Source organism: Mixophyes fleayi, chromosome 9 (genome assembly GCF_038048845.1).
Source record: "Mixophyes fleayi isolate aMixFle1 chromosome 9, aMixFle1.hap1, whole genome shotgun sequence".
NCBI lineage: Eukaryota > Metazoa > Chordata > Amphibia > Anura > Limnodynastidae > Mixophyes > Mixophyes fleayi.
In genome coordinates, this window is record NC_134410.1 from 132,102,922 (window position 1) to 132,175,010 (window position 72,089).

Sequence of the window (72,089 nt, forward strand, 5' to 3'; positions counted from 1 at the left end):
GAACACATGGCCCTCACACCTGAATGGACAATTTTAGGACTGATCGGGTTTAAACTAGGGGGGAAGGTTGGTCCATGAACTGATAAAACGAGGTATTAATATCACCTCAACCAGTCTGCACCTCATTTCTCGCTAAGTGTGGACTATAGAAACATAGACTTTTTCTAGCTTTCTGGTTCCCCATATTTGTCAATCATATTTTAAATAAAAGAAAAATGTTGTCCGGCGCTCAGAAACAAACAGAATTTAAAAATCACTGTGTCAGCATAAACATAAAGGCGAATTTTGTGCACAATATAGCTATATTGGGGTTAAGCTCACCTGTCGGACGTCAAGGCATCTCATTTCATGATTTTAAGAGGCGCCCTTTTTTCCTTTCACTATTTTCTAGTTTTTTGGGAGTTGACCACTCCTTACAAAGGTGCTGCAGGCTTTATAAGATGGAGGTTCAGGGGAAGGTTTTAAATGAAACACCCTGAATGTAAATTTGTATCACTAGCTTAGGGACTCACCTACAGGAGATGCCTTGACGTCCGGCAGGTGAGCTTAACCCCAATATAGCTATATTGTGCACAAAATTCTCCTTTATGTTTATGCTGACACAGTGATTTTTAAATTCTGTTTGTTTCTGAGCGCGGGACAACATTTTTCTTTTATTTGCACTTGCACATTGGTCCTATTTGTCCTTGGCTGCCGTTTCAAATGATTTTATACACTTGTACACATTTCATTAATTTAAAGAAGCGCCCTTTTTTCCTTTCACTATAATCATATTTCAACTTTTATATACTGTATTTTCAAGTGGTAATATATCTGGCTTATGTTGTGTATACATGCAGACTAGTCCATTGTCTCAGCCTAGTCCACCAAATTCCTATATGACTGTACTACACACCAGGGGGCTGCAGGCCCTTTGTTTAGCTGTGTCTGTGTGTGTTTAGATAGGGAAAAAATCTACAGATAAAGCTCTTTGTTTTAATTACATGTGCATTTAAAAGTAATAGTAGTTGGATTGTGATCTCTCCTGTTTAACCAAACAGAAAAATACCTGTACTAATTATATCAAGACTGGCTCATCTGCTATCTGTGAAAGATAAACACAGAAAAGGACCAATCATATAGATCCTAGGACTCCTCAGAAGGCCATTTATGACTTTAAGAGGCAGATCCTCAAAACAGCTAATTATCAATCACTACTAGTGATCCCTAAAGTCAGGCTGGTATTGAGTCTCTGCCAGGTGACATTGAAGGGACAATCAGCTCCTGGAGTACTGCCGTTGTCCTGATCTCCAGGTCTTGGGGAGCTGTGTATCTGCCAACCGTGGAGTGTCAGTGACCTGGGGACCACTAGCTGGCTGATAGCCTCAAAGGAAAGAGAGTTTGAGTCCCAGGAGAAGCTTGTATGGACAGTACCCCTGAGAGTGGCTAGGATACTGGTGAGTTATTATACCCTGTATGTTATCTGTGCCAGACTGTAGTGGTATTTGTTGCAGGTTGTTAGTAAAATATGATTATTGCTGTTTGGGGCAACCATGTTTTTTGTTTTTTAATTTCTTTATTTTGGTTGGTCATATAAGCAAATACAGGGAATGTGACTGTGTTATTGTTGTACAGACGTATAGAAACAGAGTCAGAACAATCAAATCAACACGTTGTACATAGAAGCTTATAATAAAAGGCAACCATTTTTACAATTATATGCAGTATTAAATTGTATATAACTGTAGTGAAAGTGTGAAATATGGGAATGGGGAGGACGGGAGGGAGTCAGAGGAAGGGGGGGGGGAGACCACAGAGCAGGGATATGATAGAGCTCAGGAGGTGGAGAGTGTGTAGATGACTCAAGACGGTAAGGGAGCAAAATGTATGAGGGAGCCGGATTTACCACACATGGGTCCTCATTACGGGGCTAATTGTTAGGGGGGCGCGAGCTTTCTACAAATTGACTTGGAGCCCAAAACCTGGTTAAAAACATGGCCTCTATCATGGAGGTAATAGGTAATCTGTTCCATGGCTGCGACATGCCAGATTTGTTTTTTTAAGGGCTGTTGGAGAAAGGGGGGGGGGGGGAATTTTTTTCCAGTTTAGTGCGATAAGGGATTTAGCCACTGTCAGTATGTGTGAAACTGGTTTTTTGGAAAATTTGTCGAGCTCCGGAGCATAACATAGTAGAAACACCCAGGGGTCCTTTGCAACGGGAGCCTCAGATAGAGAGTTTAGAATGTCACAAACCGCATCCCAGAAGGAGGAGATAGTTGGGCAGGTCCACCATATATGGAGTATAGTTCCCCTGTGGCCACAGCCCCTCCAGCAATAAGGGGAAGAGGAGGGAAACATGTTGTGAAGTCGTGCAGGAGTATAATACCAACGATAGTAGATTTTATAAGAGGTTTCTTTAAGTTTGGTGGATATGGAGCTTTTGGCTAACCCCAGTCTCATGTCCTCCCACGCTTCGTCGTCCGGAGGGGGTCCTAGATCCCTTTCCCAATCAGCCTCATGTGCCCTCGGAGTAGGAAAGACAGCAGCAATAAATATACCATAAAGTTGGGATATCAAGCCTCTGTCCCTAGGGTGATTTTTACAAAGGTCTTCAAAGGGGGTTAGATCTCGCAAAACATAAGTGGGTGGAAGGGACGGGGCGACCATGTTTTTAAAACAAACCTTTTTATATTATTTCTGATATTTGCCTTGGTGAGTTTGATCCTTGGGTAGGTACAGGGTAGGCCAGCTGTGCAGCACAGAGCGATACCTTATGCCAGGTATCATCGCACATGACACAACGAATGTTGAAGGAGGGGTGGGTAGCGTGGTAAAGGATTCCTTGTCGGAAGGAGAAAGAATTGTCACCTCAGATGCAGGGATGGTGCAAGGTTGCTCAGCGCTCTAGGCAAAGCCTCAGCCCCCCGCCCCTCTCCTCTGCCCGCCCCCTCACCAAAACTCCCTTCCCGGCCCCTCACACACTTGACATCTGTAAAATGAAAAAGATCTCTTACCTCCTCCTGGCTGGTAAGGCTGCGGTCCAGATACACTGATGTCTGACGCAGAATAAGGCCGAGGTACTAATGCAGGATATTCAGAGGGGAGCCCCAAATGTTAGATTTCAGACAGCACACACCTGTTACACACTGACCTGTACCCGCTGCCCACCAGCTATTCTCGCATATGCCACCCCTTGCCCATAATCTTTTGTCACACATGCTACCCACATAACACCAGCTTTACTCATACACCCCTGCCCAAGGTGCCCTAGCCAGCTGTTATCCTACACATGCCCTTCTGCCCACTAGCTTTTCTTTGAAATGCCCCCCACCCCCTTCATCCACCTGCTTTTCTCAAACATGCTTCCCTGCCACAAGGGGGACAAGAGGGTATGTGAGAGAGGACAAGAGGTTTTTGTTTTTTGTTGGTTTTTTTTTTGGCTGCTACCTGGATCTCCTAGGTTGCTGTATATTAGTATAATTGATTTTACATCTACAGAATATATTAACACATGCAAATAAATAGAGAGGTAATCTAAATGACACCCTGGGGCATATTCAATTGTTGCCGTTTTCCGCGGCGTTAAATATATTACGGTAATTCTAAGCCGGATTTCAGCTCGCAGCTCCCTCCACTTTAATCTTTCTGCTGTCAAACTCTACAAGTCCTCCTCACACCAGCAGTAGTCTTAACTCTATTGCTTTTCAACAGTTTTGCACTTCTCTCCCCAGTGTCTACATTTTCCTCTCTTGATATGGCAGTACCTCATTTTCAAGACACCCGAGCAACAGTCCTTGATCAAGCGGCAACAGCGATTATTCATACTCCAAGTCAATTCGATGTTAGCCGTGGTATACTAAAGTAACACAAAATCTTCAAAAACTTTCCTGTCAAGCAGAACATCACTGGCGTAAATCTTCTCTAATGATTTCATCACATATTCTGCTATCTACTACTCTCATCATCATTTATTTATATAGCGCCACTAATTCCGCAGCGCTGTACATAGAATACCCCATTGGGGCTTACAGTCTAAATTCCCTAACATACACACAGATACACAGACTAGGGTCAATTTGATAGCAGCCAATTAACCTACCAGTATGTGTTTGGAGTGTGGGAGGAAACCGGAGCACCCGGAGGAAACCCACACAAACACAGGGAGAACATACAAACTCCACACAGATAAGGCCATGGTCGGGAATTGAACTCATGACCCCAGTCATCCTATCAAAATGCTCTTGATACTGAAAAACAAACATATTACCAATCACACATCTATGCTCAGGCTTATAACCCCAAACACCTTTTTAATACCTTTAAATCTCTTCTCACCTCTCCAACCTCTAACCCTCCAACTACTATCAGTGCCCAGGATCTTGCTTCCTACCTCAAGGACAAAATTGATGAGCTCATCTTCCTTGATGAACAACCAGTTTAGTTCTCTCTTGGGCTAGGTACACACTTTATTGGAAAAATAAGCTATTAGCAATTTAAAAATGACAGCAAAAAAAAAAAAACCCCGATCAGCATGCTGATTTATGTTGACACGCTGTACACGATTACCTTCAGATCTGTCACAACCATTGGCTGCCAGACTATCACTCAGTAAGGATTTGGAATAATTTATGAAGTGTTTTTGTGGAAATGTGTATAATTTTAAGGAATGTGCATAGATTTTGCACATGAAAATAGTGACATATGGCATGAGTGCAAACTATTGTATTTTCAGATGGGATGAGCCTGTCATACACGAGAGGGGCATTTTGCGAAATGTGGACTAGATTTTATTTTGCAGGTCAAGATTATTTCACTCCATCCGCCTCTTCTCCCCTCTCCACCTTCGTGTTGCTGTTTCCTATCGTGCCCCTGGGCCATCCTCTCAATTTCTTGATAACTTTGCCACCTGGCTTTCCAATTTCCTCTCTTCTGATCTTCCCACTATTATCATAGAAGAATCAGTAGGCATGTTAAAATCCCCAATTTCTACTGCTGCCTCTAAATTTCTCACTTTCACTTCCTCCCAATGGACAACTTCTGCCACCCACCGTGATGGACACTCCCTGGACCTAGTGTTCTCCCATCTCTGTGACATCTCCAACATCATCAATTCTGTCGCCCAGACCCTCTCTGACCACAATCTCCTTTCCTTTACCCCTTGCACCACCTCTCCCACCCAAGTCGCTCGCACACTGCGTTCTATCAACAGCATTGATCCCATCATCTTTGCGTCCTCTCTCGAACCCTTACTTGCTCCCATTTCTTCCCCATCATGTCCCAACGCTGCTGTCTCTCTTTACAACACCACACTCTCTGTTGCTAATAATACTGCAGCCAAAGCCACCCACCTTCATCTCCACCAATCCAAGCACCAACAGTGGCACTCCCTTCTTACTCGTCTCCTCCAAAAGTGCTCCCGCTCCTATGAATGCAAATCCTGCTCCATTGCTGACTTCATCCACTTCAAATTTATCCTTTATTTCTACTATTCTGCCCTTTCTCTTGCAAAACAAACGTATCTCACATCCCTCGTCTCCTCCATGTCCAATAAACCCTAACACCTCTTTTCTACCATTAATTCTTTACGGTGTCCTCCCCACCTCATCCATGACAGCTCTTGACCTTGCCACCTACTTCAAAACAAAATTGACTTTATCCACAATGATATCTGTTCTCGTCAGTCACCCTTGGTTCCTCCTGTAACTGTGCCTGAGATACCCTCTCTTCTCTCCTCCACTTCTTCTACAACCTGTCCTCTCGATCCTGCCCCCTCCAAGTTCCTCCGCTCCCTCCTTCCAATGCCTGTTGTCACCTTTCTCATCTTTTTAACCTCTCTTTCCACAGGTATCTTGCCATCGGCCATGAGTATGCCCTCATCGCCCCTATTCTCAAGAAACCTTCCATTGACCCATCCTCTATCTCCATCTATCTCCCCATATTTCTACTGCCCTTTGCTTCTAAAATTCTCGAACGGCTTGTCTTCAATCGTCTGACCCACTTTATCTCTTCCCGCTCTCTTTTTGACACTCTCCAGTCTGGCTTCCGTCCCCTTCACTCAACTGACACTGCCCTCACTAAAGTAACAAGCGACTTACTGTAAACTAAGTCCAAAAGTCCGTTTTCCCTTCTTGTACTCCTCAATATGTCTGCTGCTTTTGACACCGTCGATCATTCTTTTCTCCTCACCACCCTTCACTCCCTAGGTATTCGCGAAACAGCTCTCTCCTGGTTTGCCTCCTACCTAACTGGCCGGTCTTTTAGTGTGTCTGCTTCTCACTCTTCCTCCCCCCTCTTCCCTTTCTATTGGAGTCTCACAAGGCTCTGTCCTTGGCCCTCTGCTCTTCTCTCTCTACACCACCTGACTTGGTGAACTCCTTCAATCATTTGGCTTCCAGTATCACCTCTATGCTGATGACACACAAATCTATCTTTCCTCCCCTGACCTCTCTCCTGCCTTCCTAACCCAGGTATCCAGCTGTCTCTGCTGTAAATACCTGGACGTCACAGCGCTCCTGAAACTCAACATCTCCAAATCCGAGCTCATCATCTTTCCTCCTGACAGTGTTGCTGTCCCTTCCAATATCTCCATTTTGGTTAACATCACTCTTTCTCCTGTCACCCAAGCCTGCTGCCATGGAGTCACCCTTGACTCAGTCCACAGCTTTACCCCTCATATCCAGTCCCTCACCAAATCCTGCCACTTCTGCCTCCATAACATTACAAAAATCTGTCCCTACCTTTCTCAGGAAGCAACCAAAATCCTGGTCCATTCACTCATCATTTCTTGTCTCTACTATTGCAACCTCCTTTTCACTGGCATTCCTTTCACATTTTCCGACTTTCAATCCATACAAAATGCTGCCGCTAGGCTCATCTTCCTCTCCCACCGCACCTCTTCTGCTTCACCTGTGTAAATACCTTCATTGGCTCCCTATCCGTTTCAGAATTCAGTTCAAGTTCCTTACCCTCACTTACAAAGCACTTACCAACACTTCTAACCCTTACATCTTTGACCTTGTCTCGAGGTACATACCTACCCGGCCACTCTGCTCTGCCTCTGACCTCCATTCACCTCTCATTACCTTCTCCCATGCTCGCCTACAAGACTTCTGCCGTGCTGCCCCATTTTTTGGAACTCTCTACCTCGCCTCACTCGACTCTCCACCAAACTTCAGTCCATCAAATGCTCACTCAACACTAACTTTTGAAGCTCTCCTAAGGATTCTATCCATCACCTCTTCTTCCTAGCCTGCCATCTCCAATTACCTCCAGCTAGTTCTACTCTCTCTCACCACCCCTCCCTCTAGAATGTAAACTCTTGCGGGCAGGGTCCTCTCTACCTATTGTCCCATATCTGTCTACTAACTCCCTCATTTGTGCTGTCACGTCTTTTGCTGCACTCCGTGTGAGTCCCGATAGCATTACTTTGCACTCAGCTGTGCTACTTATATGTATTACCTCATCTGTGTGTTACTTAACTCTGGATCCGGCGCTACGGAATCTGTGGCGCCTTATTAATAGATATTAATAATAACTTCAATGAATTGGAGAAGGCAAATTTAGGAGGGTGCTCCCAGGTAAGCAAGGGGTCGTAAAACATATTTCTACTCACAAAAGGAATCTTTAGGCCGCTACCTGATCCCCACCATCTTCTTAGAAGCCAATATTGCCAATGACCAAGATGCCCTTTGGTTGGGAAATTTTATTTCTAGACGCATTTTGATAGAAATATAATAGAAACATTCAACTACACAAGTGACACATGCAATACATACAGCCCCTAATTCCACTAGCTTTCATTATTCTTATAAATGAGGCTAAAACAAGCAGTAGAAGAACAGCAGAGATTAGTGTAACTGGAGTAGTACTGATAGGTAAGAAACACTGCACCACCGTCCTAATGTAATTATAGGATCTCTCTGCAAACAGCTTGGCAGGTGACTCAGCACCACTCTATGTGTTACCGTCATTGGAATGTACCGCTATTAAATCCTCTGTTACATAACATAAAATAAGAATAGAAAGCTGGGGCTGAATAGTTGCCTTTTCTAAACCTTTATCATGTTCCTTTATGTGTGTTCTCGTTCTTCTCCTCTAGTTGTTCCACTTCCTGATACAATGGTCAGATTCCCAAGGAAAATCCTAGCATGGATGTCTTTATTACTGGCTGTCGTTCTACTGGGATTTTTCTATACCAAACCTTTGAACATTAATTTTCCTGAGTGGAGATCACCGTGTGCCTGTTGTGGTAGTAGACTAACCACCGATACTATTACACCACTGGGAGACAACCGGACATTTATCATATCCCCGTATTTCGACAACAGAGTACACAATAAAAGTGCAGTTCGTGTTCTCAGCATTATTCATCATGAAGAGGTGAAGGATCTATACTGTTGGTTTTGTTGCACCGTGAACAACTCTGTGGAAGTTTCCAAGGCTGAGATAGACGTACACACTGATCGGTTCGGCTTCCCCTACGGCACAACGGACCTGGTGTGTATGGAGCCACCAGACTGCCACGCCAAGTACCTATCTGTTCATACGTCTCCTTCAGGAAACATGGCACAATTACCTCTGTTCCAGATACAAAATCGAGACGTGAAACCGTTTTCTACCAACTTCACTGTCTGCATTTCCACCATGTATCGGAATTACAATAACGTCTTACAATTCATACAGACCATGGAGATGTACCGGATATTGGGGGCCCAACGGATCATGATCTACCTTAATAACTGCAGCTCACAGGTGGAAAAAGTGATGCAGTACTACATCACAGAGGGTGTTTTAGAGGTCATACCATGGCCAATTCAGCGGTATTTTACAACAGACCATGCATGGCTCTATTCTGCTAATGGCAAGGATATTGGGTATTATGGTCAAATGGCAACACTCAATGACTGCATCTATCGGAATATGTACAGGACCAAGTTTGTGGTACTGATTGATATTGATGAAATAATTTTACCATTCAAACACCAGACGTGGGACCGCATGATGGAAAGTCTTCAACAACAGAACCCAGGAGTGGGGATTTTTCTGTTTCAAAATCACATTTTCCCTCAAACCGTAGCCACTGATGGAAACTTTTCGAACACTTCATCATGGAAGAATTTGCCAGGATTCAATATCCTGCAGTATGTTCACCGTGAACCAGGTGGGAAGTATTTAAAAGCCCAGAAAATGATTGTGGATCCTAGAACGGTAATTCAAACATCAGTACACACAGTTTTAAAACATATAGGGGGTTCTACAGAAGTCCCATTTAAGACTGCACTGATTCACCACTGCAAAGGACCTAAGTATCCTAATGCATCTTTGATTGAAGATAAAACTATCTGGAGATATAATGCTTCATTGATTAGAAACGTTAACAAGGTACTAAGTCAAATAGATTTACAATCGTAGTAACCCAACAAAATGATCATTAGAGTTTCGGCCACCATAGTTAAAGATTTGACATTTCTATCTTTTTATATGAGTGAAAACATCACCCTGAATTCAGGTATTAAATCTTCATATTTTCAATAAGGATGAAACTTTTAGGCAGTAAATCCTCAGTATTTTTGTGAGTGGGTAAAAGTGGGAATACAAGTTGTATATATTATGTAATGTTGCAGTCAATATATTGATTAAACAAATTTACAAAAAACGTAAGAAAATGTTGCATTGATTATTTTACTATGTTGTCAGGTGTCTGTGACATTTTGCACATAGAATGTTATTATTGGGGTTGAAAAGTTTAAACATGATAACAAGCTGATATGGGGGTGTATAGTGAGACAATATAAACCCATATGTGCATTCAATTTGACTTGTGTGTTTAGCTGTCCAAAATGAAATTAACATAGAGCATAGAGGACCAGACTGGCACTGAAGAGGCGCTCTGGCATTCAGAGTGCCAGCCTACATTCATGTGTGCATCTACTTATGCCACAAAGGGTTCTGTCACTCACCGGGTGTCTCACTATTGTGTCTGAGCCGCAGCTGACCCAGGACATCAGTAGGGGCTGAGTTAAGACCATACAATAGCTACAGCCATCGCTGTTGTATTAAAACCAGGTCTGGGATGCTGAGTGACGCTGAACAGCTGTTTTAGAAAACTATTGAGAACCCAGACCAGCCTACTAACAATATCGATATGGCAGAGTTGCCAGTCCAGAGTTGGTGCAGAGTGTGTTTTCCCTGTAGCCGTTCCCCCAGGGAGACATTGTATAAAGTGGGCTCTGCGACAATATATTATATAAACAGTATACATGTCGGGCTCTCATTTAGAACTCATACCTGCCAACTGTCATTGTATTTGGCTGCCTGAGGGGCTGTGGTCTGTCCAGACAGAGGACCTGGTGTCACTTGAAATGGGCGTGGTTTGGGCAGATGTGTCATGTGGCCTATCAGAAATGTTTGTGAATAAAGTGGAATTTTTTCCATATTATTCAACGTGTGCAGTTTTGTAATAATTGCCATTATAAGAGCAGATCAGCAGAAGACCACTGAGCTGATCGGACCCATCAACACGAGCAGCTGTGAATGTTTACTTGTTGTCCTTGCTCCTCCTTCACACACATCCTATTGGCTGTGCCAGCTTACAGCCGCCAGCAAAGTGCTAATGTTATATATTGATGTATGTATTGAGGGACAGTTTTGGTATTCTAAGGACTTATAGGCAATTGGACAAGTGTCCACTGTGAGTGATCCGGAATTGAAGGCAGTACCAGAATAGTAGTCTATTGATCCCTATACTCACTGATCACTGAACAGACCCTTAACATGCGTCGTTTTATGCGTTCACCTTAAACCTGCTGTAAATTCCGCTTTTGGGAACTGTGTCCCCTGTAAAATGCTCTGTGTGACTTTTTTTTTGGGTTATTGGATTCAGATGGAAGGGTCTGTGTAATAAAAGAATTGATATAATGTCCCACCTCCTATCACTAGTACAAAACAACCTTATTCATTTCAATCCTGTTTTTTTGCATAAATTGACGCCATACACTTATAGCTGTGAGGAGACAGCAAGACGGTCTATATATCATACTGCTGTACTGGGATGTTTCTACAATATGTCCCACTGAATAGTAATGCATAAAGAAATCTCCCAACTAGTCGCACTGTAACTCCTCTGCTTACACCGTCATCTCTCCAGGCCCAATATAGGCATTTTCACCTCTAAAAAGCATGTGACCTAACAATATGGATTTTGCTTTGCAGGGTTGCATTAATGTAGCTTTCAAAATTACCATTTGGACTCGTACACACGGTCGTTGGAAAACAATACTTGTTAAAGTGTAGACAAAACCTTGTATATTGTCCATGCTTGCAGCAAAATATCCCAAGAGCTTTCTCAAAGCGTCCTTGCGCTCAGCCCCAGTGGAACATGGTAATACTGGTAAAAACGTCAGAAAGATGCTGCGCTTCCTTAGCCCCCCATCAGCCAGCCTGTGCCCAAAGTATATTTATTTCTAGTGCAAATTTCTGATCAATGCCCTGAAGATAAGTTCTAGTTCAGGGACAACCTCTCCTGTGGAAAGTCCATAAGGGTTAAATCAGACAACGTAACCACAGGGTAATTATATATATATATATATATATATATATATATATATATATATATATATATATATATATATATATATATATTTTGCGTGTTCCCAAAAGACAATGGGTCCAGGTGCTGATAGCGGCACCATCTGGTTTATATCCTATGATCATAGTGGACGCAGGTAAACCCACTAATGTCAAACTGCCGCAGACTCTGCTGTGTCTCTTGGGCTTGACCTGGATTTAAATGTTATAACGTGTCTGCAAACTTACATATCTGAGGCTGTAATATAGGGATGTACTAAAAGGAATGACAGCTTCACTCTGCTGAAAGGAACGCCAATAGTCTTCTATGATAGCAAATTGGAATTTTATGTATATTTTTTAAAAATCTTATACTTCTTAATTATATCTTCCACACACTTATTGCTAAGGTACTTGGTCATGTTTTACATGTAGAATGACGGGCGATTACTATGGAATGACTGCTGTTTTATACGCTGTTATATACCTTGATAGTACTTGGTTTAACGTCAAACCAAATGGTCTTGTGACAAACGGGTGGGGGCTAGCTGTACCCCCCTCCCCCCTGGTTGGGGACAGTACAGGTTTATGTTACACATGGCAGAGTGTATTCATGTAAACAAATATACAAAGAGATTTATTTGCACATTGGAAACCTTAAACACACACACAAAGTCCCCTTCAGATTACTGGTGCACCTATATCTTAAGGGATAAAGGAGATGGGGGGAGGGTTGTACAAGGATCTTTATGTTAAGGGTAATAGGATACTAAATTTTACAAATGACTGGTTCTAAGATATTTTACATTGTGAGCTTTATATGACGTTTTGTGAGCTTGGGATAAACCTCATTATCTCCAGTTCTGAGAAACTCCCATGAGTCTGAATAATGATGGTAACAGTAAAAACATCACATCAAGGTCCCACCTGTTAACACCTATAGGTCCCTGCTTCAATCATTTAAACTTTTATTTTTTTCTCCTGAAATACTGAGGGGACTCTGGGATTGTTTTATGACATGGAAATGTACATCTCACTCCATGTATCCCACTATAGTTATCATTTATTTAGTGCATTCTACAAAATGACAGGTAGAATCTGATTGGTTGCTATAGGCAACATCTCCACTTTTCCAAACCTGCAGTTTAGTAAATCTACCCTCAGGTGTGCAGAGCAGAAAGTTCCAGACCTGTCCCTGCATCCCACAATGCATCATTCTGACATGCGGGCCGTCGGTGTTATCACACCCACTGGTGACTAACGTCTCTGGGACATGTAAATGTAATTATGGCAGCAGGCTGCCTAGGTCTATCTATAGTTCCCTGCAATAAATGGATCCTGCTTTGCATTTTGCAGATCTTCATTGTCCTTTTTATATTGACATTTACTGACCTATTGGGGGTGTTTATAAAGGGCAGCACAAGGCCACAGTCTTTATGGCACTCACATATATGATCACAACCAAAGGCTGCAATAATGCCCATAATCATCTGCTCAGAAATGGTTTTGCACAACCGGATACACTTCAAGGGTTAAATGTGGGGCCCGCCAATCACCAAAAGGGCCCAAGTTGCACTAAATTTCAAAACAACTTTGCCCCCCCCCCCCCAACATCACTCATCCCAACTTGCACCTACATGCGCCACCTGCTTCCACGTGTCACTCAGATCTGTCATTGGCTCCAAACTAGCCCCGAATTCCCTCCACTTGTCATAAAATGCCCCCTCAGACCATCCCAAATGCCCCTCACATCTCCCCCAGCATGTTGTCCCCCTGTCATAATGTCAAACCAGCCCCCCTCCCCCTTCCAGATAGATTTATCAGTCCCATGCTGACAGCACTAGGGCTCTTCCAGGGGACGGGGGGGATCACATTTTAGCCTGGGGGGTAAGACTCAACTCAGCTGCCTATTTTATAGGAAAAAAAAATGCTGGTGACCCAGCCCAAGGTAGTCCCTGGGCTCTTCCCACAACCCTGGGGTGGTGGGTGAGGGGTAATATTAATGGAAATAATGTAAAAATCCATTTTGTTCCAGGTACACTACAGGTCCCAGCATGCCTAGGCTGCTATTAGGTGTTTAGGCATGCTGAAAACTTGCAGTGCTGGTACTTGGGGAACCACAAGTGCCAGCATGCCCTGACACCTAGGGCCCGTTAGCACTTCTGCCTCACAGCACTGGGGTCATGAGTTCGATTCCCGACCATAGCCTTACCTGTGTGGAGTTTGTATGTTCTCCCTGTATTTGCGTGAGTTTCCTCCGGGTGCTCCGGTTTCCTCCCACACTCCAAAAACATACTGGTAGGTTAATTGGCTGTTATCAAAATTGACCCTAGTCTCTCCCTCTCTGTCTGTCTGTCTCCCTCTCTGTCTGTCTGTGTCTGTGTGTGAGTGTGTGCCTATATTAGGGAATTTAGACTGTAAGCTCAAATGGGGCAGGGGCTGATGTGAATGAGTTCTCTGTACAGCGCTGCGGAATTAGTGGCGCTATATAAATAAATGATGATGACGATGAACCAAGGAAAAATGTAAATAAAACATGAACTTAAAAATATATTTTTGTTAAATAAAAACACCCCTACACTGCCCTCATTCACCCTCTAGTGCTCACCTAGCTACAAGCTCTGTAATACGTCCAGGGATCCTGGGCTTGGCAACTTAAAACATCCTCATAAGCATCGCAATATTAACTGCTAAGAGCTCCAAGTGCAAACGATCTCCATTGTCTCAGCCTAGGTAAAGGATTATTGTCCACCAAGTCCTGTATGATAGTACGTCACACAAGGGGGTCCCCTGCCCTTTGTGTGTGTTAAGAGAGAGCTCTTTGTTTAATTACAGAGTTCTACCTCTCTTGTTTAACCAAAATCTGCTGTGTAGCCACAAAACAAATCCGTTCCTAATTATATCAAGACTGGCTCATCTGCTTTCTGTGAAAAAGACCAATCAGGTAGGTCCTGGGACTCCTCAGAAGGACATTTATCACTTCAAAAGGCAGCTCCTTAAAACAGCAAATTGTCATTCACTATCAGTGATGGCTAAAGTCAGGCTCTGCCAGGAGGAAGGGAAGGGACAATCAGTTCCTGGAGTACTGGCCTTGTCCAGGTCAAAGCGGAGAGTCGGTTACCCGAGGCCGCTGCCTTGCTGGTAGCCTGAAAGGAGAGCGCGTCGGGAGTCCCAGGAGAAGTTTGGATAGACAGCAATCCCTGAGAGTGGCTAGGATACTGGTGAGTTATTATACCCTGTATGTTGTCTGTGCCAGACTGTAGTGCTATTTGTTGCGGGTTATTATTTAAATATTATTATTGCCGTTTGGGGCTATCATTTTGTTACATAAACCTATTTTATTGCCTGGGTGACTTTGAACCTTGGTTGCGTACAGGGTCGGCCAGCTGTGCGGCACAGAGCGAGCGATACATTAAGCCCGGTATCCGCACAGACGACACAATAGAAGTGTATTTGTGGAAATTTGTCTGATTGTAAGGAATGTGCATAGATTTAGCTCATGAAAATAGTGACACCAGAGAAGTTTTTCGCTGAATGCAGACTAGATTTTATTTTGCAGGACAAGATTATTTCAATGAATTGTTTTATTGGAGAAGGCAAAATTAGGAGGGTGCCCCCAGGTTAGCAGGGGGCCGCAAAACATATTTCTACCCACAAAAGGAATCTTTAGGACGTTACCCATACTTGCCAATTTGTGAATGTTGCCCTCGGGGAGATCCCAGAGGGGAGGTGGGTGTGTGATGACGGAGGGGATGGTGCTTCATGAATTATGTCATTTTGCCCCCTGCGGCGGGTGGGGCCAAAATGACACAATTCCCTGAGAATGACATCATGGAGGCTCCAAATCCTACCCCCTAGTGGGCAGATGTGGGAGAAAGCTCTGGTCTCCCGGGAGCTACCTGGATTTTGGGAGTTTCCTGGACATTCCGGGCGAGTTGTCAAGTATGACGTTACCTGATCCCCACCATCTACTCATTGCCAACGGGACACATTTTTGCTGCTTTCAAAATGCACTTAGGGAGGGAAATTTCATTTCTAGACACTTTTTGATAGATATATAATAGAAACTATACAAATGTGACACAAGCAATAACTACAGCCCCTATATCCACTCACTCTAATGACTAATCTAACATATAAATGAGGCTAAAACAAGCAGTAGAAGAACAGAAGAGATTAGTGTAACTGTAGTAGTACTGGCAGGTAAGCAACACTGCACCACCGGCCTAGTGTAATTATAGGAGACCTCTGCACACAGCTTGGCAGGTGACTCAGCACCACTCTATGGGTTACCGTCATTGGAATGTACTGATATTAACAACATGTAGCACCACCTAGTGGCTGAACATAATATTGGAGTAGAAAGCTGGGGGATGATTAGTTACCTGTTCTAAACATTTATCCTTGTTCCTTATCATGTGTGTTCTTATTCTTCTCCTCTAGTTGTTTCATCTCCTGATACAATGGTCAGATTCCCAAGGAAAATCCTAGTATGGATGTCTTTATTACTGACTGCCTACTTTCTACTGCGATTTTTATATACCAGAATTTTGACCACTCAATGGAGATCACCGTGTGCCTGTTGTGGTAGTAAACTATCCACCGATACTATTACACCACTGGGAGATAACCGGACATTTATCATATCCCCGTATTTCGACAACAGAGTACACAATAAAAGTGCAGTTCGTATTCTCAGCATTATTCATCATGAAGAGGTGAAGGATCTATACTGTTGGTTTTGTTGCACCGTGAACAACTCTGTGGTGGTTTCCAAGGCGGAGATAGACATACACACTGATCGGTTCGGCTTCCCCTACGGCACAACGGACCTGGTGTGTATGGAGCCACCAGACTGCCACGCCAAGTACCTATCTGTTCATACGTCTCCTTCAGGAAACATGGCACAATTACCTCTGTTCCAGATACAAAATCGAGACGTGAAACCGTTTTCTACCAACTTCACTGTCTGCATTTCCACCATGTATCGGAATTACAATAACGTCTTACAATTCATACAGACCATGGAGATGTACCGGATATTGGGGGCCCAACGGATCATGATCTACCTTAATAACTGCAGCTCACAGGTGGAAAAAGTGATGCAGTACTACATCACAGAGGGTGTTTTAGAGGTCATACCATGGCCAATTCAGCGGTATTTTACAACAGACCTACAATGGCTCTATTCTGCTAAAGGGAAGGATATTGGGTATTATGGTCAAATGGCAACACTCAATGACTGCATCTATCGGAATATGTACAGGACTAAGTTTGTGGTACTGATTGATATTGATGAAATAATTCTGCCATTCGAACACCAGACGTGGGACAGCATGATGGAAAGTCTTCAACAACAGAACCCAGGAGTGGGGATTTTTCTGTTTGAAAGTCACATTTTCCCTCAAACCGTAGCCACTGATGGAAACTTTTCCAACATTTCATCATGGAAGAGTTTGCCGGGGTTCAATATCCTGCAGTATGTTCACCGTGAGCCAGACAAGGGGGAAAATGCAAGTGGCCGGAAAATGATTGTGGATCCTAGAATGGTGATTCAAACGTCTGTGCACTCAGTTCTAAAGCGAATTGGGGGCTCTATGAAAGTCCCAATTAAAACTGCCCAGGTGTACCACAACAAAATGCCTAAGTCACCTATGACATCTTTGATTGAAGATAAAACTATCTGGAGATATAATGCTTCACTGATTAGAAACGTTAACAAGGTACTAAGCCAAATAGATTTACAGTCATAATAACCCAACAAAACGGTCAGTAGAGTTTCTGCCACTATAGTCAAAGACTTGGCATTTCTACCCGTTTCTATCAGGGGTTAAACATCACTCTGACTTCACGTATTAAATCTTCAGGTTTTCTATGAGGATGAAAATTTCAGGCAGTAAATCCTCCATTTTTTGTGAGTGGGTAAAATTGATAATATAAGTTGTATGTATTTTATAATGTTGCAGTCAATTTGTTATTTAAACAAATTACAAAAAACATAAAACATGTTGTATCATTTATATTACCATGTTGTCAGGTGTTTGTGATATTTTGCACATCGAATGTTATTATTGGGATGGAAAGGTTTAAACATTATGAAGCTCATATGGGGATGTATAGGGAGAATATAAACACATCTCTGCATTCACTTTCACTTACCTGTTTAGCTGTCCAAAATGTAATTAACGTAGAGCATAGAGGACCAGACTGGCACTGAAGAGGTGCAGAGTGTGGATTACCTGTAGCCGTTCACCCAGGGAGACATTGTATAAAGTGGGCTCTGCAACAATATATTATATAAACAGTATACATGTGGGGCTCTCATTTAGAACTCATACCTGCCAACTCATTGTATGTGGCTGCCTGAGGGGCTGTGGTCTGTCCAGACAGAGGACCTGGTGTCACTTGAAATGGGCGTGGTTTGGGCAGATATGTGATGTGGCCTATTCTGTTTCTAATCGGAGATGTTTGTGGATAAAGTGGAATCATTTCAATACTATTCAACGTGTGCAGTTCTGTAAGCGTCGCCCCTGACACATCCCTCGACATGTCCCCTCACGCATCTCTCACACCTCCCCCACATGCCCCTTCACATCTCACACCTCCCACACATGCCCCCTCACGTATCTCTCACACCTCCCCCACATGCCCCTTCACATCTCACACCTCCCCCACATGCCCCCTCACGTATCTCTCACACCTCCCCCACATGCCCCTTCACATCTCACAACTCCCCCACATGCCCCTTCACATCTCACACCTCCCCCACATGCCCCCTCACATCTCACACCTCCCTCACATGCCCCCTCACATCTCACACCTCCCCCACATGCCCCCTCACGTATCTCTCACACCTCCCCCACATGCCCCCTCACATCTCACACCTCCCTCACATGTCCCCTCACGTATCTCTCACACCTCCCCCACATGCCCCCTCACGCATCTCTCACACCTCCCCCACATGTCCCCTCACGCATCTCTCACACCTCCCCCACATGCCCCCTCACATCTCACACCTCCCTCACATGCCCCCTCACATCTCACACCTCCCTCACATGCCCCCTCACATCTCACACCTCCCCCACATGCCCCCTCACGTATCTCTCACACCTCCCCCACATGCCCCCTCACATCTCACACCTCCCTCACATGTCCCCTCACGTATCTCTCACACCTCCCCCACATGCCCCCTCACGCATCTCTCACACCTCCCCCACATGTCCCCTCACGCATCTCTCACACCTCCCCCACATGCCCCCTCACATCTCACACCTCCCTCACATGTCCCCTCACGTATCTCTCACACCTCCCCCACATGCCCCCTCACGCATCTCTCACACCTCCCCCACATGCCCCCTCACGTATCTCTCACACCTCCCCCACATGCCCCCTCACATCTCACACCTCCCTCACATGTCCCCTCACGTATCTCTCACACCTCACCCACATGCCCCCTCACGCATCTCTCACACCTCCCCCACATGCCCCCTCACGCATCTCTCACACCTCCCCCACATGCCCCCTCACATCTCACACCTCCCTCACATGCCCCCTCACATCTCACACCTCACCCACATGCCCCCTCACGCATCTCTCACACCTCCCCCACATGCCCCCTCACGCATCTCTCACACCTCCCCCACATGCCCCCTCACATCTCACACCTCCCCCACATGCCCCCTCACGCATCTCTCACACCTCCCCCACATGCCCCCTCACGTATCTCTCACACCTCCCCCACATGCCCCCTCACGTATCTCTCACACCTCCCCCACATGCCCCTTCACATCTCACACCTCCCCCACATGCCCCCTCACATCTCACACCTCCCTCACATGCCCCCTCACATCTCACACCTCCCCCACATGCCCCCTCACGTATCTCTCACACCTCCCCCACATGCCCCCTCACATCTCACACCTCCCTCACATGTCCCCTCACGTATCTCTCACACCTCCCCCACATGCCCCCTCACGCATCTCTCACACCTCCCCCACATGTCCCCTCACGCATCTCTCACACCTCCCCCACATGCCCCCTCACATCTCACACCTCCCTCACATGCCCCCTCACATCTCACACCTCCCTCACATGCCCCCTCACATCTCACACCTCCCCCACATGCCCCCTCACGTATCTCTCACACCTCCCCCACATGCCCCCTCACATCTCACACCTCCCTCACATGTCCCCTCACGTATCTCTCACACCTCCCCCACATGCCCCCTCACGCATCTCTCACACCTCCCCCACATGTCCCCTCACGCATCTCTCACACCTCCCCCACATGCCCCCTCACATCTCACACCTCCCTCACATGTCCCCTCACGTATCTCTCACACCTCCCCCACATGCCCCCTCACGCATCTCTCACACCTCCCCCACATGCCCCCTCACGTATCTCTCACACCTCCCCCACATGCCCCCTCACATCTCACACCTCCCTCACATGTCCCCTCACGTATCTCTCACACCTCACCCACATGCCCCCTCACGCATCTCTCACACCTCCCCCACATGCCCCCTCACGCATCTCTCACACCTCCCCCACATGCCCCCTCACATCTCACACCTCCCTCACATGCCCCCTCACATCTCACACCTCACCCACATGCCCCCTCACGCATCTCTCACACCTCCCCCACATGCCCCCTCACGCATCTCTCACACCTCCCCCACATGCCCCCTCACATCTCACACCTCCCCCACATGCCCCCTCACGCATCTCTCACACCTCCCCCACATGCCCCCTCACGTATCTCTCACACCTCCCCCACATGCCCCCTCACGTATCTCTCACACCTCCCCCACATGCCCCCTCACGCATCTCTCACACCTCTACCACATGCCCCCTCACGCATCTCTCACACCTCTACCACATGCCCCCTCACATCTCACACCTCACCCACATGCCCCCTCACGCATCTCTCACACCTCCCCCACATGCCCCCTCACGCATCTCTCACACCTCCCCCACATGCCCCCTCACATCTCACACCTCCCCCACATGCCCCCTCACGTATCTCTCACACCTCCCCCACATGCCCCCTCACATCTCACACCTCCCCCACATGCCCCCTCACATCTCACACCACCCCCACATGCCCCCTCACGTATCTCTCACACCTCCCCCACATGCCCCCTCACATCTCACACCTCCCCCTCACATTTTAAGAATATTACCTTAGAGGGAACAGTGATTATATATATGGATGTGTAATGGGCTATAGAGAATCTTGACAAGGACGGCGAGCCCCCCAACAACACATCAAAGAACTTGGATTATAGGTTATGGGAGGGGGTGACTGATCTGAAACCTTTGACTGCATACCGGTATGATATATATTTTACACTCACCCCTATCTTATATCTATATTAAACACAATGAAAATTTAGAAGTCGTCAAAGAACTTTGAAATATTTTTATTACAAATGTGTTATCCAAAAATTTATGGTGAGAAGTCTGAACGGGGGGAAAAGCAGAAGAGTTATGTCTTGTTAATCAAACAAAATGCAATCCCTAGAAACCAATGGGGCCTATCAATCTGTTCCTAGAACCTGCGCTAAGCCGCATAGTCCATGAGTTCAAGAGTCCAACAATTCCTGTGTATCTTCCATCTCCAGAATGTGCAGAGTCTGCAGCCATGTACTCCAGCCGTCCGTGTACTGGTCCGTGTACTGGTCCGTATACTGGTCCGTATACTGGCAGTGCTGCCAAGTGTACCACATTAATCATCAAGAAGCCCAAAATAAGTAAAATCCATTATATACAGAATTTGAGGTTGGTGCAGCGCTGGCTGCAAAATGGTCGTAATTTACGGTTACAAAAAAGCAGGACATAAAATTGCGTATTTACACCCATAAGATGCGCACAGCTTGGTACCAACAGCATATGCGCCTGGTTTACGCTAAAGTCACAGACACTTACGCCCCACTTGCGCCATGTTGTTTTATACGCAAGAAGCGCATTCACTATTAGACATAAATATAAGTTAAAATAACTTCTCTAAAACAGTAGAAAAAATTCCTTCTTTGCATAAATTATAAATAAAAGTTTTTTTTGGCTTATGCCCGAGTGACGAAGAAAGCACCAATCAGCTTCGGCGGTTCAATCTCAAGCAGCCAATCATAAGCAGCGGCCGTCATCCTCATCACCTGCTATTTACACCTGCCCCTGACCACCCTCCAATAATATAGCTGCACACGCGTGCGCTCACTTTCTGGTCATGCAGACAGCGATTTCACAGAAGATACGCTGCGTAAACTGATGTAATACTCACGCTGCATCAGCCTGTTTGTTTTAAACCTTCCCAACATGTTAAAACAGGAAACCCACATAGGTGTTTTTTTTATTTAAAAAGCAACTTAAGTACCTTTTTAAGTGTACATCTGATTCTTCTTAGCTGTCCTTCTACAAATCATTATTTCCTTTTCAAAATCTCTCTGGAGATTGCAAAATATGTCTGCCACTTACAAAGACACAGGCTCTCAGCATGCCACATGATGTCAGAGGGAGGAGGAAGACGACATTTCAGTACAGAGCTCAGAGGGGTGTCCCAAAGCCTCTCTGCTCACTACACCATGTGACTGTGGTAACCATGGTATTCACACTGTGGAAAATCTGCAAAATTATAAATAATTAGTAGCAGCCTAAAGAAACAAACCAAAGAAAATAGGTAAATGCCGAGCTACTTTTTATAACTTGTCACAGTGATTTATATTGAAAATCACACCTAATATTTTCATGGGATTGCTGCTTTAAATTTACACAAAAAATTGTACGTATATTACACTACATCTATAGTAAATAGGCCCCTTTTTTGCAGTGATAAAGCTGATTATCGCCGCAATTTACAAAAAACAATCACCATGTTCGTTTACCGATACTGGCTTGTAGAGGTAAGGGTTAACTTACTGCTTCACTAGGACACCGGTCAATATGCGCATACGCGACTGGACTACCTGCTATGCGCATTAGTGTACACAAAAAAGTAAAAAATAGATAACAATTATGACAATAAAAAACGTAAAATATGCATATGCATTAACAAATGCTTAATTCAAAGAATAAAACATTTTTTTCAATGATTTTCATCTGAGATGCCGATATCGGAACAGCGGTACAAGTTCAAGTACTGGCCTGGGGAAGCCATCGTACCACCGGCGGACGTCACCCTGTCATGTACTGGGCCAATCGATTCCAGCTTTGTTCTTCTACTGGAGGTATCCACATCCCTGGTTATGTAGATGCATCCATTAAAATCTGCTGTCCTGCTATATAAGAAATGTGTATATATAGGACGGTGTGATTAAAACAATCCATCAGCACTTATCACACCGCTGTAATCTATGGAAACAGTTCCATTGTTTTAGATTCTCCATTAAAGACCCAGATCTGACGCACCACTCTGCAAATCTCTAACTGGCTCCCCATAGTCTCCACAATCCTTTAAATGACTCACCCTCACCTCTAAAGCCGACAATAACATTAACCCTATACATCTCAAACTACTCTCCATTACGTCCTCTTAGATCTACCCCTGACCAGCGCCTCCTTTCTGGTAACTCATCTCTCACTCCCGCCTACAAAACTTCTCACGTACTGCTACCAATTATGGAATTCACCCAATCAGAATCTCCCACAGCCTTAAAGACTTTCAACGCTCTCTGAAAGCCCATCTCTTTATTAGAACTTACCCTATTCCCACCTGTATTACCCCCCACTAATGCACCCTCGCAACTGGCCCAATCTTCACTCTGAGCCACACTCGCTCCTTTTGTCTCAGCTTCCAAATAGAATGTAAGCTCTCATGCCCAGGGAGCTCCCTACCCTTTGAAGAACTGCCGTGCCGTCAAAATCAACAGCAATGCTAATAATAATTATATAAATAAGAACATAAAATAATTCAGCCCAAGATGAAGCGCATCCATACAGTTGTAGATTGTGTACTATTACTGAAAGACTCCAAACACCATTAGCAACAGAAAAATTTATGTCCTGAATATTGTCTCTGGTCGATCAGGAGGCACTTAGCAAATGCATGAACATATCGTCCCTTGTGAGACAGAGGGTATTAAATAATCCATATCTAGAGTCAATCCATGCTCTGCAGAATGTTTGGAATACTGTAACGAATTATGATTAATAAAGGAAAAAAAGACTATTAGTCCTTATCTTTTCCTCTTTTGGGCAGACTTTAAAATTTTGACTTTCTTTAGTACCCTATTAACTCTTTTCACCAGAACAGCTTCATATTTTGACAAGATATTATCTTCTATCAGAAAATCTCTCTGTAGGTCCTTTTGTTTGGGTTTGCGGTAATGACAAAGTTTAGCGATATCACTGGAAACCTGATGTTGCTCGCCTGAGAAATCAAGTGGAACATGGACTGATGCCTTCACAACGCTCCTGGGATTTACCAACATCTTTGTAGGATTAATTTCATACGGCCGGTTGGGCTCACGGTAGACGTGCTGGAGTATATTAAATCCTGGGACAGAGGTCCACTCTACAGGGGTTAACGGATTACTCTTGTCCTTGAGAGTCGTTGGGAAGACGTGGTTTTCAAAGATAAAAATGTTGGTGGTTGGGTCAACACTTAGAAGATAGTCCAACATTTCTGACCAGTCCTCATGTATGACGGGTAATATTAATTCATCAATGTCAATAAGAGCTATATATTTGCTCCGGTACATGTGGCGATAGATGCAGTCGTTCAAAGCGGCAGTCTGGCCAAAGTAATGGAGATCCCCTGGATGGTCTGGGTAATGCCAACCCATTGAAACATTTAAGAACGAGGTGATGGGCCACGGAATCAGGTCTACGAATTTTGCCTTGGTGTAATAGGACAGAACTTTCTTCATGACCGGACTGGAGTCCGTGTGATAAATTACCACTTTTTTGACACCCAACATTTGATACATTTCCATAGACTGAATAAACTGCAGGACGTTGTTGTACGACCCGAACATTGCGGAAACACAAACGAGAAAGTCGTATTGGAATTTACGAGGTACGTTGTCCTGGTGGTTAGTGTTTTGTATTTTTAAATAGATTGGTGCAGAACTGTCCACTTGTTGGACAGATACGTACTCCGGCACCCGTACTTCTTGCAGGTGGCAGAGAAGATCCGTTGTACCATAAGGAAAATCGAAATGGTCGGTATGGACCTGAAACTCCACAATAGCTGTGCTATTTATGCCATGAAAACAAAAGTCACAGAGCAACATGTCCTGTTCATATCGATTGATTATCCCCAAGATCCGGATGGTTCTGCTAGCCCGCAAGTCCAGGTAGGCCGCTATCAGGTAGGTTTTGCTGTTCTCGACTCTGACGATGGTGTCCCGTGTCACGTTACGGCTACATATCGACTCTTCTGATTCTGTTGATCTGAGAAGAGGGAAGGTGAAGCGACCCACGGGCAGAGCGATTTTCACCAATACCACAATGTAGACTAAGTAAAACACCGTAAATGTGGAGAATAGGACAGAAAAGAGTTTGCAAAGTTTCTTGAAAGATGCAGATGGATTCATTCCCGATAACGATCCATACAGGACACTATCTTCTCCGAGCCATTGAAGAACTACAGTCTAATGAACAGACAACAAAAGAAGATGGTTAGGACTAAAACTCATAAGTTACAATTATTATTATTTTGTCAGTTAAGACAATGTACAGTCTACTCTGTTGTGCAAATGAGGTACACGAAACGGGGAGGCACAGAGTTCCTGTAAGGAATTATTTTAAGAAACAGCGTTTCCCAAAGTGCAGGCATTCGATAAGTAAGAAGATGTTATTATAGCCAGTTTCTCCACAAAAAGTGAGATTTATTTCTTTCATTAAGGGGGGAAGACACAGACAGGAAGAAAAATATCCAGTTACTAAAACAATGGAATTGAGCCATTGACTGCATGTAATACGCCGACTAATGGGAGTACTGGAAGAGATATAAAGCTAACTAAAAACAATAAATAAATAGAACGTTATTCCTTTCCTTCCGTTCTCAGTTATAGATTTTTCAGAAAAAACATTTATGTTAGTGGCCCTTTAAGCATACTTGCCAACTTTCGCAAGATTGCTTCCGGGAGATCAAGTGTGGGGGCAGGACTCGTTGAATTGTCATTTGGCCCCGCCCCCTAAGTTGCCATAACATGTTCTGGCCTATTACAGCGGGGGGCAGTGCCACAATTAGGCATGAATCACGTCATAAGCCCCGGCCAACTTATTAAATGGCCAGGAACCGGGAGGTTGCTCTACTCTCCCGGGAGGCAGGGAGGACTACCAGAAAATCGGGAGTCTCTTGGACATTCCGGGTGAGTGGATAACTATGCCTTTAAGCCCTATAATGTGAAACTGGGTAATATCCGAGTAATAATGTACCTCTTCTGTAAATTATAAGTGTAACGTCCACTCTGGCATTGTTATTCACACCTCGCGGTAACTGAATATGTGACCCTGGCATTAGGACCCAGAGGAAACACATCAGGAACGATTGCTCAGAATCTGTGTCGACAGTGAATGACAATCAAGGACCCGGAACGGATGAGAGGAGGTCCCAGGAACCCTCTTGCAATTTGGGGAGCGGGTCCGTGGGTTGCTGCCATAAGGGTTAAAGTACATCATGACAGAGACAATATGTGTGAAATAGGACAGATTTCAGGGAGAAATCAGAACGTGGCTGTGTGACAGAGGGGGAATATACTGCATTACCTCATAATATAACGGTATGACCGAGAGACACAGCATCTGAGTGAGTGACCCCAGTGACATCCGGCTCAAAGCAGAAAGGCAGCAAACGTGTGAAGAGTCACCCCCGCAGTGGAGGGGTGAGCAGGGCTGAGAGAACACTAATAATGATAGTGCCAGAGCCGAGTGTGATGTCACCCCCGCAGTGGAGGGGTGAGCAGGGCCGAGAGAACACTAATAATGATAGTGCCAGAGCCGAGTGTGATGTCACCCCTGCAGTGGAGGGGTGAGCAGGGCTGAGAGAACACTAATAATGACAGTGCCAGAGCCGAGTGTGATGTCACCCCCGCAGTGGAGGGGTGAGCAGGGCTGAGAGAACACTAATAATGATAGTGCCAGAGCCGAGTGTGATGTCACCCCTGCAGTGGAGGGGTGAGCAGGGCTGAGAGAACACTAATAATGACAGTGCCAGAGCCGAGTGTGATGTCACCCCCGCAGTGGAGGGGTGAGCAGGGCTGAGAGAACACTAATAATGATAGTGCCAGAGCCGAGTGTGATGTCACCCCCGCAGTGGAGGGGTGAGCAGGGCTGAGAGAACACTAATAATGATAGTGCCAGAGCCGAGTGTGATGTCACCCCCGCAGTGGAGGGGTGAGCAGGGCTGAGAGAACACTAATAATGACAGTGCCAGAGCCGAGTGTGATGTCACCCCCGCAGTGGAGCGGTAAGTGAAACACTGCTGAAAGAGAATGGATGTACGCTAAGCCAGCACTTTATATGTGACTGTCCTATAATCAGAACCATATCACCCCCTTTGAGTACTGTGCGGGAGGAGTAAGCAGAAGCATATCGGTGCTTTATTATCTGCACCCCGGGTATGTGCTGGAGGAGTGTAAATAAAGAGCTTATATTTAGTAATATAGATGATCGGGCGCCCAACTTACTACCGCACTGCACCCACCTACGACACCTGAGTCCACACTTACAGACGTTACTATAAGACCTGAGTGTGCTGGAACCCTCTGGTCACTTTTGCCCACACCCAAGAGCTAGCCAGGGCATTACCCATCTGTACACCCCAGGGCCACACAGACAGCGTCAGGGGGTCACATACGGATATCAGGAAACATAAAGGAGTTTTTTTTCCCAAGACTGATATATAGACGTGACTGTAATTTCATCAATTAAGGAACTCACCATAGGTAACTTCAATTAATTAAATGAACTATTTAATGAATTAAACAGGGACTATTTAATAATAACACCCACTCACTGCTCACTAAGATTGATTTATAAAATGACTTCAGGGATATGTATTTAGACATATTTACCATATAACTAAGAGCCCCGGGCTCTGGGTGGAGCCGGGAGCATCCTGGAAACATTTCAGTTGTCTCACACGACACAATGACCATAAGGGGCTGTGTCTGCAGGAATGTATCTGAGAGTGTTAATACTTCCAGCACACTACACGTTATCATCTGATACACGTTATGGCCTGATACACGTTATTATCTGATACACGTTATGGCCTGATACACGTTATGGTCTGATACACGTTATTATCTGATACACGTTATTATCTGAAACACATTATTATCTGATACACGTTATCATCTGATACACGTTATTATCTGATACACATTATGGCCTGATACACGTTATGGTCTGATACACGTTATGGTCTGATACACGTTATCATCTGATACACTTTATTATCTGAAACACATTATTATCTGATACACGTTATGGTCTGATACACGTTATCATCTGATACACTTTATTATCTGAAACACATTATTATCTGATACACGTTATGGTCTGATACACGTTATTATCTGATACACGTTATGGTCTGATACACGTTATCATCTGATACACGTTATCATCTGATACACGTTATTATCTGATACACGTTATTATCTGATACACGTTATCATCTGATACACGTTATTATCTGATACACGTTATGGTCTGATACACGTTATTATCTGATACACATTATTATCTGATACACGTTATTATCTGATACACGTTATTATCTGATACACATTATGGCCTGATACACGTTATTATCTGATACACGTTATTATCTGATACACGTTATGGTCTGATACACGTTATGGTCTGATACACGTTATCATCTGATACACGTTATTATCTGATACACGTTATTATCTGATACACGTTATGGTCTGATACACGTTATCATCTGATACACGTTATTATCTGATACACGTTATTATCTGATACACGTTATTATCTGATACACGGTATGGTCTGATCTTGTTATGTGAAGCCTGAAACCCTCATTTTCTGGTGTTTATCTAAATCTTGGTTACAAATGACTCCAACGTGTTCTGCATTTACACAACAGACTATCCTGACAGTGAAATGTATCCAAGTTATTAATACATCTTCAGTACTGATTATAAAAATATCTAAGAACTAATTTCTATGCCTCTTCTAATTTATTCTTTGCAGTTAAACGCACAGTCAGCGTCGTCTCCTCCCTGGGGCGCGGTGTAATCCTGTTCTCAGGCTGCACCAGGCTCGAGGTAGTAGACACACAAGGTTCTCACTTCACCTCCTGGACCCCAATCTGCTCCCCAGCCGCACATCCCTCCCTCACGGCGCTTATCGATCACAGGAGACAAATCTGCCTATTAATTCAATCTCCACGTCTGTATTGTGGAGTTAAGACGCACATATGTGTAACCTTAACTATGGTGTATAGAACAACGCTGAGTAATATGGGGGAACTAAATAGATAAATGGTAATAATAATACTGTATCGAAGTGTCCACACACAGAAATTTATGCTGGATAAGGAACATACTGCGCGTAACTAAAAAAAATAAATCTAAAACGGGTGCAATTAACTTGAGTCTGCGCGCTCTAACTGTACGCACATAAACATTACGGGGCCACGTCCCCAGGGGCCTGTCGAAGTCAGCAAATTGGATAAAGTCATTTCAATTAAAGTCTAGCAAACTTGGTTGTCTTTGTCTGAAAAGATGCGTATGGTACGCTATGACGTACAAGGGCACGCTACGGCGTGAAAGGGCGTACTCATCCACTACACGTGGCAGCAACAGTAATTGGTCTTTTACCATACATTCGCACAAACACGCATACTTATAAAATAGTACACATTATTGGTAGTTGCAACACATAGTCAGTTATGTCGAAATATAGTAGTATTTATATGTTATGTCAGAGTTACATGCATATTAGTGAAATACACAGAACGGGTTAAAGGAATCACATCATGAGTGGTATCATAATGAACCTTGTTACATATCCTACTGTTTGGTTCACTCTGCGAGGGAATCGCAGAGTGCATGCACAAGTTATGAATGATAGGGAATTATGAACTACTTAAGACCAAGGAATTCTGGCGGGAAGAGCAGAGCATACCCCCTGCAGAGATGACCCCCTCCTTTGGATTCCTTAGGATGAACCAGCCAATGATTGACGACCCCTTGGACATTCCTGAGACCCGGACCAATAGATGCAAGCCATACCATCTTCATTGTATTACTGTACTTGATTGTGTATATAAGCAGCAGCTTGTGATCCAGAGGGCAGACTTCTTGTCCCCAGACTTCAGGATTGAATGACTGCACTGGATCCAGAGCGCCTGCGATAAGTAACGGCTGTATTTACTATTACATCGCTTGAGCATATTTTTTCAACTTATTGCGAATAAATCTTTGTGCGTTGGAAACACAAATCGAGGTTCGACAATCGTTATTGGTTAGCGACAATACGCACATTACAATTTGGGGGCTCGTGAGCTTTGGAGGTTTCGTTGCCGATGATACGCAAGACCAACGGATTTCGGTTCCTCAACAAAGGGTGGAGACGCGTCATAAACGGGTAAGAACGCATTGTGTTCAAAACCTGAATTTTACTCTGTGTTGTGAAACCGAATGTCTGTTTTGCATTATCTAGGGCACGCTAACTAGAACCTAGGGACAAAAGAGAAAACTGTTTCTTTTTTCTGTCATTGTGCGTTTTAACTGTATTGCATTGTTTAGCGTATGTGTACTTCCTGCTGTGCGTACGCGAACTTCCGGTAAACTTGCCACGTGGTTAAACAATCGTTTTGATAGTTATTATACATGCATAGTATAATTACTTGTGAAAGCCTCTGAGACATTATTACTATTGTTGGGAACTTTTGATTTTCTGCGCAGAAAAGGTGTATAGTGTGTGATGTTGTAACGTAGATACACTGTTTTATTGTTGAGGTGCTCAGTTGCTGTCTGACGAGGCGGATTGCCCAACTGAAGGACGGTATACAGGGCAGGTATACCGAATGCGAAAACTGGGTTTTCGCAAAGCGCTACCAATAGATCGCAAGGTTTGCTAATAATTAGTATTGGTAGGCAGTGCGATCCGGTCGCACCGTTAGTGCGAATTGGTGAAGCAGCTAGGAGGAATTATACTGGAAAGGCAGGTTGATTGTATCGACTTTGTGCTCCCAGCGATAATAAACTCAGCAGATTTTGTGGTTTAGCCAGGGTATCGAGGAGCTGATAGCCCTTGGGGCCCACAGTGATATTTCTGTATTAGGGATCCTCGCCAGGGGCGAGAAAAGCGAGTGAACGCGGCTAAAGGAAATACGTTCACCGAGGATTATAGATCTCTAGCGGTGAGTATAGCAACAGAGTTGAAATTATTAGGTGGAAAGAACAGAGCATTGCGGTGTGTCTGTATTTCACATTTGGCCGGAAGGAACAGAGCATTGCGGTGTGTCTGTGTTCCGGGTAGAAGGTATATTGTTCAACATGGGTGCTAAGCATACGCTAGAGATGGTCAGTGTACTGCCTAAGGAAGGCCCTATTGGTTCAGCGAGGTTTCTCATGTGTAAGAAGTATGGTGCATATGCAACTGTGTATTGTGACACGTGGGTCGGGATGACCAAAGCTTGTGATAGGCCTTTCCCAACAATAGGGAGTTTTAATGCAGAGGTACTGTAAAAAATAAAATATGGTTGATCAAGTCAACGAAAAAGAGAAATAGACATAATGATTGTTTAAAATTGTGGCAAATGGAAGGTAACACGTGGCAGAGCAGCGAATGCAAACCGGAAATAGGCGTGGCGAAAAGCGCGCGCAAGGCGGATGTAACCATTGAGAAGCGTGGCGAACTCAGCGCAAGCGCGCCCCCGCCACCTTATGTGGCGGGAGGGGTAAGTACAGCCGTTGTTAAAACTGAAAATAGAAAAATTACTAAGTTGTACCCTGTTTTAAATCAGTTTCAATCAAGTGTATCTGAAAACGAAGCTGAACCCACTGTGATTTCGGCCATTGCCCATGCTGTTAATGTACTAGAGGCTCAGCGCAAGTATGAGAAAATGGCTGAGATAGGTGAGAGTAGCGTGATCACTAGGAGTGAAAGTGTTCTAAATCTAGGGCCTGTAAATCCTGTAGCGTCCCCTGAAGTTAGTGTACCAGAGGGTGTGTTCCCGGTCCGCACAATATCAGTTCCCAATGGGAAACCGGATAAGGATGGTGTAGTTCCTTTAAGAAATGTTACAATGCATTGTCCCTGGACTAGATCAGAATTACGTTCCATTATGACTGAATTCCCAGATCCTAGAAAAGAGTTAGCTAAATGTCAGAAATTTGTTAAAGACTTAGGGAATGCTCATGAACCAACCAGTAAGGATTGGCGGGTAGTGTTGAGGGCGTGTCTTCCTCCCAATACTAACATACAAAAATTTATTGGAGATTGTTTGTTGGAGGAAGATGACACCCTGACTGATGAGATTAACCAACGGAATATAGAACAAATTGTCAAACACTTAGCCATCTGTTTTCCAGTAGTAGTAAATTGGAGTAAGATTTTCACCATTAAACAAAAAGATAGTGAAACTGCCTCAGATTACTTTGCTAGAGCTATAACAGCGATTGCACGATTTACTGGGATATCCAACATAAGTGAGGACCCACATCACAGAGAGGTAGCTGTAGGGGTACTGATGGATGGCCTTAGGGAAAATTTAAAGACGAGAGTACAAACCACATTACCTAATTGGAGAGGCGTCATGGTAGACTTCCTTAGGGAGTCTGCTGTGGAGCATGACAAGAACCTTTTTAGAAAAAGGGAAGAGAAAAGTGATAGGTTAATGACGGTAAGTATACAGGCTCTAGAAGGGGTGCATACACGACCACCAGCATACAACCCATATAACAGGAAACCTAAAGTGATCAGGTGTTTCAACTGTAACGAGGAAGGACATTACGTTAGAGATTGTAATAAAGAAAGACCCAATACACATAAGGGTGGGTCACATAGATATCCTCCAAGAAAGGATTCACATAGACTAGAAGACTCACATCTACCCGCACATATTACGGCAGCAAATGCTGCGCGGGAAATCAATAGTCAGCGCTAGGGGTCAGGTCATACCTGTAGTCTACAGCCAGTGAGGTTAACTGAGAGTCAGAGTGAAGAACCAACAATGATAGTTGACATAGCTGGCAGGAAACAAACTTTTCTTGTAGATACAGGGGCGGCCCGATCTGTGATAACCTCTCCTTTCAATCTACAGGTGACCAGCAAAACTATTCCAGCTATGGGGGTGACGGGAAAAGTGTTACATTATCCTCTAACTAAACCCGCCGAAGTTACTATCGGGCCTCTGCATACTAAGCATTCGTTTCTCTTGGCTGCAGCGGCTCCTACTAACTTGCTAGGGAGAGACTTGTTATGTAAAATGGGATGTGTCATATACTGTACTTCAGATGGTGTGTTCCTAGATATACCCGAGAAGGTTGCACATGAGGTACAGGACATATTGGACACCCCTCCAAGGTTAATGTTACACTCTCCTGTTATAGAACAAAGTCCATCTCAAGTAAAGGGGATGTTGCTGGAAATACCAGGTTCCCTATGGACCAGAGATGGACAGGACACTGGACTGATGGCAAACGTAGCCCCTGTCATGGTCAATCTAAAAAGTGGTAGGATAGCTCCAAAAATCCCACAGTATCCATTAAAACCAGAGGTGGAACTAGGGGTATATCCTGTTATTGAGAGGCTGTTACAACAAGGGATTTTAATTCGTACAGCCAGTACAGCAAATAGTCCCATTTTCCCTGTGAAGAAGAGTGGGGGGAGGGGCTATAGATTAGTCCAGGACTTAAGGGGAATTAACAAAGTTGTTGAGAGCCAATTCCCCGTAGTGCCGAATCCAGCTGTCATCCTCATGCAGATTCCACCGTCTGCCAGTCATTTTACTGTCATTGATCTATGTTCTGCTTTCTTTTCAGTCCCTCTTCACCCTGACTGCCAATACCTTTTTGCATTCTCCTACAGGGGAGTGCAATACACATGGACCAGACTACCCCAGGGGTTCATTGACAGCCCCAGTATTTTCTCCCAAGCCTTACATGACTGTTTGCAATCCTTTCAACCCCACAATGGGTCTGTTCTAATTCAATATGTGGACGATTTGTTGTTGTGCTCTGATTCTTTTATGTCATGTTTACATGATACTAAATTGTTGTTGCTTCATCTTTCACAAACAGGGCACAAGGTGGCAAAGGATAAATTACAGCCATGTCAGACTAAGGTCAAATACTTAGGGCACTGCCTCACTAAGGGGCTAAGACACCTGACAACCGACAGAATTGAGGCCATACAACACATGACCCTGCCGCAGAGCCAGAAGCAGATTCGTACTTTCTTGGGGATGTGTGGATACTGTAGGTCCTGGATCCCAGGTTTTTCTATTCTAGCATTACCATTGCAGGAGCTAGTCTCTTCCTCAAAACCAGAACGTGTCGTACACACAGAAGAGTCAGAGCAAGCGTTCTTTAATCTTAAAGATAGTCTGACAAGAGCACCTGCATTGGGAATACCTGATTATGAAAAGCCTTTTGAGCTATTTTGTACAGAAGCTGATGGCTGTGCAGCAGGTGTCCTCACACAGAAACATGGTGACGCTAGCAGACCGGTAGCATACTACAGTGCACAATTAGACAATGTGGCAAGGTCACTCCCAACATGTCTTAGAAGTGTAGCAGCAACGGCCCTTCTAGTAAGTAAGAGTGAGGATGTAGTATTAGGACATAATTCAACCATCTATACACCCCATGCTGTATCAGCTCTGTTAAATTCAGCCCAAACCAGACATGTTTCTTCAGCTAGATTCACAAAGTGGGAACTAGCCCTGATGGCCCCCTCAAACATCACCATCAAACGATGTAGCACCCTAAATCCAGCTACATACCTTCCGTATGTGTCTCAAGAGACACAAAGGGTGGGAGGTGAGGAGACCCTGGTTGATGATGAGTTAGGCAAGAATACTGACACGCATGACTGTATGGAACACCTGAATCAGACCTTTACTGCAAGGCCCGACATACGTGACACCCCCTTAGAAAATGTAGATTTTACGTTTTATACAGACGGAAGTTGCCATAGACAGACAGAGACAGGAGAGCTATGTACTGGTTACGCTGTTGTAGACGATCAGGATGTGGTAGAAGCTGAACCCCTTGGTCCACCTCACTCAGCCCAGGTGGCGGAACTAGTAGCACTAAGGAGAGCGTGTGAATTGGCAGAGGGTAAATCAGCCAACATATATACTGACTCTAGGTACGCCTTCGGGGTAGTGCATGATTTTGGGGCCCTTTGGCGTCTTAGAAACTTTACGACAGCAGCAGGTACACCAGTGGCACACTCACAACACATAAAAGGACTTCTGACAGCGATACAGTTACCCAGAACAGTAGCCGTCATAAAGTGCAAAGCCCATACCTTTGAAGAAGACCCAGTGTCATTGGGCAACAACAGGGCAGACGAAGCTGCTAAATGGGCAGCTGGGCAACCTATGACTGTATCGACCGAGACTATGATGGTTTTTCAGACATTAGACACGCAGAAATTAATTGAAATGCAAGATTTGTGTTCCCTGCAGGAGAAGGCGGTCTGGAAGGCGAAGGGATGTGGCCAAGAGTCCTCAGGACTCTGGAGGGATGGACAAGGTAAGCCTGTAGCTCCCCGAACATACTATCCAAGCCTGGCTGAAGCAGCACACGGCCTGACTCACCTGGGTAAAGAAGGTATGTGCAAACTGGTGAGAGCATACTGGTGTGCTCCCGGATTTTCCTCTCAAGCTGGTAAGAAAGCAATGTCATGTCTTACTTGTTTGAGGAAAAATGTTGGGAAAACTATTCCAACTGAGCCATCCCACATCCCTCCTACAGACGGACCTTTTCAGGTAATACAAATTGACTATATCCAACTACCACCATGCAGGAATCTAAAGTATGTGTTAGTGTGTATTGATGTGTTTTCCGGTTGGGTAGAAGCATATCCGGCAGCCACTAATACTGCTGTGTTCACTGCAAAGAAAATTGTACAAGACTTTGTGTGTAGGTTCGGTATCCCTAGAATCATTGAAAGTGATAGGGGTACCCATTTTACTGGTGATGTCTTCCAAAATATGTGTAAACTCATGGGAATCAGTAGCAGACTTCACACCCCTTACCGACCACAAGCCAGTGGTAAGGTGGAGAGAGTAAACGGTACTATCAAGAACAAACTAGGTAAGATAATGGCTGAAACTGGGTTGGCATGGCCTGAGGCTTTGCCGTTGGTCCTCCACAGCATTCGAACCACTCCTAGACCTCCTCTTAATCTGTCCCCCTTTGAGATACTGTTCGGACGACAACCTCATTTGATCGTGAGTCCACAAGACGACTTAAAGTGTAATAATGAAGTGACTGTACAATATCTTATAAGAATGAGTAGACAGCTGAAACAACAACAACAAAAACTAAAAATGCTGTCACCTGGTATGCCAGAAACGAACTGTCATGATGTTGAACCTGGAGACTATGTTATGATCCGCAATTTCTTACGTTCAGGTTGTTTAACAGACCGTTGGGAAGGCCCGTACCAAGTGCTGCTGACCAGTACTACATCACTGAAGGTTGCAGAGAGAGACACTTGGGTCCATTCCACCCACTGCAGGAGAGTCCATAATCCGGAGAAAGTGCAAGACAAGACTCAGACCGACGACATAGAGCTGTCACTTGTGAGCCTGTTCCGGGAGACCTAAAGCCTGCAGTTAAGACACCTGAACCAGAGACGTTGCCTCAGAACTATCTTTCCAGCGATGGAGTGGCGGTTTTTGTTTTTCTTTTGTTCCAGGATTTTCCTTGTTTTTACTTTTTCTAGGACATTCTATTTTTGTGAAGGAGAATGGAGGAGAGAGGAGAGTTCTGGGAGTGATACGGATGAAATGGAGGCCGAAGAAAAGTTAATAGGATATCCTGAGCAGCCCATTATCAAACTTGGTCCAGGGGTTATGAAAAGGTCTGCTAGCTCAGGAACTCGGAGGCAGTGTGAGGGGCTATTGTCTGATGAGCATTGTATCTGCAAGTTCTGCAACTCCCTAGTTGACGAGAGATGCATCCAACGATGCCAGTCCCCCTGTACTCTGAATATAGGCGGGCATCCATTGGAGGATTATCACTCCCTGGTGGGTAAGGTGCTAAACCAAACTGAGTGTTGGGTGTGCTCTCACGTGCCTCAAGGGCAGCATAACATAGGACTAGTGCCATTCCCGCTAAACATATCCGAAGTACTCGAATTAAGGGGTGGGAGGCCCATAGAAGGGAGGTACAATAACGCTAGGTCCCCTAGTCTGACGCTTCGACAATACTCCATAGGCAGATCGTTGCTGTGCCTAAACATATCTCATGCAAAGCGCCTGGAGAATTGGGAGGCTGACCTATCAGATCAGACAATGGCTCGCCACACTCATTTTAGAGAGAGACTCACAAGGTCACTACTAGGCAGGAATGCTGATGGAAGTCACAAGTTAGGGCGTATAACCAAACATAAGAAGGTATCTATTGGAAAAGTCTCTACAGATAAATGTGAAAATATCATTAATGCCGACACGTGTATAGAGCAGATGGAGACACTAGGCATGGGTAGTTTTATCAAAACTCTGTGTGATATAATTCATGGGCATACTGTTCCTTATGTTCTCCCTGATGATGTGTATTTTGTTTGTGGGAGGAAAGCTTATTCCTGGGTGACTCCGAGTTCCAAGGGCTTGTGTTTCTTAGCTAAACTGGTTCCTGAAATCATGACTATTACTCATGAAGAAATGGTAGATATTCACAAGACTACATCACCACCATACATACACACACAGTATGAACACCGTGGCAAGAGAAATATGATTCCTGGTGAGGAACCCATAGCTACAAAATTGATTAGTGAAACTGCTGGTTTCCAAGTTATGGTTGCTCTAGATCTCACCAGGACCGCTCGGGGAACATTAAACTTTAAATATATCCAAGACCTAGCTAAATTAATAGATAATATCACCGAGATGTATGATGACACTTTCAGGTATACAGGAAGGGAGCTACAAGCGTACAAAAAGGAGTTGGTGCAACATAGACTGGTACTAAATTATCTCACCTCTATTACTGGTGGGTACTGTGTGACACTGGCCACCCAGTTCGGTGTCAAATGTTGCACGTACATTACTAATAATACGGAAGACCCTAAAGAGGTTATAGACCGGAAGATGGATGAAATTTTGCAGCTGAAATGGGAATTTCGAAAGAGCCATAATTCTTCGTTATATGAGGTCGGGGAAAAGGTGGCGGGTTGGTTCTCATGGTTGAACCCAGCAAAATGGTTCTCCGGTCTGGGGAAGTGGGTACAGGAAATGATTGCGAGTGTAGGTAAGCTCCTTCTCCTTATACTGGGTGTCATCTTAGCAATTGGTTTAGTTGTCAAATGTGTTCCTACTGTGTTGAAGTGTGGAAAACGGTCTCATAAGAGTAACACTGAGAAAGAGACTGAAAGGGTGGTACCGGATACCGAGATCATGGTCTGTGAAGAAGTATTGTATAATCCTGAACTTGAAACGGTGATTGGGTGATAGTTTATTACACTATCAAAGGGTGGAACTGTCGAAGTCAGCAAATTGGATAAAGTCATTTCAATTAAAGTCTAGCAAACTTGGTTGTCTTTGTCTGAAAAGATGCGTACGGTACGCTATGACGTACAAGGGCACGCTACGGCGTGAAAGGGCGTACTCATCCACTACACGTGGCAGCAACAGTAATTGGTCTTTTACCATACATTCGCACAAACACGCATACTTATAAAATAGTACACATTATTGGTAGTTGCAACACATAGTCAGTTATGTCGAAATATAGTAGTATTTATATGTTATATCAGAGTTACATGCATATAGTGAAATACACAAGAACGGGTTAAAGGAATAACATCATGAGTGGTATCATAATGAACCTTGTTACATATCCTACTGTTTGGTGCGCTCTGCGAGGGAATCGCAGAGTGCATGCACAAGTTATGAATGATAGGGAATTATGAACTACTTAAGACCAAGGAATTCTGGCGGGAAGAGCAGAGCATACCCCCTGCAGAGATGACCCCCTCCTTTGGATTCCTTAGGATGAACCAGCCAATGATTGACGACCCCTTGGACATTCCTGAGACCCGGACCAATAGATGCAAGCCATACCATCTTCATTGTATTACTGTACTTGATTGTGTATATAAGCAGCAGCTTGTGATCCAGAGGGCAGACTTCTTGTCCCCAGACTTCAGGATTGAATGACTGCACTGGATCCAGAGCGCCTGCGATAAGTAACGGCTGTATTTACTATTACATCGCTTGAGCATATTTTTTCAACTTATTGCGAATAAATCTTTGTGCGTTGGAAACACAAATCGAGGTTCGACAATCGTTATTGGTTAGCGACAATACGCACATTACAGGCCGCAAGCGCCAGGTGTAAGCAGCTCAATAGTCTGTGTGCTAAACTTTAGACAAGGTGCATATTTATGCATCGTAAATGAACCCACATCCAACCCTAAATCTCCCCCAGAAGATGTAACGTAAGTGATATTTATAGTCCGATCCACATTTTGCACAATCCCAGGAATTACACCCCCCCCCCCACACACACACGCACACACACGCACACACACACACACGCACACACACGCACACACGCACACACACGCACACACACGCACACACGCACACACACACAATTCCCTAATGCGCCAATTTTACAGATTTGCTGCTACTATAATTGCATTTTGCACAAGACTTTTCCCAGATGCCGCACGGACTGTTGATAGCTCCTGAGGACTGATTTTTGGCACCTCTGGTTTATCTGTGTAACATGAGTCAAGGTCCACAGTGCCCTTCATGTTACCCCCCCATAGACATAGCCAGATCATCCATGGAGCAACCTAGGTTACAGCATAGGGCCCAATGGACACAGGCCTGGATTACCCTGACCTGTTTTTATGTTGTGGGTTCTTTGACAAACAAAGAGGGTGTTAGGGGCCCAAACCAATATCTTGCCCTGGGCCCTAATCCAGCTTTGCCAGTAGTAATGTTTTAACCAATCAGATATCACAGGTGAGTCCTTTTACTCAAGCCGACCGCACATGTCTATCTTGTTGGACAATTTGCCTGATATAGAATAAATTGCTGCACCGACCACCTAGATTTTAGAGACTTGCCCAAAATGCATGCGGCTGGTGACTACCTTAGTACCAATTGATAGGTTTTTGGGGTACCTCCTGGTAAGTTAGTGCCAAACGTAAGAAACATGTGACCCAATATAGGGACTCTCAATAGCAGGAGCACCTTGACATGGCGAGCAGCTAATCCTGTGGATGACGTCTTACAGACCCTCCAAATGGTTGGATCTGTCCAGTTTGGTCGTCCACGCATGTGAACAAAGTGCATTAAGATCCGTCTCTTTGGCCTAAGTGTGCAAAGATGTGCAATACCCTGACCGGAGTCTGTGTGTAGCCACTGACAGAGAGAGCGTGCGAGAGCAAGAGAGAGCGCAAGAGAACAAGAGAGTGAGCAAAAGAGAGAGCAAGTCCAGACAGAGCGAGACAGAGAGAGCGTGCAAGAGAAAGAGAGAGCGCGCAAGAGAAAAAGAAAGTGAGCAAAAGAGCGAGACAGAGAGAGTGTGCGAGAGAAAGAGAGAGCGCGCAAGAGATAAAGAGAGAGAGCAAGTCACAGACAGAGTGAGACAGAGAGAGTGTGCGAGAGAAAGAGAGAGCGTGCAAGAGATAAAGAGAGAGAGCAAATCACAGACAGAGCGAGATAGAGAGAATGTGTGAGCCCAACAGAGAGCGCAAGAGAAGAGAGTGAGCAAAAGAGAGAGCAAGTCCAGACAGAGCGAGACAGAGAGAGCGTGCGAGAGAAAGAGAGAGCGCGCAAGAGAAAAAGAAAGTGTAAGGAATTACCTTGACACTTGCACCTCCAACCACTAGAGGTCTCTGTATTTGCACACTTGCTGTAAGGAATTACCTTGACATTTGCACATCCGACCACTAGAGGTCTCTGTATTTGCAAACTTGCCCTTAGATTTGCCCTTATCCAAGATGGCCAGTTTGGCATCAAAGAGAAACCATCTTGGATCCTGTTTCCTGTTTGGGCCTATAAATGGCACTTCCTGGTTCAGACATATGCTTGAGTATTCTGCTTGCTCAGCTCCTGCTACATGCTCCTCTACCTTGCATCTGTGACTACCTGCTTGTGTACCGACCCGGCAAACATCTGACTACCCTCTTGTGTACCGACCCGGCAAACGTCTGATTACCCTCTTGTGTACCGACCCGGCAAACGTCTGATTACCCTCTTGTGTACCGACCCGGCAAACGTCTGACTACTCTCTGGATATCTACTCGACTATTGGGCTTCAGGTAATACCACCAGTATCGTTACAGAAAGTGAGCAAAAGAGCGAGACAGAGAGAGTGTGCGAGAGAAAGAGAGAGCGCGCAAGAGATAAAGAGAGAGAGCAAGTCACAGACAGAGCGAGACAGAGAGCGTCCAAGAGAAAGAGAGAGCGCGCAAGAGAAAAAGAAAGTGAGCAAAAGCGAGAGCAAGTCACAGAGAGAGCGAGACAGAGAGAGCGTGCGAGAGAAAGAGAGAGCGCGCAAGAGATAAAGAGAGAGAGCAAGTCACAGACAGAGCGAGACAGAGAGCGTCCAAGAGAAAGAGAGAGCGCGCAAGAGAAAAAGAAAGTGAGCAAAAGCGAGAGCAAGTCACAGAGAGAGCGAGACAGAGAGAGCGTGCGAGAGAAGAAGAGAGTGCAAGAATAAGCAGCTAAACAAAGTAAAACATTAAATGTCAGTTAGAACAGGTGTCAGCAAATGTTTCCATGTAAATCTGCAAAAATAATGGTTCTATTAGCGGTAATTGTTTCTGCAACGTCATACAGACGGGCAGTTTATAGGCACCCGGTGCGGCGCGCTGAAAAGCATTAGGACATATATGTGAACATGTATGAGATTAAGGCACATGTATTACTGCGGTAAGCGCTCTCTCTATGTATGTACAGTCACTGTGTTCACACATGAGGTGACTCTATACGTGACTCTATACTCAAGTTTAAAGTGTCTCTAACAGTAAATAACTGAACAACTTCTATATACAGGTGTTATACATGAACGGCCCTGCAGGATACCTGCACGTCCTCTTAGTTTAATATCCTGTCCTAAATGTATTTATATACTATTCTCCTCCATAGTGTAATAAACACTTCTCACAATTCTGGATCTCCTGCCAGTGTCTTCAGCACTGAAAGGACACAAACAAGTGACTGGTGGAAAATCAGTCAGCGCTGTGCTATGTACATAGCCAGGAACAGACTTAACACCGAGTCACAATACAAGAGCTTACGGAGCGGAAACATTTTTTGGGGATATTCCTATCAGTGGCACTGTTTAATTTTTTTTTAATAATATATATATATATATATATATATATATATATATATATATATATATATCTCTAATATATAAATGTCTAGTGGCGTGTGTTAGTCTGTCTGTGTGTGGAAAAAATAAAACCAAGCTGCAGCGCCAACTGCTGGGCGGAGTTATACACTGACCTACTAAATTCTTAGTGTGTGTGGGGAAAAAAAATCAGAAAGGGCTGAAATTTGGTATACTAAGATGTTTTTAATTTGTTAATTTAATTTGTTAATTGTTAAAAGTGTTTATAAAGATTTAAAAAAAATAAATAAAAATAAATAAATATATATATATATATATATATATATATATATTTCTTGAAGGAGAAGTAACAGTTGGGAGTGGTTGGTGGTTGAGGCCTGGGCTATGGCCCAAATGCATGACAAGAACCTTTTTAACACCTTAAGTAGCTTGATTTGACTAGAATGCATGAGTATCATGCACAGGTTAACTTGTATGTGTGTATATATATATATATATATATATATATATATATATATATATATATATATATACACAATAAATAATGTAAGTGACTGGAGTGTGACAGTGTTACAATGATGGCAGTAGGAGAAGTAGAGATATGACATACCCCGTATACCCCCCACTTCCACCACACTATATATATATATATATATATATATATATATATATATATATATATATATGAGAGAGAGAGAGAGGAATAGATATTAAAATACCCCGTATACCACCACATACACTTCGACCACTGATGTAGACAATAAAAACAGGACACAATTTCTCTCATCACCCCATTAAACCTACTTAGACAATTCCTGCGACAAAAATATTATCAGCAGAAAATTAATCCACACAGATTTATTATTTAAAGGCTTTTGAAACAGAAACAGGGTGGTGAAAAGGACGCTCAATTATCAACACTGTTATTCTGGATGGCTCAGTGCTTTTATTCACTAGAATCAAATCAATCTGGGCTATAATTGGGAAATGCACACCAAGGCAGATAACGGGGATGACAATAGCACAGGAGCCGTTCCTGGCCAGTTTCCCTCTCTCCTTTATACTCTGTGTCCCTGAAACGAGTCCAAAACTAGCCGAATTCCAGCACAGCAGTGCGGAGGGAGATGCAGTGCTTGTGAATTGATGGGAGCAGAACTCAACTTAAGGAAAACTTGTGGTATGTTGTAGTGAAGCCTCTTCTACCTTCCCTGGGGGGTCAGAATGGTCAGTAGCTCGATCAATACATGGGACAGAGCGGATGGAGCCAATGCTGCTCTCTCTGTAGCATACTCACCTACCCTCCTGAAATCATCAGGGGACACTCAAATTCCAGGTAATTCTCCTGAATCCCAACCACGTCACTACAAATCTCATCATTTTGGCCCTGCACCCACCAAAGCTTGGTCACGCCATCGCGGCATTTGGATTGTAGACCCCTATAAATGTGAAATTGCTGTTGTACCAGAAGAACCTCAAGGGTTGGCAGAGGCACTTCTTTAGCTTCGATGCAATAATGAAGCACGTATTACATTTGAAAACAAAGCAGATCTGTCATATTTTTGGATGTCAACTGCTGCAAAGGCATCAAAATTGCACATGAGGAGGCAGTCAAAAAGTTGCTGCCTTTTACAACAACCTACCTTTGTGAACAAGGATTTTCCACTCTAACAAACATAAAAACAAAGCAGAGAAATCGATTGGACGCTGAAGACTGTATCCAAATTGCTCTGACATCAAAATGCCCCAATATTGATGCTCTCGTATCAAAAATGAAGCAACATCATTTCTCCAAAACCTGAAGTTTTGAAGTTGAAGCTTTCAAAGAAATTTTGAATAGATTCAATAAAATTTTGAATTCCAATAATTAATAATATATGATATCCTTCCTTTCAAATCAAGGGGGTAACGTCGGTGTATCTAAATATATTTGGGGGTAAAAGATAAAAAAGTTCCCTGACCCCTGCTATAGACACTTACCATGTGACTGATAAATATGCCTCTGCTATAAAGTGTTCACAACTCTACCCCACAGGGTCATATATAAAATGGAGGCTGGCAGCCCAAATGGCATTTCCCACCTTATTGTTATGTCATGCAGCGATTTCTGTGCCCTCGTACAGGTCAGCACATGGCCGCCATGGTGCAGAATTGTGATGGGAAGAGCTGCCCGGAGAGGGGTATTCTCTGCTGAGCAGGGGCATCCTGCAGAGCTTGTAGTTGGGCAGATGTGGACAATTTAGTGTCCAGTCGCGGAGTCTTTTTAACCCTACAAAAGTACTTTATTTATACATATCCTCCTCCGACGTGGCGGACAATGCTCACAGCGGGACAAGCAGGTGCAGACTGTACGGGAAACGAAATATCAATGTAATAAATACATTCAAATGTAACCCAGGAAATAAAGACAATCCCGTTGTCCTATTAAGCTCCCGACACGCCCCCCCCCCAATACGCAGTGACGCCTAGGTTGGGGGCATTGAGTTCTAGAGGGGGCATAGAGATAACTGTGTCTCACAGCTGTGCTTACTGTTAGCAGGACATGCTAGAACTTGTAGTTCCAAATAACCAGAAACTGTCCAGGTGTCCTGGAACTAATGCTTCCTTACTGGGCAATGACTAATAGAGAATGCTGATATTTATAATCCCTTAACATCCTACCCTCATCATCATCATTATCGCTATTTGTGGAACGCTGCAAGACTCGGCAGGGTTACAAATCACACAGAACCAGTACAGATCAGGTTGGTGACGGAGGTGCAGATGTGAGACAGAGGATAGAGAGGGCACTGTTGTGAGATCTTACAGAGGGAGAGAGTTTGATTTGGGGAGTACACCCAGAGGGCGTGATATCAGGTGGAGGTAGGAGAGGTTACGGGGAAGAGATGAGTTTTGAGACAGCGCTTCGCTTGGGGGAGTCTGGTCAGATGAGGTTTGGAGTTCCATAAGTGAGGAGTAGAACTGGTGGCTGGAGGGAGAGGTGGTGATCAGAGTGGAGGAGAGGTCAGAGCACATCTAAGAGGGTTTGAGGGGCAGCTATAACGTGAGGAACTGGGTGTGTGGAGTATCTGATGGCTGAGGGCATCGGGGGCTGGGGAGAGTGTGATACTGGGAGGAGGAACGGTGATATTTTGGACATGGTGAACAATAATATATTGTGGCAAGTGGAGAGGCAGATGGACACATGATGAGAGAAGCAGAGGTCAACGGAGGAGAGGTAGATTTGGGTCTGATCTGTACAGAGGTGGTAGTGGAGGCTGAAGGGACATATTAGGTCACTGGGAGAAGAGTAATAAGTAAAGAAGAGCAGAGGGGCGAGATCGGACCCCAACAGATAGTGGGAGATTTGGGTGGGGCGGACGTAGAGATACTGAAGGTGATCCTGGAGGCTGCTGCGGAGGCCAAGGGAGTGGAGAAATGGGTGGTATTGATAGTGGCAGAGGGGTCAGCGAGGAGTAGAGAATAGTGGTGTCCCTACCTCTAAGATTCATTATATACTATCAAGAATATTATAAACATTGTATATCCATTGTATATAAGTGGACAGAATTAGGGTCAGCATCATATAATAATCATTTAAACGAAGGTTTGGATGTTATTTGAGTCATTAGTATGGAGGCCTGTTTACTAGTAATTAGAATTTGGGGTTAGCGTTATACACTAAACATGAAAATGAGTGTTATTGTATTGTAGCCATCAGATCTGGGGTCTGCGTTGTACAGTCCTCAGGAGCTCTATGCTGTATACTGGTATATATAGTGAGTGCACAGTACCACTTCCTCAGGAGCTCTATGCTGTATACTGGTATATATAGTGAGTGCACAGTACCACTTCCTCAGGAGCTCTATGCTGTATACTGGTATATATAGTGAGTGCACAGTACCACTTCTACAGTAACTGCCTCTGATTAAAGTCCACAGGTCAGTTAAACAGATGACAGCTGCCCTTTGTATGCCGCCCTGTAGTGTTGTGGATCCAGGTACTGGAATCACCGTTCATACAACAATATCTTGTAAATGCTTTTAAGCCAGAATAGCGCAGACTGTGAGTCCTCGTTACTGGCGAATGTGGAGCGTCAACAACAGGGACTCGGAGCAGGAACCTGCTCCTACTAGGAGCCCCTCACACACTTCCTCTTCCAAAATCTCACACATACCAGACAATGACTTCTGGATCTCCATGAGGATACAGCGGAGGGGTGTTAACCCTTCAGGTGACAACAGAGGGGTCAGACCCAAGGTCACATCTGGGATGATGGACCCCAGACATCAGATAACATCTACTATTTAGATAAAAGGGAAGTGATATTACCACATGCGGGTTTCCCTGTACAATATAACCTTATATCTGGTGAGCAGTGACCTTTCCTGTGTCACATGACTCATTGTTTCATGATGGAATGGATAACTGAACGTCAGTAACTGAACGTCAGTAAAACATCTCTGTATATAACAATCACCTCATACAACTAACGTATTATGTTTAAAATTGAAAATTGTGCATTATAAGAAATAATGTTCACCTACTGGAAATTATAAAGATATTTAAAGTCACCTTAGAGTTCTGTGACCTATATAAAACCTCAGCCTGCGCCTTTACTCACAAAATTAATTTCTGTATAATGTTCAGCAGGGAGCACAATATACTCTATATAATGTACAGCAGAGAGCACAGTATCCTCTATATCATGTACAGCAGGGAGCACAATATCCTCTATATCATGTACAGCAGGGAGCACATTATTCTCTATATAATGTACAGCAGAAAGAACATTACACATCTGGGGGTAAATGTATGATCCTCCGATTTGTTCAACACGCTGGAAATCTGCGACTTTGCAGGTAAAATTTAAAGCGGCGATGGCTTGTAAAGAAACGTTTGCCTTTACAAGCCATCGCCGCTTTAAATTTGCAATGCAAAGTTGCCAATTTCCGGCGAGTTGAAAAAATCGGAGGATCATACATTTACCCCCTGGTTTCAAATTTGTTTACAAAGGAAAACAGAAATGATCACATTGGCAGCGCACACATGAAGAACTTATTAACGTAATTGGGGGCACGGTTAGCGCAGTGTGACACGGATAATGAAAGGCTGCAGGGACAAAGCAGTGATCGTTATAGAGGGACACGAGTCTGAGGGGGGCTCAAGGTCACCGACCGCTGGAAGCGTCACATGGTAAATAGGAAAATATTATTTATGCAATTATAACGTATCTAAAAGTGAAAACAACATCTATAGGTAGATTTACTAAACGTTCTAAAAAGATAAAGTGGAGATGTTGCCCTTAGCAACCAATCAGCTTCTAGCTGTCATGTATCAGTACATTCTAGAAGATGATAGATGAAGTGCCAATAACAATAGTTAATATTTTCTTTCTTTGGACAATACTCCAGGTAATGCGAGACGTTGCTCAGGGCAGCGGTATTTATACAATTGGTTTTTACTTTATTTTGTGACTTGGCCTCTAGCAGCCCCTCTATGTCCCCAGTACCGTAGTCCTGGACTGACGGAGCTGGTGAGATGCTTTATTATTAATGGAAGATATTTTTAGAACGTGATTAGTGGGGATTTTTCGCTCCTCTTCCTTAGCAGTTTCCCACCTTAGCATCCCCCTCTTTGCACCATACAGAGGGTCCTGGAACAATCTGTGGCTGCAGAACTACGGCAAACGTCCCAACATTGGAAGGTTGTGATTAGGGAGAGTGAGCAGGATCGTCGCCTAACATCAGGACAAGAGTCCTGATTTTCAAGGAACAGTCCCTATTTTCGGGAGTGGAAATGGATGTGGCTCAGTCATTTTGGGGCAGAGGGATCTTCAAATATGAGTGGTTTGGATGGATCGGGTATGATTTGGGTGAATCAGAGGAACAGCCAATATTGTCCAATATTTTGTAGACGAGGTTGTAGTCCAACACCAACCAGAGTGCACAGACTGTAACCAACTCCATCACAGGATCTACTGTTGTAGTATCCACCAGAGAGGTCTGCACCAGCCAGGCGGAGGAGACGTTGTGAGGCTGATATGTTGTAGCATCAGGATAAACTAATTTGCGGCTGAAATCCTGCATTTGATTTTCTATGTGTCAATAAGGATGACGTTGCCTAAATGTTTGCTCGTTACCCTTCCTGTGGAGGAAGGGGATCCCCCGTCTGCTAAAAATAATATACACAACACACACAGCGGATACTTGGCAATCCTAGATGGTTACTGCAGGCTGCAGTTCTGCTCCATCACCTGGATACTGTGTATCACTGTCATATAGGAAAACCCCAAATTGTAGCTACATTTTATTGAAGCGATGTTCGACCTATGTAGAAGCAGCAAATAGGAAGTTGTACAGTTTGCAGGTAAAACATGGGACACCGGTACCAAACAGCAACAATTATACGAACAAAACGTTCCACAGCAGGTAACACAATTCATTATGTTACCTCGCAAGTCGTTGCGTTCATTTGGTGATCAAAATTTGGAGCTGGACCTCAAAATCAATTAGTAACCATCTGGCCGAGGGATTCATAAACTAAGGGCCGTTAGTCGGGATGCGTCACTTTCATCCTGTCTTTGCAAAGTTATTGTGTGTTACTAATGAATAGATGTTGTAGTGTTACAACATTGTGAATGTATAATTGTGTTTTATTACATGGTCAGTCTCAATTATACGTAAAGTCACAATTACATATTCATTACACTTTTAAACAATAAAACGGTAAAAAAAAAAAAAAAAAGACTCCACTAAACAATCGCAACATTTTGTTTTGCGTGAAGTGCGCTAACTTATAATACAATGACATGTTCCATCTCCCAGCGTTGCTCCGATCTTACTGAGCTGTAACAACGCTGTAAGGAGCCCTCTGTAGTTTATCATAACTTAGAGAACTAAATCCAGACCTAAATAGATGGGGTCTAAAAGATATTACCGAGCTGCCACCTCCGACCGCAGGTACAAGTGGGTATGGGACGTTGGAACCGATAGGGGATCCTGTCCAGTAGGGGCGACCGCCCAGGGCGCAATGCTGAAGGGGGGAGCAGTTTATGAATATTTTAGGTTCATTTGGTTAAAATTGAGGGCTAGGGAGACGACATTTTTCTTTCTCGCCCCATTCGCTAAAATCTGAAGTTACAGCTCTGATGTTTTGGCAGACCTCTTCCTTGGGCTGTCAGTGCCACCTGCACAAACTTACCAGTCATGCAAATAAGAAGGTCATGTAGGAGGGGCTTCGACAACCCTGAACATGCTCCCCAAAATCAGAACTCACTAATTGTAACCATAACTGGCTCTTTATATTGCACACAGCCATTTATACATATTTTAACACAAGATGCCCATTATATCTAAACTTAATTGTACCCAAAATAAAATAAAAAATAGTTTTGGGTAAAAGAAAACTGAATTTTGAGTGGAGTTCTCCAGAAATTTGAGGACAATAGTCAAGTAATTTAAAGCTAATTCTTCATTACTGAAAGCAGAAATGTGGGTCACAAGGTAAGTAAAAGACAAAGTCTGAACCTTGCTACAAAACCCTTAATGACACCTGGTGGTAAATGTATGAAAGTCCGTTTTTTTCATCTTGCGGGAAATCGGCGACTTTGCAGTTAAAATGGCTTTACAAGCCATCGCCGCTTTAAATTTTAGCTGCAAAGTCGCCGATTTCCTGCGAGATGAAAAAAACGTACTTTCATACATTTACCCCCTGATCTAGCTCACTGAGGACAAAAACAAATCAGACTTTATAACCACAATTTCCAGGGCATCTTCTTATTATGCTACCAGAAATCCTGCTCAACCTTTTTCTAGATCCGCTCACCCTTCATGCACAAAATTGTCTGCAGGAAATAAATGCAGACTTAGGGGAGTATTTAATTGACCGCAAGTTTTTTTTCCCCCGCAGCGTTTAAAAAAAAATTCTGGGCGGGTTTTTACCTGCAAGAGTGACCGTTTTTAGTTAACGCAGCGTTAAAACTTGTGCAATTCAATTGAAAAACAGGTAAAGCTGCCCCCGCGCGTTAATCATTGGTGCTTGTGAATTTTTAGGGGAGTGAAGGGGAGGGTTTAACATGGTCAGGTATAAAAAAAAAACCAAAAAACTTTCTATTTTATAATATCTACATATTTTTTATTTTACTATTTTTTACTATAGAATCACCTATATCATGTCAAAACACATTGGTACATACATATTAGTACAAAAAACATACATAAATATAATTAATTAGTGATTTTTATTTTTTTTAAAAAATAAAATCAACTTTTTATTGGGTTTTTTATTTTTAGCACACCCCAAAGAGGTGCGAGATAAAGCAGCATATTGACCCGTTTAACGCACCGCGTTAAAAAAACAATTGAATAGCATTCAACGCGGCTGCTTCACGCACACCCTACACTTTCAATAGACCTTCTACTGGAGCGCGAGAGGACCGTTTCATGAAAAAAAAGGAGCGTTAAGGGGCATATTCAATTGTGAGCGTTACAAAAGTAATGCACCCTGCGCACGCAGGGGCGCACGGAGGATTTGTCTGGGGGGGGGTTTCCTCCGCCCCCGGAAAAAAAAAAAAAAATCTAGAGACCTGCCGTGTATGCACTGTAGTATACAGCAGCCGCGGCGCTGTCAAAGAAGCGTCCGCGGCGGTGCTGTATACTTCTTAGACAGCGCCGCGGCTGCTGTATACTACAGTAGGGCACTCGTAGGGCACTTTTTAGCGGAGGGGGGGGGTTTCTGGAGACCCAGAAACCCCCCCTGCGTGCGCCACTGGCACTATTACCTCCATTATGGTAATAATTTTTCCGCTGCAGAAATCGCCAATAATTGAATATGCCCCTTATGGAATTGAATCGTGGGTAAAGTTAACCTGCTCGAAAATGAAAAAAAAAACTGTCGAAATGGATTAATGCGGTGATAAAACATATCTCCCGTCAACTGACTTCCCCCCATAATGTGACATTCTGCAGATACTGCGCAGCAGAGGTTGTTGTACAGTATAATATGTACCTGGGGGGGAACTAGAGGGGGCTGGAGCCGGTTAATAAGTCATTTATGGGACTGTGTAATAGATGACAGAATAGTTGTAGATTGGGGACCACTCTTCACCATCAATGACACAGACTGATATTAAATACCCCCCATAGCAGGGGACCCCCCAGGTAGCAGTGCAGACCCCCCTTAACCTCTATCATGGAACCATCAATGACACAGACTGATATTAAATACCCCCCATAGCAGGGGACCCCCCAGGTAGCAGTGCAGACCCCCACCCCTCTAGCAGAGGACCCGGGACAGTCAGAGTCACCACAGGACACAGACCCTCAGCCCACTCACAGCCACTGACCTGGGGAGAGATCCCGGGATCCGGTGCTGGATCTGGTAGATCCCGGCAGACGTTATATGTCCTCAGCCCGCACACGCCGCTGGGGGGAGGGGGGGTCCTGAGACTCCGCCCTAGAAGGGGCACAGCCGGGGCCGGCAGCTGCTGCAGAACATCTTCCCCTGTACTGCTCGGACACTGAGGTATCTCATACTGAGGATTTATATACATTATTGTATCAGAGCAACACACTGATAGCTGAGCCTCAGGATATACTGTATATAATATGTCAGGGATATACTGTATATAATATGTCAGGGATATAATGTATATAATATGTCAGGGATATAATGTATATAATATGTCAGGGATATACTGTATATAATATGTCAGGGATATAATGTATATAATATGTCAGGGATATACTGTATATAATATGTCAGGGATATACTGTATATAATATGTCAGGGATATAATGTATATAATATATAGGGGATATACTGTATATAATATGTCAGGGATATACTGTATATAATATGTCAGGGATATACTGTATATAATATGTCAGGGATATAATGTATATAATATATAGGGGATATACTGTATATAATATGTCAGGGATATACTGTATATAATATGTCAGGGATATAATGTATATAATATGTCAGGGATATAATGTATATAATATATAGGGGATATACTGTATATAATATGTCAGGGATATACTGTATATAATATGTCAGGGATATACTGTATATAATATGTCAGGGATATAATGTATATAATATATAGGGGATATACTGTATATAATATGTCAGGGATATACTGTATATAATATGTCAGGGATATAATGTATATAATATATAGGGGATATACTGTATATAATATGTCAGGGATATACTGTATATAATATGTCAAGGATATAATGTATATAATATGTCAGGGATATACTGTATATAATATGTCAGGGATATAATGTATATAATATGTCAGGGATATACTGTATATAATATGTCAGGGATATACTGTATATAATATGTCAGGGATATAATGTATATAATATATAGGGGATATACTGTATATAATATGTCAGGGATATACTGTATATAATATGTCAGGGATATACTGTATATAATATGTAGGGGATATACTGTATATAATATGTAGGGATATACTGTATATAATGTGTAGGGGATATACTGTATATAATATGTAGGGATATACTGTATATAATATGTAGGGATATACTGTATATAATATGTAGGGGATATACTGTATATAATGTGTCAGGGATATACTGTATATAATGTGTAGGGTATATACTGTATATAATGTGTAGGAATTATACTGTATATAATATGTACGGATATACTGTATATAATGTGTAGGGATATACTGTATATAATGTGTAGAGGATATATATTGGATATACTGTATATAATGTGTAGGAATTATACTGTATATAATATGTAGGGATATACTGTATATAATGTGTCAGGGATATACTGTATATAATGTGTCAGAGATATACTATATATAATATATAGGGGATATACTGTATATAATGTGTAGGAATTATACTGTATATAATGTGTAGGGATATACTGTATATAATGTGTAGGGATATACTGTATATAATGTGTAGGGGATATACTGTATATAATGTGTAGGAATTATACTGTATATAATATGTAGGGATATACTGTATATAATGTGTCAGGGATATACTGTATATAATGTGTCAGAGATATACTATATATAATATATAGGGGATATACTGTATATAATGTGTAGGAATTATACTGTATATAATGTGTAGGGATATATTGTATATAATGTGTCAGGGATATACTGTATATAATATATAGGGGATATATTGTATATAATATATAGGGGATATACTGTATATAATGTGTAGGAATTATACTGTATATAATGTGTAGGAATTATACTGTATATAATATGTCAGGGATATACTGTATATAATGTGTAGGGGATATACTGTATATAATATGTCAGGGATATACTGTATATAATGTGTAGGGGATATACTGTATATAATGTGTAGGAATTATACTGTATATAATATGTAGGGATATACTGTATATAATGTGTCAGGGATATACTGTATATAATGTGTCAGAGAAATACTATATATAATATATAGGGGATATACTGTATATAATGTGTAGGGATATACTGTATATAATGTGTAGGGGATATACTGTATATAATGTGTAGGAATTATACTGTATATAATATGTAGGGATATACTGTATATAATATGTAGGGATATAATGTGTAGGGATATACTGTATATAATGTGTAGAGGATATATATTGTATATAATGTGTCAGGGATATACTGTATATAATGTGTAGGAATTATACTGTATATAATATGTAGGGATATAATGTGTCAGGGATATACTGTATATAATGTGTCAGAGATATACTATATATAATATATAGGGGATATACTGTATATAATGTGTAGGAATTATACTGTATATAATATGTAGGGATATACTGTATATAATGTGTAGGGATATACTGTAAATAATGTGTAGAGGATATATAATGTATATAATGTGTCAGGGGTATACTGTATATAATGTGTCAGGGATATATTGTATATAATATGTCAGGGATATACTGTATATATTGTGTATAGGATATACTGTATATAATGTGTCAGGGATATACTGTATATAATATGTCAGGGATATACTGTATATAATGTGTAGAGGATATACTGCATATAATATGCAGGGGATATACTGTATATAATGTGTATAGGATATACTGTATATAATATGCAGGGGATATACTGTATATAATATGTCAGGGATATACTGTATATATATCCCTGACACATTATATACAGTATATCCCTACATATTATATACAGTATAATTCCTACACATTATATACAGTATATCCCTGACACATTAAATACAATATATATCCTGGGATATATATATCCATGACAAATATGTCAGGGATATACTGTATATAATATATAGGGAATATACTGTATATAATGTGTAGGGATATACTGTATATAATGTGTAGAGGATATATATTGTATATAATGTGTCAGGGATATACTGTATATAATGTGTCAGGGATATACTGTATATAATATGTAGGGATATACTGTATATAATATGTAGGGATATACTGTATATAATGTGTAGAGGATATATATTGTATATAATGTGTAGGGGATATACTGTATATAATGTGTAGGGGATATACTGTATATAATATGTAGGGATATACTGTATATAATGTGTAGAGGATATATATTGTATATAATATGTCAGGGATATACTGTATATAATGTGTAGGGATATACTGTATATAATGTGTAGGGGATATACTGTATATAATATGTCAGGGATATACTGTATATAATGTGTAGGGGATATACTGTATATAATGTGTAGGAATTATACTGTATATAATATGTAGGGATATACTGTATATAATGTGTCAGGGATATACTGTATATAATGTGTCAGAGAAATACTGTATATAATATGTAGGGGATATACTGTATATAATGTGTAGGGGATATACTGTATATAATGTGTAGGAATTATACTGTATATAATATGTACGGATATACTGTATATAATGTGTCAGGGATATACTGTATATAATGTCAGATATACTATAAATAATATATAGGGGATATACTGTATATAATGTGTAGGAATTATACTGTATATAATATGTAGGGATATACTGTATATAATGTGTAGGGATATAATGTGTAGAGGATATATATTGTATATAATGTGTCAGGGATATACTGTATATAATGTGTAGGAATTATACTGTATATAATATGTAGAGATATACTGTATATAATGTGTCAGGGATATACTGTATATAATGTGTCAGAGATATAATATATAGGGGATATACTGTATATAATGTGTCCGAGATATACTATATATAATGTGTAGGGATATACTGTATATAATGTGTAGGGGATATACTGTATATAATGTGTAGGGGATATACTGTATATATTGTGTCAGGGATATACTGTATATAATGTGTCAGGGATATACTATATATAATAGGGGATATACTGTATATAATGTGTAGGAATTATACTGTATATAATGTGTCAGGGATATACTGTATATAATGTGTCAGGGATATACTGTATATAATGTGTCAGGGATATACTATATATAATAGGGGATATACTGTATATAATGTGTAGGAATTATACTGTATATAATATGTAGGGATATACTGTATATAATGTGTAGGGATATACTGTATATAATGTGTAGAGGATATATATTGTATATAATGTGTCGGGGATATACTGTATATAATGTGTAGGAATTATACTGTATATAATATGTAGGGATATACTGTATATAATGTGTAGGGGATATACTGTATATATTATGTAGGGATATACTGTATATAATGTGTAGAGGATATATATTGTATATAATGTGTCGGGGATATACTGTATATAATGTGTAGGAATTATACTGTATATAATATGTAGGGATATACTGTATATAATGTGTAGGGATATAATGTGTAGAGGATATATATTGTATATAATGTGTCAGGGATATACTGTATATAATGTGTAGGAATTATACTGTATATAATATGTAGGGATATACTGTATATAATGTGTCAGGGATATACTGTATATAATGTGTAGAGGATATATATTGTATATAATGTGTCAGGGATATACTGTATATAATGTGTAGGAATTATACTGTATATAATATGTAGGGATATACTGTATATAATGTGTAGGGGATATACTGTATATAATATGTAGGGATATACTGTATATAATATGTAGGGGATATATTGTATATAATATGTCAGGGATATACTGTATATATTGTGTATAGGATATACTGTATATAATGTGTCAGGGATATACTGTATATAATATGTAGGGGATATACTGTATATAATGTGTAGGGATATACTGTATATAATGTGTAGAGGATATATATTGTATATAATGTGTCAGGGATATACTGTATATAATGTGTAGGAATTATACTGTATATAATATGTAGGGATATACTGTATATAATGTGTAGGGGATATACTGTATATAATATGTAGGGATATACTGTATATAATATGTAGGGGATATATTGTATATAATATGTCAGGGATATACTGTATATATTGTGTATAGGATATACTGTATATAATGTGTCAGGGATATACTGTATATAATATGTAGGGGATATACTGTATATAATGTGTCAGGGATATACTGTATATAATGTGTAGAGGATATACTGCATACAATATGCAGGGGATATACTGTATATAATGTGTATAGGATATACTGTATATAATATGCAGGGGATATACTGTATATAATGTGTCAGGGATATACTGTATATAATGTGTCAGGGATATACTGTATATAATGTGTAGGAATTATACTGTATATAATATGTAGGGATATATTGTATATAATGTGTAGGAATTATACTGTATATAATGTGTCAGGGATATACTGTATATAATGTGTCAGGGATATACTATATATAATATATAGGGGATATACTGTATATAATGTGTAGGGATATACTGTATATAATGTGTAGGGATATACTGTATATATTATGTAGGGATATACTGTATATAATGTGTAGAGGATATATATTGTATATAATGTGTCAGGGATATACTGTATATAATGTGTCAGGGATATACTATATATAATATATAGGGGATATACTGTATATAATGTGTAGGAATTATACTGTATATAATATGTAGGGATATACTGTATATAATGTGTAGGGATATACTGTATATAATGTGTAGAGGATATATATTGTATATAATGTGTCAGGGATATAATGTGTAGGGGATATACTGTATATAATGTGTAGGGGATATACTGTATATAATATGTAGGGATATACTGTATATAATGTGTAGAGGATATATATTGTATATAATGTGTAGGGGATATACTGTATATAATATGTAGGGGATATACTGTATATAATATGTAGGGATATACTGTATATAATATGTAGGGGATATATTGTATATAATATGTCAGGGATATACTGTATATAATGTGTCAGGGATATACTGTATATAATATGTAGGGGATATACTGTATATAATATGTAGGGATATACTGTATATAATATGTAGGGGATATATTGTATATAATATGTCAGGGATATACTGTATATAATGTGTATAGGATATACTGTATATAATATGCAGGGGATATACTGTATATAATGTGTCAGGGATATACTGTATATAATGTGTCAGGGATATACTGTATATAATGTGTAGGAATTATACTGTATATAATATGTAGGGATATACTGTATATAATGTGTAGGGATATACTGTATATAATGTGTAGGAATTATACTGTATATAATGTGTAGGGATATACTGTATATAATGTGTCAGGGATATACTGTATATAATGTGTCAGGGATATACTGTATATAATATATAGGGGATATACTGTATATAATGTGTAGGAATTATACTGTATATAATATGTAGGGATATACTGTATATAATGTGTAGAGGATATATATTGTATATGTGTCAGGGATATACTGTATATAATATGTCAGGGATATACTGTATATAATGTGTAGGGGATATACTGTATATAATATGTAGGGGATATACTGTATATAATGTGTAGAGGGTATATAATGTGTCAGGAATATACTGTATATAATGTGTAGGGGATATACTGTATATAATGTGTAGGAATTATACTGTATATAATATGTAGGGATATACTGTATATAATGTGTAGAGGATATATATTGTATATAATGTGTCAGGGATATACTGTATATAATGTGTCAGGGATATACTGTATATAATGTGTAGAGGATATATATTGTATATAATGTGTCAGGGATATACTGTATATAATGTGTCAGGGATATACTGTATATAATGTGTAGGGGATATACTGTATATAATGTGTAGGGGATATACTGTATATAATATGTAGGGGATATACTGTATATAATGTGTAGAGGGTATATAATGTGTCAGGAATATACTGTATATAATGTGTAGGGGATATACTGTATATAATGTGTCAGGTATATACTGTATATAATGTGTAGAGGATATATATTGTACAGGGTGAGTCAAAAGTCGCAGTACACCCTTTTATTTCAAAAATGTATATAGGAATTGGGAAACCTGAATACTCTAGTAAGGTATGGGTGACGTGGTCTATCTTTTACGGTATATACCAAACATGGGCGCCATCTTGAAATCGGCCAATCGGCCCAATTCCTGTAGAGTTTTTGAAATAAAAGGGTGTACTGCGACTTTTGACTCACCCTGTATATAATGTGTAGGGGATATACTGTATATAATGTGTAGAGGATATACTGTATATAATGTGTAGAGGATATACTGTATTTAATGTGTCGAGGATATACTGTATATAATGTGTAGGGGATATAATGTGTAGAGGATATACTGTATATAATATGTAGGGGATATAATGTGTAGGGGATATACTGTATATAATGTGTGGGGGATATACTGTATATAATGTGTAGAGGATATACTGTATTTAATGTGTAGGGTATATAATGTGTAGGGGATATACTGTATATAATGTGTAGGGGATATACTGTATATAATGTGTAGGGGAAATACTGTATATAATGTGTAGGGATATACTGTATATAATGTGTAGAGGATATACTGTATATAATGTGTAGGGTATATAATGTGTAGGGGATATACTGTATATAATGTGTAGGGGATATACTGTATATAATGTGTAGGGGAAATACTGTATATAATGTGTAGGGATATACTGTATATAATGTGTAGAGGATATACTGTATATAATGTGTAGGGGAAATACTGTATATAATGTGTAGGGATATACTGTATATAATGTGTAGAGGATATATATTGTATATAATGTGTCAGGGATATAATGTGTAGGGGATATACTGTATATAATGTGTAGGGGATATACTGTATATAATATGTAGGGATATACTGTATATAATGTGTAGAGGATATATATTGTATATAATGTGTAGGGGATATACTGTATATAATATGTAGGGGATATACTGTATATAATATGTAGGGGATATACTGTATATAATATGTAGGGATATACTGTATATAATATGTATAGGATATACTGTATATAATATGTAGGGATATACTGTATATAATATGTAGGGATATACTGTATATAATATGTAGGGGATATACTGTATATAATATGTAGGGATATACTGTATATAATATGTATAGGATATACTGTATATAATATGCAGGGGATATACTGTATATAATGTGTCAGGGATATACTGTATATAATGTGTAGGAATTATACTGTATATAATATGTAGGGATATACTGTATATAATGTGTCAGGGATATACTGTATATAATATATAGGGGATATACTGTATATAATGTGTAGGAATTATACTGTATATAATATGTAGGGATATACTGTATATAATGTGTAGAGGATATATATTGTATATGTGTCAGGGATATACTGTATATAATGTGTCAGGGATATACTGTATATAATGTGTAGGGGATATACTGTATATAATATGTAGGGGATATACTGTATATAATGTGTAGAGGGTATATAATGTGTCAGGAATATACTGTATATAATGTGTAGGGGATATACTGTATATAATGTGTGAGGTATATACTGTATATAATGTGTAGAGGATATATATTGTACAGGGTGAGTCAAAAGTCGCAGTACACCCTTTTATTTCAAAAATGTATATCGGAATTGGGAAACCTGAATACTCCAGTAAGGTATGGGTGACGTGGTCTATCTTTTACGGTATATACCAAACATGGGCGCCATCTTGAAATCGGCCAATCGGCCCAATTCCTGTAGAGTTTTTGAAATAAAAGGGTGTACTGCGACTTTTGACTCACCCTGTATATAATGTGTCGGGGATATACTGTATATAATGTGTAGGGGATATACTGTATATAATGTGTAGAGGATATACTGTATATAATGTGTAGAGGATATACTGTATTTAATGTGTCGAGGATATACTGTATATAATGTGTAGGGGATATAATGTGTAGAGGATATACTGTATATAATATGTAGGGGATATAATGTGTAGGGGATATACTGTATATAATGTGTGGGGGATATACTGTATATAATGTGTAGAGGATATACTGTATTTAATGTGTAGAGGATATACTGTATATAATGTGTAGGGGATATAATGTGTAGAGGATATACTGTATATAATGTGTAGGGTATATAATGTGTAGGGGATATACTGTATATAATGTGTAGGGGAAATACTGTATATAATGTGTAGGGGAAATACTGTATATAATGTGTAGGGATATACTGTATATAATGTGTAGAGGATATACTGTATATAATGTGTAGGGGAAATACTGTATACACATTATATACAGTATATCCCTACACATTATATACAGTATTTCCCCTACACATTATATACAGTATATCCTCTACACATTATATACAGTATATCCCTACACATTATATACAGTATTTCCCCTACACATTATATACAGTATTTCCCCTACACATTATATACAGTATATCCCCTACACATTATATACCCTACACATTATATACAGTATATCCTCTACACATTATATACAGTATATCCCCTACACATTATATACAGTATATCCCCTACACATTATATACAGTATATCCTCTACACATTATATACCCTACACATTATATCCAGTATATCCTCTACACATTATATCCCCTACACATTATATACAGTATATCCTCTACACATTATGTGTAGGGGATATACTGTATATAATGTGTAGAGGATATACTGTATATAATGTGTAGGGGATATAATGTGTAGAGGATATACTGGATATAATGTGTAGGGGATATAATGTGTAGAGGATATACTGGATATAATGTGTAGGGTATATAATGTGTAGAGGATATACTGTATATAATGTGTAGGGGATATACTGTATATAATGTGTAGGGGATATACTGTATATAATGTGTAGGGGATATACTGTATATAATGTGTAGAGGATATACTGTATATAATGTGTAGAGGATATACTGGATATAATGTGTAGGGTATATAATGTGTAGGGGATATACTGTATATAATGTGTAGGGGATATACTGTATATAATGTGTAGAGGATATACTGTATATAATGTGTAGGGGATATAATGTGTAGAGGATATACTGGATATAATGTGTAGGGTATATAATGTGTAGAGGATATACTGTATATAATGTGTAGGGGATATACTGTATATAATGTGTAGGGGATATACTGTATATAATGTGTAGAGGATATACTGTATATAATGTGTAGGGGATATAATGTGTAGAGGATATACTGGATATAATGTGTAGGGTATATAATGTGTAGAGGATATACTGTATATAATGTGTAGGGGATATACTGTATATAATGTGTAGGGGATATACTGTATATAATGTGTAGAGGATATACTGTATATAATGTGTAGGGGATATAATGTGTAGAGGATATACTGGATATAATGTGTAGGGGATATAATGTGTAGAGGATATACTGGATATAATGTGTAGGGTATATAATGTGTAGAGGATATACTGTATATAATGTGTAGGGGATATACTGTATATAATGTGTAGGGGATATACTGTATATAATGTGTAGGGGATATACTGTATATAATGTGTAGAGACCACATTTAACTGTTGATTTTCAGTAAATACAACAAAACATTTTTTTGTCTAAAAAGAAATCATTTTTGGTGCTATGTGTTTCTCTATAACTGCTCTGGAACTACAAGTCCCAGCATGCGATGGCAGGGAATGCTGGGAGTTATAATTCCACTGTAGCAGATATGGTTTTCTACAATAGAGGGCAAATTTCTAAAAAAAAAATTGACACCAATCTACCTAAGAAAAGGAATAAGAAACATTCTATCACTTTAATAAAGTGCTGTCAGGATCCCTCCCAGGTACTATAAACACGTTCTATCAATGCTGACTAACGTACAGGTATTATAATCACATCCTAATACCTGCCTACGTCTCATACCGGCTGCGAACGGACGCAGGAGGGAGCGAAAGAGGAAAGAGGTGGGCGGAGCTCAATGACGCCGTTGGCATCATGAAGTCAGCGGGGAGGGCACTTAAAGAGGATAATTTCATCACTAACCCACTGCCCACTCAGTGTTCACCGAGGCAGGCTGGGCTTGTGGCGCGATTTACGTCATCATGGCCCGTCTACGCCCACTGTGCAGGTGTAACTGCCTTGGGGGGAGAACCCCCTGCTCTCCTGGGATTGGGGGAAACCTCCCCCTCTCCCCCTATTTCAGGAGAATTGGAACAATGTATTAAATGTGTTTGGTTGGACTTGTCCACACACTGTACGACAAGCGTTTGCCTTCATTTCCCTGAATTGCGCCATTGTCTGCAGCGCTCACAACCATTAATGCTCAGTACAATATAAGCGTTCTACAGGAAGACTGAGTGCAGAGTACACTGAAGGGGCTTCTAACACTAACAGACGAGGCCTTGTATGTACAGGGCGGCACACTTGGGTCACTGGAACTTATCACTTGTAAAAACTGTGTGAGTTTGTAAAATCCAAAAATCATCTGAGATTAAATAATCTTATTAAAGATATTCATATAAAACATCTAATCAGGAACTGACAATGTTTATCCATCAATTTTTGTCACAATATTAAATGTGTGATTTCAGGTATTTAGAATGGCTGCTACGAAAATCCAGAACAGAATTGTATTGAAATATTACTCTCGGTCTTGGTGAGATACATACATCTTGATACCAGATACCGTGCATTTATAATGCAAAGCTTTCACGTAGTTCCATTATTAATAATTCTTAGGGATGAACCGCACAGACTGCTGTCTGCAGACAGCGGAATGTAATTATACAAGGCCTTTAAACAGCGTCACAAGGAAAATTATCCATTTGGATACCTCCCAAATTGTTGGGGTCCCAAATCATGCCATTATGCGTACAATAACGGAGCGGGGCCACTTTACATAGAGGCCGCTCCCAGCCCCTTTTTCCACAGAAAGGGGCACCCATCAGTGGCTTTGGAATCGGGTCAAAATTCCTGATCTGCGGGACAGTCCCACAAATCGGGACAGTTGGGAGAGGTGTAGTTGAATCTAGCACGGTTTTTGTATGTAAACTTTATGATCATATTATTTCAATGAATATGTCCAATATTGTTTTATCTGTTACTTATATGTATCAAAATTATCACAACAAAATCACTGTTCCACTTCCTGGCTAGATATATTCAGTATCCATAATGAACTGTAGATTGTAAGCTCTTGAAACCAGAATTATTTTGCCTTAGAATTTGTACAACAATGTGAAGCACAATGTACCATTTAGGTAAATGGGAACAATTATAATCTAATTTGAAACAGTTCTGGTCCATCTTTACTAGAAGATTGAGAAGTGTTTATATTGTAATCAGGAGTACGATAGTGCTGTGTGAGCGCGAGAGGTCATGTACAGTCTTTGTGCCTATGTTTATCTCTAGGTGATCTCTATGTTAGTGTTGTTGTACATTTACCTATATTATAGAGCAGTGTTGGCTAACCTGTGACACTCCAGGTGTTGTAAAACTACAAGTCCCAGCATGCTTTGCCAATATATAGCAGCTTATTGCTGGAAGGGTAGTTTCACAACACCTGGAGTGTCACAGGTTAGCCAACACTGTTATAGAGGTTAGACATTAATGTAATCTATGTCGAGTCATTTTACTTTTATTTTTCACTTTTTTGTTCTTCATTTGGTTGATATCACAATATAATTTGTTACACCCCCAGCTGGTGACAGTTGTCATGCATATAAAGGAATTGCATCCACTCGGACATATGCTCCCACCAAGTTATCAAAGCTAAATTCTGATTGGTGATGCTGCAAATTTATACGTTGCTAGTAAATACTCCTCAGTCTGACCAATCGGAGTGTTTGTAATGATTAGAAGCTTGATCTGTCTATACAGAAAGAAAAGATCTGCACTAAAGATCAGGGGGTAGATTTACTAAACTGCGGGTTTGAAAATGTGGAGATGTTGCCTATAGCAACCAATCATATTCTGTCTTTTTGTAGAATGTACTAAATAAATGGTAACTAGAATCTGATTGGTTGCTATAGGCAACATCTTCACATTTTCAAACCCGCAGTTTAGTAAATATACCCCCAGGGCTGTAGTTGCCTAGTAAGATGGGTATATTTTATATCCAACCACCTAAACCCATTGGTTTATACGGGAATCAATCATTTTTAGATATTTCTCTTTATTTTTCTTCTCACCATGTGGTAAGATTCTGATTGGGGCAATATTTATTTCAGATCAAATTGTATTATAATCATAGCTTTATTAAATTCATTTCAAACCTTTTTTTTTTTGTTATGTTCTGAACTGTTTATTAAAGTTCATTAATGAAATATAAAAACGTAACATGAAAATGTGGAAATTGTGTTGTGTTCCATGTTTACTAAAATAAAACAATTAAAAACTCTCCCATTGGTGCCTCAGTTTACTCCTCTATTAAATTGTACATTCCTAGATTTTGTATAACAATGTATCTCACTTCTGTGTTAACTGATCAGGGCTCAGCTGGGGTCTAGTTTAAAAACCAATTATCATGAGCTCATCAGTCCGATAACAGCTACAATGTTACTTAATGGGGTAACAGATGGGATTTTTTGAGGTTATGTTTTATCACCGATTAATAGGTGCAAAACCACATCTATCAGCTGCCAGTCTAATATTCCCAAACATACTAGAAATGTCATCGCCCTTTTTCACCACTTGGGGGCACTAATGCTTACTCCAGCTTCATGTATTAATAGATCACGGCCCCTACATATAGCAAGGTCTGTGCTATCTCTCATATGTTCTTCATATATGGTAACATAAGAGGTGTCTTCCTGCAAGTAATTTAAGATTAAAATAAACTAAATGTTGTCCAAACGGTGTCCTTGTGTAACGCGTGGAAGAGACTGGTGATGTCCTTATTGTTAATCAGCTGGTGTAGGTCATATTCTTACAGGGTCCCCCAAGGTGGGGTAAGGGAGGGTGAGGGGCAAACAGAGGTCTCAATGTTCACCTTCCCAACTGACCCCATTTAAACGGGACAGTCCCTGTTTGTGGCTTTGTCCCACTTGGACCAGAGTCACTTCCACAGCGCTGACCGGTGCCGGACACTTCTGCTACTGGTGCGCACAGCCGTAAAAGGGTATTTTATGTACAGAGGAGGATGTTTGCCCACGACCCCATGATGACGAATGTCCTGCTTTGATATTCTCCAGTGCTGGGAGTACAGTCAGTGATTTGGACGTCAGACCATCTCTATAGTAAACTGTGTTTACACGTAACACAAGCACGATACTTGAGGTGTAAAGAGTAAAATAAATATGTACATCTCCTATTCTCACTTCAGCATTTCTACACTCCCCCCTCTGCGGGCGCTTATCCCTTGGGCTAGAACACACGCTGTGCCCTCGATGCCCCTTTGGGTCACATTAATTACTGCTGCACTGCATTGCAGTAACCCTCTGCGTGGGGTCTCATCGCACATTCCCCCCCCCCCCCCCTGCGGCTGGGGTCTCGTCGCACGCTCTCCGCTCCGCGTGGGGTCTCGTCGCACGCTCTCCGCTCCGCGTGGGGGTCTCGTCGCACGCTCCGCGCTCCGCGTGGGGGTCTCGTCGCGCGCTCCGCGCTCCGCGTGGGGTCTCGTCGCGCGCTCCGCGCTCCGCGTGGGGTCTCGTCGCGCGCTCCGCGCTCCGCGTGGGGTCTCGTCGCGCGCTCCGCGCTCCGCGTGGGGTCTCGTCGCGCGCTCTCCGCTCCGCGTGGGGTCTCGTCGCGCGCTCTCCGCTCCGCGTGGGGTCTCGTCGCACGCTCTCCGCTCCGCGTGGGGTCTCGTCGCACGCTCTCCGCTCCGCGTGGGGTCTCGTCGCACGCTCTCCGCTCCGCGTGGGGTCTCGTCGCACGCTCTCCGCTCCGCGTGGGGTCTCGTCGCACGCTCTCCGCTCCGCGTGGGGTCTCGTCGCACGCTCTCCGCTCCGCGTGGGGGTCTCGTCGCACGCTCTCCGCTCCGCGTGGGGTCTCGTCGCACGCTCTCCGCTCCGCGTGGGGGTCTCGTCGCACGCTCTCCGCTCCGCGTGGGGTCTCGTCGCACGCTCTCCGCTCCGCGTGGGGTCTCGTCGCACGCTCTCCGCTCCGCGTGGGGTCTCGTCGCACGCTCTCCCCTCTGTAAACATAGTGACTCTATGGTAGATCCTCAGTGTTGCCACTAGTAATTGACCCCCCCCCTCCCTCCTTTTACTGGGGTCCCCTCATTTTCTCTCATGCTCTTCTTCATCATTATGGAGACTCCTTCCCCTTCTTGTGGCTCTATGAATTAGGGGCCGCCAAGCTCTGAGGTCATTGCTCCCTGAACTCTACCCCGAGTCACTCAGTGTCTCCGTTATATAGACTCTGGCCCCTCGTGGCCGCAGGCAAAGGACTTTCCTTCATTGTAATCACGTTCCATTCCCATACTTAAAGGACCAGGATCATTTTGAACTTATTAGAGACGAGGTCATCACTAAAATGCTTAAAAGAAAGGAAAAAAAAAAAAAAGGGTATTTGAAAATGATTACCAAAAAACAAACATCTGTGAATAAGACAACAGCACAGGTGGGAGTCAGCCTGCACACCAGGCCCGGCTGTAATAAAACCATTGATTGTAAACCATTTTATTTCAGGACACATTTGTGGCACGTTTAAGACAATGCGATACACCAGCAAAGTTTGGGATCAATAAAAAAATTCTAGTATTTCTTGACCTATTCATTCCCCTCCCCCCTCGGTGCCCAATCACCTCCTAAAGGGGGCGACCAGTCCCTTATTTAGGACAACCTCTTCACCATCAATAAGTAGAGAAAGTTATAAGGTTCATTCATTAGAAAATAACATTCCCGGCATCCACGGCTCCAGTTTTCCTTTCTTACCAACTGCATCGGCACGAGCAGACCCTGCATCATTAGCAAGGGGGCGTGGACTCTGACAACCAGCAGGGAGATGGTTGTCAGACAACACGGCAGAGTCAGTAGATGCGGCAGAGAGGAGTTTTTCTAACAATTACAACATTTCAACTAAACAGAGGAGGGACTATTAGAAGGGACGGCAGACATCCCCTTTAAGCATATATGGATCTGTACTAAATTCAAGTACAGTTAAACAGCATTAAAGTTCAAAATAAAATAACTAGTAAAATAATTATTTGCCTAATATGTGTTTAAACTGCTCCTGGTAATGCTGTACCAATGATATACATCCAGATATTCTATCAAATTGTCTTTTATTCTAATGAAATACATTGAAATGATAAATTACTTTTATTTCTACATAAGAAGGAAATAAGGAACACTCTATAAAGAAGGGACATTAGGGGGTGTTGGGGAAAAATATGCAGAATTTAGGCGGTAAGTAGACATTTAATGGCCGTTTACACAGACCCGGAGCTGCTGAGAGTTTATTAATCGATACTGGACAGCAGACATGGGAGCGAACGGACAATAACCTCTATAAAATACTCTTTGGTACATTCTCTTCTGGTGGGATTTCTGTTCCTCTGTTGTGTCTATTTCCACGACCCTATAGCGCAGCTTGACGACGCAGCAGTCAGGGTGCGTCTGAACCTCACCGGGCGCTGGAGCCTGAAGGATCCAGAGCAGCGCTTATCAATTCCCTTACTAGCGTAGGCACTAGACTAGATTTTATTTTTTTAGGCTGTGCCCAGCCCTAACATTCATGATAAAACTGAAGGCATTTCTAACCGTGAGAGAGGCCGTTGAAGGGTTAATGTAAAGCACGGTTTTGCCCACTCCCCCCTCCCCCCATTCAGTTTGAAATGTACCACTATGTAAATAGCTGGAAGTTACGAGACTATAAAATTGCGCTAAAGAACATTACCCTAGACGTACAGGTTAGAGAACAATAACACATCTGTACTGTAATATATCCCAACTTAAAACACATTAAATATCTAACAAGGACAAGTTTAAAAATTCAGAAACTGGCTCAGTGATCAAGGTGTACGAGAGAGGTGTCCCCTCCACAGGGGCAGGGAAAATATACGCGGCGTATTCATGAACGATACAGTATAAAATAAACCGGAAGGGTTAAAGACTTTCCGATCTGCCCCTGTAAAGTAACAATATGAGGAAGGCCATGAAGTCAGTTACTTCTAGACACTTGTATCCAAAAACAATTGGGTTTTTGGAAGCGGATGTAACGATGACTTAGTCGATGGACATGTCTCGTAGGGGGGAATAAAACAACACAAAGAACATTTTGGCCACCTCCAGAGAAAGAGGAGCTTCTTTAGAGATGAGGTGCGGCTTTAAGTTTAATTACACGTGACTTCACAGCACAGATTAGCCAGAGATGGGTCAAAGAGTTCACAATAGTAGGAAACAAGAAGACACAATGCTGAGTTCTGGCCGATACAGAGTTAAATAACTAACCAGAGACTTGTGCTCTGAACTAGGTGTAACACACGGTTATATATCTGTCCTCATCGTCCAAGATTCTGCAAAATCTCTACATAGCGGCTTCAGAAACAGAAGCCAATCACCAGAGCAAGTTACCGGCTTCTGGCTCTACAAGACTCACATGTAAAATAAAAGGAAGGAAAGCAAAGAGACAAACGGCTCCTGGAAATCAACATACTGCATGTTACACGGGGACAGAGCATCTTCTGACGTTGTCTGTACCAAGCAACTCAATTGACCCACAAGGAGACATCCGACAGGCTGGTGTGACCCGTGGGCTACTGCGACGGATCCTATTACAGCGCACTGCTGAGGTACCGGCGGGCCACCGGACTCCGGCACTGCGGTACAAGATGTTGGTGAAGGTGACAATGAGGTGGGATGGGGGAGAAGAGATGACGGAGCAGGACTCTGCTTACATCCAGGGATTTCTACAAGACTCCAGGCGACGGTCCGAACTACCACTCCTTTTTCTTTTCGTCCATGGAGACCCCGCCAGGGCCAAGAGCCACGACCAGCAGAAGTCCGCCGATGACAGACATGGTCTGAAAGAAGTCGTATTTTAGGAAGTCGTGCATCGGCTTGTAGGCTGGGATGCTCCAGAAAGCGTTGAAGTAGACGTTGATGGCGAACAGCCAAACCACCAGAGTCAGAGCCGCCAACTTCGTCTTGAAGCCAATGGCCACCAGGACGATGAGGGCCGTGCCAACAATGTTCTGTAGAATCTGAGGGATGAGAGAGAGGCCGTTAAGTGCGGAGTCCCTTGTCCGAAGTACTAACGCTCTACAACCACCTACTGAAAATATCTTTATGCATCTCCGCTACTCCCTTCAGCTTGGTCTGGGAGAAGGAGAAAACCAATTACAGGCCACGTGCAAAAGACAGCAGCTTGTGATTGGTCGTACACACGTACACGTACACACACACACAATCTTAAAGTGGCAAATGGCACCGATATTCCGGTTCTGTATTTGAGAACCAGCAGCCACATGATGGAGCACGTTAGTATAATTTTACAGGAGGTTGCAGTGCAGCATTAATGTAAGAACGTGTGTATACAAAGCAGAATGCTGCATTTATATTATGTGTTTTATTTATTTTTATCTCAATAGTTTTTATAACAATTTTTTGCAAAACATTTTGAAATAACAGCAAATCAGAAAAAAGGAGAACATTATTTTTAATTGTTTTCATATCCCGCACTATGTGAATAAAAGCTCTCTGTAGAGAACACATTATAGACAGAGATGTAAATGGAGCTTTATATCCCCTATAGATCCAGAACGACGTCTCCACAGCAGAAACACAGCCCATTATGTAACCCATATAGTTACCGTGCAGACGGCTGCATCATACTTATTAGCTCTCATCAGTGTAAGACATGGAGCAGCGGCTTCTACGGTGTAGAACTTGTAATGGACCGAAAAAAATAACCATTAGGACTGAAAACGGGGGGCTTAGGGGAACCGAAAATCTCTCCACTACAAATACACAACCACTGCATCTGCTTACAAGTCTTAGTGATCCTCGCACCCCAGCTTTTTGGGGGCTTTAGTTTATTAAACAGTGGTACCACGTATGACACAGGTAGGGAGTACTTACAGAGAAGAAGCTGGCATCGAAGTGGAGCAGGGTCATGAACATAAGGACCAGCAGCACCCGGCCCCCCAGCTGCATGTACTGTTTCGGGGAGCTCTCCCCCATGGTGGGCACTCCGGCAAACATGCTTTTCCCTTCCGACCGAGACTCAGCCAACAGTAATAAGAGTCCTCCACCCAGAGCCAGGTTTCTGCAGACAAGATACAAAGTCAGATCCCACCAGTAACGTACAGAGATGCACCAAATCCCTGTTACAGTGTTGGGCAAATACTGAAACCTACTGCAAAGGATTCTGCCGAAAACCATTCTTTATCCAAATCTGCATTAACTCCCTTCTCCTATCACTAAAACCGCAGGAGATCAGGATCTATCTCCCCAAGGACACAATCTCCTTCCTACATGTTGAACCCAGGAAAATATAATGAACATTGCAACAAAAACAGACCCCACAGATTCACGACAAAGCAATTGTGCTGCTAGTTCTCAATCCAGCGTTTGGAACCCAGACGGTTTCAAAAGAACGCAACCTATCTTCATGCATGGAAAACGCAGGGAATTTTCGGGGACAATCGATTGAAAACACCAAACACATAAATATGACTGAGCATTTAAGTAATGGCCAAATAACAAACTTTCTGAAAATCAGATATTGTATAAAATGACACAGAGTTTACAGACAAAAGACACCTTTAAATAGATTTATCGAACCTCCCCCCCCCCCCCCCAACTCCACTGTGATTGGTCTCTGAACTTCCACGTGAGAGGTGGCTCCAGGAACAAAGACATAGTGAGAGCTGTGAGCCTGTGTGTGTGACTGGCAGCCATACTTGTTTGCCTTCCAGAGAGATTTTGAAAAGGAGATAATGATTTGTAGGAAAAAGGACCATCAGATTCTTGCTTAAAAAGGTTTTTATTTGCTATTTAAAGAATAACATGGGATTGATGCTTTAACAAAAATGCAACATTTCTAGGACTGTTTTTGTATGTAATGAACGTACCTCATTAAAAACTTCAGGTCCCACAGGATGCTGTAGGCAATCGTCTGATACACAGAAAAGCAAAACAAAAAAACCAGACAAATTATACACTTTGAAATAGAAATATAATCATTGCACTAAATCAAGTGCAAGAATCAGTATTAGGCCAAGAAACATATTGTTATACTTATTCCGTGGTAAGGAAATCCAGAAAACATGCACTGTTCAATGGTCCAGAAGACAGACTGGAGAACAGCGTTTATCTCAAACACTGACCGGATTTAGGACAAGTCACAAATAAGGTGCAAAAGGTCTAAATATACAGACACTACTGATACACAAGTCTGACTTGAGGCTGTTAATGAGTAACAGATATTCACAGATATTAATGTTATATTATATTGTCAGATTCTGGCCCTTTGGGAATTTCAAAGCAGCCCTGAATATTAAACCTTCCAATCTCCCGATTTCATAACGTAACCAAGTCTCTCACCTGCATTGCGATGATCCCGAACAAACCGAAACAGGCGTATTGTACGAAGTTCCGGCTGAGGACCAGAATGCAG

At 42.0% G+C, this 72,089-nt stretch overlaps 4 protein-coding genes across 4 annotated transcripts in view; 2 read left to right on the forward strand and 2 right to left on the reverse strand.

The window, feature by feature from the left end:
* The first annotated feature begins 8,082 nt into the window (after positions 1 to 8,082).
* On the forward strand, positions 8,083 to 9,551 carry LOC142101736 (glycosyltransferase family 92 protein F13G3.3-like). Its single transcript, XM_075186128.1, has one exon. The coding sequence runs from the start codon at positions 8,098 to 8,100 to the stop codon at positions 9,388 to 9,390; it is 1,293 nt and encodes a 430-aa protein (XP_075042229.1). The 5' UTR covers positions 8,083 to 8,097; the 3' UTR covers positions 9,391 to 9,551.
* Positions 9,552 to 14,703: 5,152 nt separating this feature from the next.
* Positions 14,704 to 17,431, forward strand: LOC142101737 (beta-1,4-galactosyltransferase galt-1-like). Its single transcript, XM_075186129.1, has 2 exons — positions 14,704 to 14,765; positions 15,988 to 17,431. Exon 2 carries the CDS (start codon positions 16,008 to 16,010, stop codon positions 17,295 to 17,297), a length of 1,290 nt encoding a protein of 429 aa, XP_075042230.1. The 5' UTR covers positions 14,704 to 14,765; positions 15,988 to 16,007; the 3' UTR covers positions 17,298 to 17,431.
* Positions 17,432 to 22,643: 5,212 nt separating this feature from the next.
* On the reverse strand, positions 22,644 to 24,726 carry LOC142101908 (glycosyltransferase family 92 protein F13G3.3-like; the record flags this gene model as incomplete). Its single annotated transcript, XM_075186339.1, has 1 exon — positions 22,644 to 24,726. A coding segment is annotated over one exon (1,011 nt), but the record flags the coding sequence as incomplete, so codon positions are not given.
* Positions 24,727 to 67,131: 42,405 nt separating this feature from the next.
* Positions 67,132 to 72,089, reverse strand: part of SURF4 (surfeit 4) — a 12,475-nt gene continuing 7,517 nt past the window's right edge. The window contains exons 3-6 of the mRNA XM_075185780.1: positions 72,017 to 72,089; positions 71,545 to 71,588; positions 70,550 to 70,736; positions 67,132 to 69,672 (exon numbers count right to left, since the gene is read on the reverse strand). The exon at positions 72,017 to 72,089 is cut by the window's right edge and continues 4 nt beyond it. Coding sequence (XP_075041881.1) covers positions 69,406 to 69,672; positions 70,550 to 70,736; positions 71,545 to 71,588; positions 72,017 to 72,089 — 571 coding nt within the window. The 3' untranslated portion in view covers positions 67,132 to 69,405. The remainder of the gene's footprint in view (positions 69,673 to 70,549; positions 70,737 to 71,544; positions 71,589 to 72,016) is intronic.

Bases quoted from the DNA above. Each gene is read 5' to 3' on its own strand.
- LOC142101736 (XM_075186128.1), top strand. From the start codon at position 8,098: ATGGTCAGATTCCCAAGGAAAATCCTAGCATGGATGTCTTTATTACTG.
- LOC142101737 (XM_075186129.1), top strand. From the start codon at position 16,008: ATGGTCAGATTCCCAAGGAAAATCCTAGTATGGATGTCTTTATTACTG.